General features: G+C 36.2%; 1 protein-coding gene across 1 annotated transcript; it reads left to right on the top strand.

Annotated features, from left to right (window-relative positions):
• The first annotated feature begins 25,780 nt into the window (after positions 1-25,780).
• LOC145674504 (uncharacterized) lies at positions 25,781-41,163 on the top strand. Its single transcript, XM_081744656.1, has 2 exons — positions 25,781-26,340; positions 35,022-41,163. Exons 1-2 carry the CDS (start codon positions 25,979-25,981, stop codon positions 36,928-36,930), a joined length of 2,271 nt encoding a protein of 756 aa, XP_081600782.1. The 5' UTR covers positions 25,781-25,978; the 3' UTR covers positions 36,931-41,163.
• The last annotated feature ends 30,926 nt before the right edge of the window (positions 41,164-72,089 follow it).

The raw sequence follows: 72,089 nt of genomic DNA, 5'->3' as shown, positions 1-72,089 counted from the left end.
TTAAGTATATGTCTTTTTAAAAGTGTACGTACAAATTGATCTCTTGTAATATATATTTCTGTTTATTTTTTTCTTTATTAGTGTCTAAAATATACACAATTGTATACAAAATGTTGCAAATTAGCATCTAAATTTGGGAAAGTGGTTCTTTGTAACTAAATGTAATAATAATAATAATATAGTAGATAATTGCTTATACACAAGATAAGTAAACACTTCGTTTAGGGGCTACGGACATAGCAAATGTTGACTGTGATAAACTTGGAAAGCTGTAACTGTGGAACGTAGTCAAATGTCCGGATCATTAAATTTAAAACACTGTCTCTGAATTGAATAAATTCCGTACTATTTTATTATATGCTTAACTTATTTCTTTCTAAACATTAGTGTTTCAGTTCTTAGGGAAAGAGATATATTCATTAACTAACTACCGATTTTCCGTAAATACTACTCAGAACGCTCCTTTGAATATTTTTGTAATGATTTATCACATGGACACGATATTTTTGTTGTCGATATACCTTCTTCTGTTCAACCCGTTCCTTTTAGAATTCTTATATTTCTTAGTCATTTCAGACGGCAAGTGACACGTTACTAATTCCTGTGCAAATCATGCTTTGATTCATGTTGATTACAGCATTCCTGTTTAGCACATAAAACACCTCCTAATGTTATTTATGACTATGATTCATTGATGTACAAATTAATTAATCTTTAATGGGAAAAAGATTTATTGATTACATAAACAATTTGCGTTGGAAAAAAGAACTAACTTAGCATTTGCGAATTTGAAGAAAGCGTTTGTTAGTCTAGAATGGGATGAACTGTTCAAGGTCTGAAAGAATTAGAAATAGAATATGAGGATCAAATAATAATATATAAATTGTAAAATACAAGGAATAAAAACCAACAATTGAAATAAAAAGAGAGAGGAAAATAGACATTTCAAAAATGGGTCAGGCAAGGATATTCACTGTCACCAATTTCGTTTGATCTCTATATTGAAGAAGCAATAAATGAAATCAAGGACACCTACAGCATACGAATAACTGTCCAATGACAGAAAATACACGCTGAAATTTGCAGATGATATAGTGCTGTCGGCAGACAGTGAACGAAAACATTAGAAGCAGGTCTAAATTGAGTGGGACAGGTGCTCAGCAGAAAATTCAAAACGAAGTTTTAATAAGAGCAACAAAAAAGTTATGAAATGGGCATGAAAAGAAATAATGAAGAATTAAGATGAAAATAGAAGTTCTCTTGGTGGAAGAAGTGCAGGAATTATGTTACTTAGAGAGTAAAACTAGTAGCGATAATAGATCCAAGTATCATACAGGATCCAGAACAGCATAGACGAAGAAGATATTCGAAGGAAAATAAGAATATCAACATAGATGAGAACAGTACGAAAGCATATACATGGATTGTGACGTTGTAAAGCATAGATGCATAGGCTGTAGGAGAAAAGGGAAAACCGTTTACACAATCCTTCGGAACGTAATGCAATGAAAGGATCCGGAAGATAAATGTGCAAATAAAGTATGAAATGAATAAAACAGGGTGTGGAAATAGTATGAGAGAAAATCAGTATCCCGAAAGAATTTTGAAAAGAAAAGGCAGGACGACTAGATACATTACAAGACATGGAGAGTTCACATTAGTTGGTATGGAGAGAATGACAAAGAAAGGAGTCTAAAAGGAGGGTTGTAATTGAAACACAAAGAGAAATTAATACAATAAGAAAATTGAACTTTAAATAAACTTACTGCTAGTGCTAGCCTCCTGTTTCGTTGTTGCTAAATTTGAGCGATGAGCGTTGCCAGAACTTTGCTCAGTGTTGCCATCTTGTATTTTGGCCTTACATCCGCTATCATCCAGCATTTTTACAATAACCTTCTCATGACTGGTTGCCGATCCACTCTCAAGTTTAACAAAACGATCCTTCTGTTTGGCATCTCCAGCTGCTTTCCTTTTGACACCTGTTGATGCGGATGTTTGTGTGTTGTTTCTAACGTGTTCCAACTTTCTTTCCTCTCCAAGTGTCAAATCTTGGCTTTTGCGTTCTGCAAACGACGTACTAGATTTTTTATCATTGAAAGCAGGCGGTGATAAAAGGAAATTTTTAATACGTGATACCATTAGGTTTGGATTCAATTTAGATCGGTCAATATGCTGTGAAATTGTTTTATCCTTTCCATTTAAATTATACTTGCTTTCTAAATCAATAATCAGATCTGCAATGGCTGAAATGGTTTGACCATCTTTGGGCGCTTTGACCGGTTTAGTCTGATTTGGTTTCGACATTTTCTCAAGTTGATTAAAGTCCTAAAACAAAAATAAATAAATAATCAGCCAATTTATATCACAAAGTAATCATAAAAAGCATATAGTACGTCATAATGGTATACAGTTATGTAATCTTTAGTTTGCGTTGTAGAACTATGGCAAACTACTGAACTCGAAACTCCGTTATATATACAGCGTTTTATTTCTAAAAATAAAGATGCTGGTATCCTGGACCTTAGGTTGATAATGGTTAAAAATTTGCATGCCTTTCAGGATATTATTATTATTATTATTATTATTATTATTATTATTATTATTGTTATTATTAACAATAATAATTATAATGTCCAGTAGCATGTCACTGCAGTCTTGTAACTAAAAACTCTTACATATATATATATAATGATTTTAAAATGTTTGATTCTTACATCTTGATTTTGTAATACAATAAACGTAATGATAATCAATATTTCTAGTGATTTGATTCTTCTCTTTCTCTTTTTGTAAATGGTCGAAAGTACGCTGCTATTGTTTGTTCTCAACAGCCATCTAGACTAGGGATGCGCCCGAGTCTAGTCGAGACAGAATTTTTCAGACAAAATTCGAGTCGAGACACAGCTCTTCCAATAGAAAAATATATTTTTTTCGAGTCGAGACATCACTTTTACAGCACATTTTCGAGACGAGACAGACTCAAATCTTGTCTCGTGCGCATCCCTAATCTAAACGTAAACAAATACTGAATATAAATAACAAAACATATTGTTCACACAATGTTCTTCAAAATACTAGTCATGCTCAGTGTCGGACTGCGGCCTCTGGGTCCCCGGCTGGAAGAGAAGTTTAGAGGCCCACGGTGGGAGTTGTATACATCCCGTAAAATACGGGATCGTCCTTTTCTCAGTCTTCTGTTCATGGTGTCCTAAAACCGTTTGCTGGAACGCTAAAATGTCCCGTATTTTATTTATGAAATACAAACTACAGAGTCAACAGTTGTTAATGAGGTGAGTCAATAAAACTAACATGATAGCTCATCGTTTCTCAAAAAGTAATTTAATTTCTACTACTCCCTAGTGAGGGACATACAATAACTATTTTAGTTCGATCAATTTAGCGTTTAGTTGTAATAACAACATAACCTAAATATTCATTTTACGTTAAAAAAAAATAGGGGAAGGAGTTGTACCTGTGAACACTTTCAAAGTCTTCGAAATTTTGGTGCTAATATTCAACACTTTTCCCCCAATTTTTGTCTTACATTTGAAGTGTCATCTCTTTGCTATCAGATAGGATGATTTTTAAACATGTTACATAATTATAATAGCTTTTATAAGATAAAATAAGAACAAATCCGTTTGGTTCACAGGTACATTATGGTCGTGTACCTTTGAACAGACCCTCTTGTACCTTTGAACAGTGATAATTACAATGTTTCTGCGGCAATAATATAAAAATAAACCACAAATATTAACAGTTATAAATTGCAATAAAAGGTTTAGCTATAAAAGGCTCCCCAGAATTAAAATTTTATCAATTAAATTAAAAATTGAAGAGAAGTTCTAACAAAAACTTGTGAACAATAAAGTTGAGCATATACAACTCTTAACATTATGTTATATAATAAGCGAATATATACAAACTACTTAAAATTATAATTAATAACTTTATATCCTACACTGACCTATATAAAATATATCAATTGTTTTAACTACTTACATTGCGTAGCTTTAAACAGTATTATTTATCGTTCAAAGGTACACGATGCATTAATGTTCATAGATACAAGAGGGTCACCATTACGAAAAAAAGTTCTCCACTAGCTTAAATATTGAACAGAAGTTAAAACTAAAAATATTACTGTATTCACCAATGATTCTACCCCAAGTTTGGACAAATAAATATCACAAGTTGCGAAAACCGAAGAGCACAAAACTCAAAAGGTAACTACAAAAAATCTTCGTTTTGGGGGTGAAAAAATTGAAAGGAACATTACTCGACACAACACTCAGTAAACAACACCCAAACGCGTTTGTAGTGCTTTTTTCATTTAATCTTTCAAATGAATTTTAATCACTACACCTATATAGCTCTGAATTCGAGAAAAGCCCAGTTGTTCAAAGGTACATTGTTTCAAAGGTACAACGCGTTTCCCTACAATATGCAAAATGAGTAATTATCCTAGCCTTACTGATAACATAAATTCAATTATTGTAATGCAGAAAAGGGAACCCATTTTCTTTGCTCTATTGCAACCGAGCGAAGTAGCTCAAGTAATACAGCGTTGGCTTCGCATTCGTTAGGTCCTGGGTTCGATTCCCGCTGCCGATCATTATGACTGGGGTTTTCCAGGGTTTTCCTCAGTCCTACCAGGCAAATGCCGGGATGGTACCTACTAAACAGGCAGTGGCCGATACCTTCCCAAATCCTTTCCATTGTTATTGTTGTTGTTAGATATCCAGTGTAAAATGGCCTCTGAGCTGTATCTGGTGATTGTTAAATAAATAAATAAATACATTCAGGCTACAATGATCGTAATTGAACAAGAAATTACGAATATGTCATGTTTTCTAAATGTTATTTCTGTTGTACATCGCAGTAACCTTCAGGAAGTAGCCCGCAAGGTAATGGGGGCATTCTGAACGTAGTAAGATCTACAGTTATCTTTCTGATGTCTGTGGGGATACTTATAACGTGTATCTGATGTAGGCCTGAATTTCGTGGTTCCTTTTGTTATGCTGTAGATACTTACATAAGGATTAAAAATTTATATTTAAAAAAACGAAGTTGAGGGTGGAGCCTCAGCCGAGATTCCGGTCGTCCGGCCCTGGCCAGTCCGAGACTGATCATGCTACCAAAATGTTCTACAAACCTCTGCTAAATTAATGTATAAACTTTGCGAAAAAACTCTTGGAATGTTTTCACTTAGGGTGCAAGGGGGAATTGGGAGGTATGTTTTTTTTTTCAACCTTTTTTTTTCTTCACAGGTTACGGGTGTTTCTCTAGTTTTTAAGAACTGACCGTATGTTGCAGGCTCTTCTGTGATAGTGGTAAGCTTTCGTCATCTTTACTTTTGATACTGCGACATTTTTATTTGAATATTTTCGATTTTTAGGGGGTCTAAAGGGGGTATGAAGATATTCCCCATGTTATTTAAATGGGTCTTTTATTGGACCTATAATCTCCTGTTTCGGTACTTGGAATTGGAACAAAATCTTCAAATTCGGTATGTTTGTACGTTTTTGTTGACACTACCTAAGTAAATCAGTAAAATAAAAAAAATCCAACTTTAGAGTGGTTGTATAGGGAACTGAAAAATCTTCTCCATGTTATTTATATGGGAAACCTTTTACGCCCCAAAATTATTGGGCACTTCCTGTAGGATTACAATGATTAAATTTCACATGATTGTAGCTTCTTGGGACTGACCTACAGGAAAATTACCAAAATTGAATAGTTTTAGTTTTTAAGGGATCTAAAGGGGATTTGAAGAAATTCTCGTGTTATTTAAAAGGGCGTTTTCTTGGGAACAAAATCTTATCTTTTAGATAGTTGAAATAGGAAAAGAAACTTGGAATTTGGTAGAATTGTGGGTTTAGGAGGTACGAGGTTCTAGGCCGAGTAAACTCGAGGTCAGGTGGCGAAGCACCGAACTGGGCTAAATTCAGGAAATGTAATTAAAGAGCAAATGCGCGAAATTTACTGTTGATTCAAAGGTTGATACATAAGAGATGCAAGGCCGTAGGTCGAGTAAACGCGGAGCCCACGGCTAGCCAAAGGCTAGTTTATTATATAGAAGGGAACTAGTCTGATTGAAACTTTTACCATATAAAGTTTACTTTAAAAAAAAATCAGAGAGAATTTGGTGATTGCGTACTACTTCTGCGAGATTGAAACATATAAATCTTCGTTTTCGTTATTAGCAAGTACAAATGTGAAGCAAAAATTATGTGATAATGATGGTTTAATATCAAGTAAAAATCGTCATAATCCAAACTATATACCCACACAGATGAAACGAAATAAAAATGAAACATCCCAATTTAAAGTTCCACGTTAATGGCCTTTACTCCAAGGGAGACGCATGATTAAGGCAAGTGGATGATGGTGGGAGAATTAGTGAAATTACAAAGTGGGAGGAAATGGGAGTGCCGCGAGTAAACGCATGGACACGATGTTGTCTACAACAATCTTAATTGTGCGGGGATCAAACCAGGGATCCCCACGCTCCAGAGTTAAGCTCTCTACCACTGAGTCACCATGCCCCCCCCCCTACTCGAAGATATAAAGGTCATTTTTGAAACGGTTGCGCTGAATTGTGTCGTTAAAAATTTCATTTCTGCTATGGAAATGATTGAGACCAGTTTGAGAAATCTTTGGCGGTCTTCATTTCACATCAAACTAGCGTGGTCATCTGTTTTTTCATTGTTCAATTCTTGCTGGATGCAAGCAAAATTTCACTTTTTAGCATGAGTAGAGTGATTATTTCAAAAAGATTTTAATCAATCCGCTATATAATAACCTTGATTTTCAAGTGGGTTTACACCAGCATTTGAGTTTGGTTTATTGTTCATTTCTGCCTTAAGCAGTAATTTTGTAAGCACAATGAAGTGGATTAAATGAAGTTTCTAGCTGCATGTCCCAAGGTTATATCTTGCTGGTTAAAGAGGGCGGATCATGAAAGTGAATAAAAAGAAATAGTAAAATAAGAAAGTGGGAGAAAATGCACATAATCTGACATCGAACGAAAGACCATTTGTACCAGAAGTAATATTTTGTGGCTGACTTTATTTTAACTGTTAAACTATCAACTTCACTTTATTAAGACAATAGTAGAGAGTGTTATGAGATTGTAAAGTTAGAACGTGCCTCGGTAACAATTGAACAAAAAAGAATTTCTGAATTCCGCTTTCTGCAAAAACACAGCTAGAGTGATCATCTCGGGCAAAATTATTAATGGAAAAAATCCATTAATATCTTCACGGGTAACTGTGACTTTAATAGTGGACATTCATATCTCGTTTAAAATACAAATATTTCCTAGCTTCTGTGCAACCTGCACAACAACAAAGAAATTATGGTTGTCTATAATAAAAGGATGTGCAGGTTTTCCTGCAGTTATCTCGGCCGAGTTCGGTAATGGAGTAAGTTGAGTTGATTTTGAGTTTAATGTCTCTTTCAGCAGTGATGCTATAGGAGGCGTGAGCTATGGATTAACGTGGAATCCGAACCACAAGAGCTCCCACCGGAAGTCGAACCCGGGTCTGCCACGCTTAGTACGCTAACCGCTTAGTCACGAAGGAACTCTCGATAATGGAGTGAATCCCTTAATATCTTCTCGGGTAACTCGACTTTAATGGTGGATATCTGAAAATATGGGTTGATATATTTTTATTAGGTTAAAAGGTAAAAGGGCGAATGTAAGATTAATTGTATTTTTAATACTATTTTTTTCTTTTTTCCAGTTATACCTCAAGAAATACTGGTTAGGTTAACACTTGACTTAGTTGGGCTATGGGAAGGTATATAAGAACTAGAATTTTGGTGTTTAAACTAATGTCAAACTGATTTCCCTTCCAGAAGCTAAAATGTTCTTAGACGAGATCGAAAGACATATGTATACGTTTGCTTTGATGTATCTGAAAGGTTAGAGCGTGTGTTTAAAGACTTAATTTAGAATTGTTTGTTTTTAACGTAAAAAGTGTTGGTGTTCAAATAGCATTTTGAATCAATTTAGAATCATCTTGATTAAAAAAGAATACGAGCTTTTCTCTAGAAGTGACGATAAAGGAAACCAATTATCTGACCATATATAATCCAACTAAAAGACTGGAGGCTGACCATATCCTTTTTCTGCAACAAAATGACATTTTGTTTGGTTCATTGTCGCGTAAGTGTAGATCTATATATTAAAATGTTAGGTTTATATGTTTGTCTCCAAAGAAAAGTTATATGTTTGACTCCAATCCTTTCGACGATGAGATCTCAAAAATCACAAGTGGTAGAAACGTACCCTTTTTGCTGGTCGATTCCTAATTTTGTGTAGATTGTTTAGTTCTAATTGAATATTTGAAAAACATGCTCGTTGTTTCTTTTTTTCTTTTATTTTTAAGGGTACACTGGAACGATTTTTTAAAAAATGCATCATATCCTATGAGTTATACATTCCAACACCACATTGTTGTATACAGGGGTTGTACATCACCCAGGCGTTTATTACATGGCCAAATGATAATGAAATACGAAGGATAACCATTTCTAAAAGATAAGATAAATCTTTATTGTTTGAATTGTTTTGCCCAATGAACACCTTATATAACTGACATTATAATTAATTGTGTATGTAATATATTTGCTTATTACGTACTGCATGCAAGATAAAAGAAAACACTGATCATACATGAACTAGAAACTCCAGTCGGAAGTAGGCTCAAATCTTGTAAACGGTGCGACATATTGAAAAACAAAATATGAAAAAATCTCCCCTTTATGGTACCCCTTGCAGATTTTTTATATAAACGTTTTTGGCTTGAGTCTGTAAAGGGACATGCACAGATGTTGTGAGGAATGACAAGGAGATTCATGCTGATATGTGAATGATGCGCTGTGTAGAGAGCGCAGGTTCAGCTAGTAGAAATTAAGATATAAAGTGCAGACAAGTAAATTCACTACTTCAATGCAATGAATATTCGCACTATCACTCTTGTGTTCTGCAGTGTAAACTAATTTTTTTTTTAAGGGTTTGATATTGATTTGATTTCATTTTCAGTTTGGCGTCCCTTTGAGTACGGAGGCTATATGAGACGTTGACGTCCAGATTAACTTTGGATCCGAACCATATGAGCCGACGCCGGGAATCAAACCAGGGTCTCCCACGTCAAAGGCGCGTACTCTAACCCATTATTCACAAAGCAGCTCTAACTACCTTTTAAGAGGCCAAGATAAAGAAAGTGTTATGTGTTTTCAAATTAAAAAATGAATCATTAATATGGACAGTAAATAAGAATTGTAAGATTCTATACACTCAGTGGCAAAAGGCTCACCTGTGGATTCTAGGATCGAAGATTCAATCCAAGGCCAGGTGGTCTGTGCGTTGGTAGTTCCTCAATTCCTACCCAGGGTCTGTGGAGTGCTCTTGTAATCTACCTCTCTCGGAGGAAATATGAGAAACAAGCGGGCACCGAGAAATTTTTGTTGGGAGGAGTTCAAGGTTTGCAAAGATCCAATAATTCAAGTAGAGGTCTGCATGGGGCCTAACTGTTAGCCCGGGTCCGATCCGGCCCGTGAATTTATAATGTGAGGTCCGACCCGATTCCGAAGTATGTTTTAGAATTTAGACCCCAGCCCGACCCGAGCTCATGAGATAATTAAATGAGTCCGAAATAATCCCGAACTACAGAAACTTAGTAATGAACGCAAAATTGCATTTTTATTTACAGCAATTAGAGGTTTAATGTTGAAATTGTTCTTTGAAAGTTTTTCAGAAACAACGGTCGATTAAATATCATTGTACAGTATATTTACAAAGTTAGGCCCGAATGGGAAAGAGAAATATGGTTATATATTTAAAAATTTACGATCCGAGCCCGGCCCAGGCTCGAAGTGATGTATGATTTGTAGCCCCGACTCCATCCTGCGGGCTCAGTCCGAAACCATGCAGACCTCTAAAATCAAGACACTATGTGTATGTAGTATCGAATAGCTGTTATTATACAGAAGAGAGAGAGAGAGAGAGAGAGAGAGAGAAAAGATGAGTAATTTGTAAGTAATGACACTTATATTCTCATGACAAATGTTAAATGTAAATTGGTATATCAGAAGAATATCGAACGGATGATAAGTAAGGTCAAATCTTTACACTCTGTCTAGTATTTATCTGGTAAACAAGTATAATTTTATTAAGACAGAGTACAAATGTATGAGGAGTTAAGTTTAAAGTTTATTTTGGGGAGTATGGAGCCGTTGAATCTACCCGCGCTCTTGATTGCCTATTATGGCTAGCTTGACTGCAATAGCATGTTTCAATACACAGCCACAGTCACACACACACACGCAAACAAATAAAAATTCTGCGCAGTGAACCCCACGGTATGGATTCGATGTATTTTGATACACAGAACCCAAATTTCGAAACCCCAGCATGACCGGCCATGTCATTTTTATTTATGGGCGAGCGAATTTTGGTGAGAATTTTGGTACGTAAGACAGCACATACCTTTATCACCCTTAAAACAAAATTGACATGGTCATTTGTCTTGGGGTTTCGAAATTTTGATTGTGTGTAACAAAATACATAGAATCCATACCCTAGCGCCCTGTGAACAGAACTTTTATTTTATTTTATTATATTTCATTTATTTTTTTTAAATTTTATTTTATTTATTGTGTGTGTGCGTGTGTGTGCAACGGCGCCGACTTTCCAAAATTTAGCTGGGTGCGTATCAATGTTGGGACGTAGGTATTAGCCTACGTATATGTTTTCATGGAAGTCTCGATAATTGATTGATTTATTTTTAGTTTTTTTTATAAACACTGTTACAAAGAGATGTGCTATGATAAAGTAAAATATACCGGTACTATAAGATTAAGTTGGGGCTGCCCTAGCTGAGTCGGTACACGGCTAATTTAAACACAAGAAAAACGGGTTCAAACCCGTGTCGAAACTAAAGATCTTGTGAGTACCGGAGCCCGGAGCACCCACGTAGTCGGCATGCATGTGTGTGTGTGTCTGTGTGTGTGTGGCTGTGATCTTAAAGCTCTAACCGATTTGTAAATGATTCGATTATCAATGAGCTTTATTTGAAACTTTTATAATAATAATAATAATAAAACAAAGTACAAGAAGAAAGAATTTAATTTCGAAGTACGATTGAAGACAACTCCGTCTCTTGCTAAAGTGGAAATTGCTATCTCTTAATTCATGTAGATGCCTAATTGCGTCATGACGCTGGATTTTCACAGAAAATTCTATATTTCACCGGAGATACAATCGGAGGTCACTGATACCAAAGATGACGCACTGACACAGTAAACATAGAATTAGTCAACCCATAAATAAATTAATAAATAAACGTTTCATATCACTGAAATATAGTAGGGGAGGCCGAGGCTGTTTGGTGAACTTTTCATTCTTTATTTTTTATGAGCAGATAGTACACTGTATTGCAATACAATGGTCGTGCATGAGCAAACCAAGGTTTTCTCTAATAAATCCAATTTTTGTTTGAGTTTTGTTGCTTACGGTTTTCGAGAAATAATTTTTTCTTTCTTTTAAAGTGAAGTATGCCAACCACCCCCTAGTAAGGGGCTGGTTGGCAAGTACTGTGGGGCTAGTTGGAATAATTTTTAAATGTAGCATATATATTAGTCAGAAACCGTAAGCAACAAAACACAAACAAAAATTGGATTTATTAGTAATAAACGTGATTTTTCTCAATTCTGTTATACATATTGCAATGAAGTAGGATATTTGTTTGAATTTTGAAATGACTTTTATTCACAACATTTAAAATAAGCAGCATTATGAAATATGAGAACTTCTTTCTTTCATTCTAGCTTGGTTGTCATGACATCGAAAGGTACAAAATTATCAAACCACATCAGGTTTAATAGAATATGATGTAGGTTAATTCCAAAATGTAATTTCAGAATGTAATTAAAATAACTTAACTATCAAGAAACGCAGTATATTTTCTGCTGTTCACAAAGTAGCTAAGAGAAACTAAGATATTCTTAACTAAATTATCGAGAAACGCAGTTTATTTCCCACTTTTCACCAAGAAAGAGAAAGCAATAACTATTCCTATATTTTTATAACAAAAGAGTGCGTACAAATTGTGCTTGAAATTATGAAATTAAATAAACGTAATTAGAAAGAACTCGGTATTGTAACCCAAACAATTGCTTCCATGTTAATAACACTTACGCGTCCTTTTTTTTCGGAAGTTGAATAATAGTCCGAATTCAACCAAAAACAATAGGTCTTGTGTCGCTACTAACACAAACATATGTACCAAATTTTAACTAAATTGAGTCAACTTTACGCGAGCTATCGTTAGTGAAAAATCTAAGGACAGACAGACACACATAGAGACGTCAAGCCGAATATGGTTCTCATTTACGTTTCAGAGGTAGTAGAGCCCAAATCCAGTCGTATCTCGATTTCGAAATTTTGACAGTAATCCAATATGTGCATCATAGAATGGAAGTACGGAAGTAACAGATTGATAGAACTGTAAACAACATAACAATAAAACGAACAACGTAACAATAAAAGTAAAAGAACATAAAATTCCGCACGGGTTTCGTTGGCGTACTTACCAACCAGCCTCAAATGCTATACGCCAACTAACCCTAGCACATATTGTGCAACAAAGTCGTAATTACTCAACAATAGTTTGGCATTTACGTTTTATTGTTTGAATATCCATAAAAACAAAGTTCAGATGGAACTAATGCTATATTACTTACCTCTGTACTCCAAGTAGTAACGATTCTGTGATATTGTAACGGAGAACTGAAAAAAATACTTCGGAATGGCAAAAAAAAATCTTTATCTAATAGACGCCATAATCCGCAAGTTACAAATTCCATATGAAGGTGGCAGCAGCATTCCCAGATCCCTCTTTTATGTTAGCAGCAACAACGCATTATGTTAATTATATACAGTTCGTCAACCAGCCCCTGCTGCCAACCAGCCCCAGTGCCCCCTAATTTTCTTCTTATACAAACCGAAGAACCACCGAGAAATTAGGTAAAAAAAAAGTTGGAGTAAAAGTTCGAAGAAAATAAAACTCTCCCTTACCGCAGCACCGGTAAATATGTTCAAAGTAGACAAAAGGGAACCTAATTTCCACCATAAAAACTGATTAAATACATCTGAATAGAGGAAAGACATCACAGTAGGAATGAAATGCATCTCCTTATTTTTCACATCGTTACAAGCCTAACCGTAATTATCATCTCCAACTTCCTTGGAGATTAATTAATTTAGTAACACTTTGGTAACAGTGCTTCTTCTGCAACTTAGTGAATGTTTTCAATAAATTATTCACGAAATTGTACTGCAAATTTAACTATATTTATTGGAAGACTTACCCATTGACAAAAGTACAGAGCTCACGTTTGAAGATAATTATCGGAGTTGAATGTTGGATTCCGTCTACTGAACAGAGACTGACACCTTCCAATCTTCACTATGCACCACTTCTAACTACTCATAAAGTCGAGAATATGACGTAAGATGTTATTCGTAAGCTAAATTCCCGTGAGACTGTATAAAACGACGCTGTTTTTTTTTTTTAGTTTGTCCTTGAAACGCCTACCGTCGGCAGCGCTAACCCTTGGACAAAGTTCCTTTCGGCATGGTGTTTTTGTTTTGATGTTTTCGTTTTGATATTTTCTCGAACTTAGAAAACAGCCTCACGTACAAGGGCAAGAAAGTACATCCGCCGGTTCTCTAGTTAGATGTGTTCAAAATGGTACTTGTTTATTCTTTCTACTTTCATACAAAAAAGAAGAACAAGCGTCTTCCTCTGATTTAGTGATTTCAGACGCTTTTTTTTTGTACGGCGTCGCGAGTCGCGATTTCCGGTGCGAGAATATTTGAATGCATTACCGCCCTTCGGATTCCACTTTAAACTGTAGGCATAGATAGCATGCTGTAGGTTAAGGTAGGCTGAAAAAAAGTCATTGTACCAGGAAGTTGCGAATTCGGAAGACTAAAAAGGAGTAAAGAAAAGAAATAAAATCGGTGTATATCTTCTGGTCGCGCATGTGCTCTAAAGCTTCCCAAGACTTTTAAAAAATCGCACTTCTATGCTAATTTTTAACATTTCTAAATTAGTCTCTTTCAGAATATAATAGTAAAAATTCTTCCAATTACAACCACAGAACATAATGTGTAAATATTATTTAAATCTATGAACATCTTCCGATTGCGCATTGCGTTCCATTGTGAAACAATATCTATATTATAAAAGAGAACGCACAAATCCTTTGTTAGCTCATCACGCTAATACGGCTGAACCAATTTCTTTTATTTTTGGGGGGTTATTAGGATTTGGACCCTAGATGGTTTTTATCATATCACTTTAATTTTTAATTACCAGTGTCTTGAGATAATTGACCATTCAAGTGTCCATACGTACAAATCCTTTGTTATTAGTTCATCATAGGTAAAAATAAACGTATTTATATGCAACCCGCATGACCGTGTCACTCGGCGGGTTAACATAAATGACAGGCGCTATAATGTTAACATTTACTGCAATTTGAAAGCGAAAAAGTAAAAATTATCTAAGTAACAAAGTTTATTGCGTTCCGGGGTGACCGCAGCGAAGCGGGGTGAACGCTGCTAGTCCTAAATATATATAAAACTACTTGAACTGACATAAATTAAACGGGTACTTCCGGTTGACTCTGAATGTTGAAATTTGACATGATTGTAGTTTTCCGAAACTAACCCACAGAAAAATTGCCAAAAGGGAATACTTTTAATTTTTAGGGGGTCTATAGGAGGAATGAAGAAATTTCCCATGTTATTTAAATGTTTTTTTTTAAGATCTATAATATCATGGTTTAGGTACTTGAAACAGAAATAAACACTTGAAATTAGGTGTACTTGCATGTTTTTTTAGCGTTATCTAAGTAAATAAGTAAAAATAAAAATTTCCAACCTTAGAGTGGTTTTATGGGGAACTGAAAAATCTTTCCCATGTTATTTATATAGCACACCTTTTACACTCTAAGTTATTAGGCACTTCTTGTAGGACTACGATGATTAAATTTGACATTATTATATCTTTTCGGGCCTAGGCGACAGGAAAAATGCCAAAGTTAAATATTTTTAATTTCTAGAAGGTCTAAAGGTGTGATGAAGAAATTTCCATGTTACTTAAACTGGCATTTTCTTGGGATACAAAACCTTATCTTTTAGATAGTTGAAATAGAAAAAGAAACTTGAAATTCGGTAGAATTGTGGGTTTAAGAGGTGCGAGGACGTAGGCCGAGTAAACTCGGGGGTCAGGGGCGAAGCACCCAGCTGGGCCAAATTAGGGAAATGTTAAAATCCAATGCACAAAATTCCCTCTTGATGCAATACACAACAGACGCGAGGCCGTAGGCCGAGCAAACGCTGGGACTGTGGACGGAGCCCCCAGCTAGCCAAAGGCTAGTTTACAAATAAAGGTAGATCATAGTTTAAGGGAAAACATACTAACAACTTACATTTTTTTTTGTTTTCTTTATTGAATACATGTTTAACTTTTTAAAAACAAACTATTGCAGACCACTAGCAATATTTATAAGCTATTTTGTATTGACAAAACTAAGCTTTTGTGTGACGAGTCGTAAGTCCAAAAAACTCACGTTGAACAATTTAATATCTCCGTTTTCACTCATTCTTAGCTGAAGATACTTTGAAATTTGATTTATAGATGGGTAGAGCGCCGTCCTCATTGAAGCGAGCGAGTAACAACGAGCGCCTGAATTTCTTAAAATTGACAGCCGTTGCGCAAAAGGAATACCTCAAACGATTTGAACATTTTTCTACATCGTAACTGGTTTCACTAATATTACATTTAAATATTGACACGTTAACTATGATAGAAAAATATGGTAACAAGAATTTTAGGAATGATCAAACAATGCATAAGAAATTGCGATCTTGGAAACTAATTAGTTTTTGGATCATCGGCCACAAAATTTTTCGGCGGCCTCTAAATCGAGTTTTCGTATTTTCTACTGAATACACACATCATGCTGAGTTAGTGAGAATTTGGGTTTGGCTACACTATATGTAGTTCTCCAGATATAACATCATAGTTATTCTGCCCTTACTGGCAGGTAACTTGCAGCAGCTGGGAAGCTTCCATGCTCCACAGTCCTCCGCTAACCTCTTCGTCTTCACGTATGATCTTTCTGTTTTTATATCATCCATTAATTGTAGTCTCCTTCGCCCTCTCTTTCCAGATATAAAGCCTACAATAAAATTTTTGAGTGAAATATATTGGATCTTTAGATCCAAAAATGTGTGTGTGTGTGTGTGTGTGTTTTTTTTTTTTAATTTCGACAAACTTCAGAGCACATGCGGGACCGAAAGATATAAAACGATTTTATTTCTTTTCTTACTCTTTTCTTTAATCTCCCGACTCCGTAACATTTTTACTGTATTACGACTTCAATAAAACATTTTGTACTTTTTCGGCCTTCTCTACTGTAGATCCACGTTTTATGTGCATTCAGTGTTAAAAAAGAAATATTAAAATTCGAGAAACAACGAGAAAAAAACTTTAATAAATAGCAGCTAATGTGTATTGTCTTTATCTGCATGGGTTCTTCTCTGAATAATTGAAAGTTACTAATTGCAATGGAAAAAGTGCGTACCCTTGGCTGTATTTTTATTTGCCGTTTTATATTAATTTAAGGAGACTAAAGTCAATGTGAATATTCCTATCTATATTGCCACAAGAATTGTCACAAGACAAATGAACTCGAAGTTCGGATATAAATAAATAAATATACGAGGAGAGGTCAAAAATAAAGGGACTTCTGTAATTTCTCGCACGAGGGTTTGGCAACACTGCTGGTACCCAGCGCTGAATTAGTGTCGTCTGCAACACTGCTATGCAACGTGTCACTCTTGTTCCCGCGTTAGTCTTTATAGTGTAGCAGACCGTTAAACCATGTCAGCTCCATCGTAGATCTGCAGCAAGGAGGAAATGAGGGCAGTGAAGCGCAGTTTATCGTAAAGCAAAATCTACGAATGGATAGAGCGTTTCAAACAGGGACGAACTTCTTTATGTGACTAGGAAAGATCAGGCAGGTCATTGTCGTGAACGACTGAGGACAATTTGAAAGTCGTTGAGGGTTGGTGATAGAAAACAGACGAATCGCAGTGGACAAAATCACCAACACTACGTACTGCACTTGCATTCAACGAATAATTTCCGCATGTTTAACATCTTCCGCAATCAAAAATCTAATCACTGCTCCCATTTCCTCCTTGGTGTAGATCGACAATAGAGCTGCCATGTTTAACGGTTTGCTACACTGCAACAACTAGCGCGGGAATAAAAATGACACCTTGCAAAGAAGTGTTGCAGACGACACCAATTCAGCGCTGGATACCAGCAGTGTTGCCAAACCCTAGTGCGAGAAATTGTGGAAGTCCCTTTAATTTTGACTTCTCGCAAGTAACCCGAATTTGAGGTTTCTTTTCTCGTCACTCTTCCGAGAGATATTTTTGAAAATAGTACGTTGGAAAATAGAACATCCTTAAGTTATTTTAAAGAGTGTGACTAGAAATTTGTAGAAATGTGGGCACTTTTACTATTGATATAAGAGGTTAAGTCACTTTTACTAATTTCACAACTAAGGCCAAATATTATCTAATGCCTTGAACTAACACAGGTTACGGAACAGGCATATTCAAAGATCCATAAACATTTACTTCTCTGATGAATACCTTCTATTGACAACAACAGAAACAAGGTTCTAATGAGGTTGGCAGAAAATTCTGAAACAGATAACTACAACAACTTAGTTTCATATAATTTTAATAGGTGTGAGTACAAAGATTTCAGAAAAAAAATAAAAATTACAATCTATTTAATATGGCACTCCAGGATTATTTGAGCAAGTCATAGAAGGAATTACTCCTTTTGGTAGAGGGTGTAACAAGCACAATCTGTTAATTAACTTAATTTACTGTTGATCTCCTTTTATCTTTCCGTTACATTAATTGACCACAGTTCGAATAATAAAAAAAGTCATCACAATCCAGAACCTTAATTTATACACATAATTGCAAGAATTATCGATTGTATAACTTTGAAATTAGATACAGCAAATACACATAACTTACTTTTACTCTCAAATATCGATTAATTTTATTTTTAGTTGTCACAGCAACTAGAAACAAACAGCCAATCGTCATTACTCCAACTACTATCTCTCATTAATTATATATAAAATCAACAACATATTTCATATTTTTTTATTCTTCTTAATAACAGATTGTGCTTCTTTTAAAAACCTTTGCCCACAATAGTTACAAGAAAAATGGAAGTAATTCACATGAAAATATTGCATAGACATAAAATATTGTTGTATATATGGCTCCAGATTAGGACTTCTTAAATTGGTTACAATTGAAGAAAGAATTCTGAACCGTTACATATTTTACATACATGGTTACCTTACTTTCCGAATAGCTCTCATATATATAAATTATAATACATATGTATATTAATTTCATTTTGTATCAATAATATTCTTACATTCATTTAATAATCAATTTCATTTTAATTCGATAAATTTACCGACGAAGAGGAATTATTCAAAAATGCGACCCTTTTGCTAATTATTTAGGTCCTAAAATAGATTCTTTAACTCAATATCATTCGAGCTCATTGACAAAGTAAATTAAAGTGTCTTGGAATACTACATAACTTATGTTTTCCATTTGCGCATAATTAAAATGATTATAAAAGACTTGGAAAGCACAATACTGATAAATGGAGCGAAGTATAAAGAAATTATAACAATACTCAAAGTGAAACAAAACATGAATTCATCAATATCATATTCAAGAATAGTACAAATAAAGAAATTATTATATTAAGAATCAGTCTGAAAACTCGACATTATCTATGTTAATCTTGAATAGAACTTCTGAAGGAACTAACGTCTTAACTAGTTGTAACCATTTACCTTTGGTATATTTTGACGGACGCCATAATTTTAACTCGTCAACATTACATAAACCCAAAAGTTTACCAGTTTTCGCATCCATGAATTCAAAAATTTTAGGGTTAATTTGTTTAATACACAAATAAGGTCCTGCACATAAGTCACAACGGAGCCAGACACTAAAGACGCCAGCGGAATCATCTTACACACGGCATACAGTGGAAGGTATACCGATTACAAACAAGATTATCCAGTGAAACTGCAATCTCATTAGTTCAATTAAAAGAGTAATTATCTTATGTACATCATACTATATGCTAAAATGCCGCCTTTTAAACTAAACTGTCCCTTTAATCCCACGTTAATCCCTTAGCTCCCTGGCAAATAAGAACATACAGACCACTAATCCTGGCTTAATCCCCTAACATACGTGGGGCGAATTAAAAAGGTTAAATTAAAATACCATATTGCTACTGATAGCGACAAGTGGTTAACTGCAATTGATTTAGCGTCTCAAGAAAACATAACATCACAACTTGCAACACTTTACTCAAACTATAAGGGTTGAAATTTACCACTACTTCAGGTTTCAATAGTAATTTCCCTACAACGAAAAGGGTGAGAGATATAGATGCGGTTTCTTGCAATCTGTTCAGCTCCACAAGAGATTGCATACCATACCTTAACCCTCTATACAAATTAGAAGTGGTTCGAATTAACCATTTCCGATTCCAACGTTTATCACCATAAAGTAGAAACGGTAATGAATAGCGACAAAAAGTTTTCTGTAACCGATACAATGTATCAAAAGTATGAACCATCACAACCCGTAATACTCTACCAAAACCGGTAGTGGTTGAAATTTAGTATTATTTCTGGTTTTAAATCAGATTTCTATAATGCAAAAACTGTAATACGTGTCATATTCTATTTCGATCCTCTGTTTTTTTCTTTCTGTTAAGTCCTTCAGAATAGAGTTTCTTCTCATCTATTGTTCAAAACAATTTTTCTTCTTCTTTTTAATCACATTCAAAATTGTTATTTCTTTTCCTACTAGTATTCCCAGTTCTTCATCACGTTTCCTTGCGATCTAACTAATTGTATTTATTCTTCTCGTCATTTGTATTTCAAAAATGTGTAATTAATTTCCCTTACTTGTATGTAATGTCTCATATTCAGTGAAAGAAACAATCGCAACATCTTTATGAACTTTTGAATCAAATCCCTCAGAAAATATTCTGTTTTTATTTCTCAATGTTTATCTCGCTATTTTTATCCATGCTCGTATCCATGCTGTTCATGTCTCCACAAACAATACAATCTGAGCATCAAAATCTAATCACCTATTTCATTTGCTGCACTCCTACTTCTATTTTTGACACAACACATTGTTCTAAAGAACTTTTTTAAAAATATATTTCACACAAGTACTTTCATTTCATGTTATTCGCAGTTTCTTTTTCACGTTTATTAATTTTCTTTTCAGATTCTGCAACGGTAACTGAAGCACATGTAAACCATTTCTAATTAATCCTACGAAGAAATACGAGTTTAAATGCTTTATGTTTGACAAACCGGGTTTCAACTAGACTTAAAACTGAAGTTCGCTACATCTTAATTGAAGAAGAGCTTCAAAAACTCCAGAAGCTATAGTTTCAATAACAAATTGAGTCGTAGACCTTGGTATGGGGATGTAGTGCTAAGTATGGTGTACTATTTCTTTTCTGGTAAGTTACCTATTGCACTGAAACAAAAATCATATGTCTGCCTGAACATACTTATCCGTTCTAATCCGACTTTCGTACTATGGATGATCATTTAACCCTTTTAGGACATGTTTATTTTTAAGTAATTTGTAGACTTTCACTCAATCAGCTATTGCACCAAGTCTGTTTACTCTAGGATCACAGTTTGAACCTCATTTTGTTCGGAATAAATCAGTGTTCTCAACTCTGCCACTAAATTTTCCCTATTATGTATTCGAGGCGGTAAATTCCCGTCCAAAGTGAGAAATGGGGAATTTCAAAAAATAAAATCCCCGTTTGTCGCAAAGTTCCCTCTTCAGTTACATGACACGGACATGGGAATTGTACCAAAAAAGTTTGAATTCTTGTAAAGAGAAATGAATATGAAGAATGGTCCTAGAAGAAATAGTTGTGATGCTCTAGCCGATTTACCAATTTTTCCTTACCAGTTATGGATAACATATTTTCATTCAATTTTTTGTTCAATCAGCTTTAGCATCAACACTATTCATTGTATAAACCATGAATTGTACCTTGTTCTCTTTAGAATGAAGCGTACTTTTTATCGGTACTACTCCCACGTTGTCATCATGTACCTGAAGAGAAAAAGATCCCTATAAAAGAAATTCTGTTTGAGAAAATCCCTATTTTCGTAGTTTTATGCCTCTCTAGGCGCCCTCTGTGTTATCGCTCCAATCTCAAATTCACCTGAAAAATACTATGTAATGTATGTAATACCTGTGGAAAATTTCAATCTCACATTAAAAACTGATGCCGGGAAAAATATTTACCTATTTGTAAAGAAAATCCCACTTCCTTTTTATCATGGGGAAAAATTCAAAACTTAGAAGCTTTCGACACATTTCTGTTTATCCTAGGGTCTAGATTAGTACCTCATTTTGTTTTGCATGACAAATTTGCCATCTCGATGAGGGCCATTACCCCTGCAACCTTTTCTTCGAAGAAAAATCATACCATGTATTTTCTATTTTGAAGTCATCTTTGCACCGGCAGAGTTAATTTTTCTGTAATGTTCCTCTTTTAATCAAGAAGGTCCTTTTTCAATAGGAACCCTTCGCCGCCGTAACCTATTTTTCGAACGAAACCAAAATACTTACCGATTTATTTTCAATCTAGTATATATGTGCCAAGTTTGAAGAAAACCGGATGACAAGAAACCCCTGTGAAATATTTTATTAAACTTTCGCTGTTTCAACTTGACGGGCCTTATGCAGAGTCCTTTTGACGTCTGATTAACGCCGTACTACGGGATTGACTAATGAATGGGTATCAAAATTGTATTCAGAGTCTCTGATTAGGACGTACTATTGGACGAAGTTAATCACATGTGACTAATTAATCTAGAGCAATGACTAATCTTTTACCCACGATTTAGCGTGCGACACAACATTTCGTATTTCGTAATTCATGCATTTTCATTTTTACAGACTACGCATGCGCTCATCTACTTTTCCGTAGTTACCACATTTATTTTTCTCACCCGATGCATTGGGGTTATATAAGTTAATCATACCCAAATCATCATTTTAGTTGTATTCAAAGTAGACTCCGAATACCAACAAGTGCACCTTCCTTAGTAAAGAGTTAGTATTATTACTAACTAGTCTGTGACTAACCCTCGATTAACGAATTCAATCTGAATACCGCCCAAAGTCTTTATTTTATTTATAGTAGAATATCTGATCTAATACGAACGTTTGCAGCACTGACCGAAACACGCATTCAGCAGTGATGCCAGTTGGCGGGAAATTTGCCGCAAAACGCGAAGTTATGAGCAGTGGCAGGAGAGCGGAAATTTTTCTTTCAAATATGTTGCAAATGGGAAATTCTGACTCTCAACTTTTCTGGTATGTTTTCTCATCATTATTTTTTCTTTTTCTCATTCTCTCTCTTACACACAATTCATTCACTGACTCATCTCAAGGTTGACCAACTTTGCATTCATCAAAGCACAGGGATAAAAGTGAGGGTTAGCGTAAGGCACGCCTTCTTCCACCTCCAAAAAATTTGTACTACGTCCTCCAGTTCCTAAAAAATTACCATGGGCAAAGATAGACAGGGGGACGGCGTGACGTCATGCCATACCTCCCGTCTCCCTACCTTATCAGATCCACTTTTACCCTTGTCTAAGCGGGCATATAGACAGAAGAATGCGACTAGATAAAAGTCAGCAAAAGCAAAATTAAACAAAATAGTGTCGATGAGCTCCTGCTGCAAACTGACGGTGAGTAAACACCTATCCTCCCTCTTGTACACGTGAGATGGGTTAGTTGTTTCCGAAACAAATGGGGACATAGTTATTAAAGGCCTTATGCAGAGTCGTTTGACGCGTGATTAGGGCCATACTAAAGAGTTCGACTAACATATGTTTCCAGCAGTAGTCAGGCCTATATTATGAATCTAATCATACTTCAAAACGACTCTGTATGAGGCCCCGAGTGAGTTGAGTAGAGTTGATTTTGAGTTTAACGTCCCGTTCATCAGCGAGGCTATATGAGACGTGGACCTACTGATTAACATGGAATCCGAACCACATGAGCTCCCGCAAGGCCCCAAGTGTTCTTGCACTTTGCCACGTGTAGGCTTCTGATATGTTTCAATGATCAGAAGAAATATCATACCGATCAGACACATATGATACGAAACAACGAGCAGAAGGAGACAGTGATTGTAGTAAACCAAGTTTTCCACGTGACATCATTGTGGAGAATAAATCTTTTGATAATGCCATGTAGATGCACTTAAATCTATTCCATCTGTCCTTATAACTTTTCGGCAATTCTAGTCTCATGAATTACTAACAAGAATACGTTGCACATTTATGACTGGAATTACAATATTCTCTCTTTCTAAACTAATGAGTAAACTCACTAAGAACACCAACTACAACATCAATAGATAAAACAGGAAACAATACTTCATATTCCTATCATTGTATGAAGTTTTTATCCATAGAATCACAGCTTTCTTCTTTTCGAAATAGCTCCTTCGTGTCACAGCTGTGTAGTTTTCGTTCGTGCTAGGACGAAGGAGAGAAATGCAACATTTGGCCTACGGAGTTTTTTTTTTCTTTTTTTTTTAAAAAGAAAAGATGAACGATGGTAAGAATCAAGATGAAACTAGGAGATTTAACAAGTAGTGACTTTTGGATCCACAATTTAACGAGTTGTTACAGTCTGAGTCGGAAATAGATACCAAAGATAGATGTAAGATCTGTAATATTGAGCTCTTTTGTGGTAAACCTGAACTTTAGAAACACAAAAGACTCGAAACATCCAGCTAATGTAAAGCAAATGCAAATATCCTGCCTATCGATGCAAGTTTTTGTAGGAAGGAACAAGTGGTGAGCAATAACACAAGAATCGTGTAAAGGTTAATAAAATTGAATTAAGTGTTGGTTTGCCGTACATAGCATCCATTTCGAAACCATAAGAACAACATAGTGTTCGCTTTAAAAATTGTACATAGTGGGCCGTATGCAAAGTCATTTTGACGCGTGATTATGCCATACTAAAGAGTTCGACTAACATAAGGTTCCTGTATTAGTTAGGCCTTTAGTATGACGTTAATCATCCTTCAAAACGACTCTGCATAAGGTGGAGTATTTTAAAATTTTGTTTGTGATTTCATCATTCACAACCGTAAATAGTGCCTTTTATAGCAAGAGAATGAATTCAACTGTACATCATAAGCTCTCTGATGTGGTATTTTTCAAATATATTGTAAATTATATCTATTTTAGTTAGCGGAAAATTTTGCATCTAATCGGAAAATTTCATGGATTCGGACATGAATTTCGCTGGTACGAAACTGGCATCACTGGCATTCAGGCTCGTAGCAGTGATGCCATTTTAGCCTATTTTTGGCTAAATCTAGCCTATTTGGAGAGGCATTTAGCCATACAAAAGTACGAAATGCTTATAGCTTTAAATATAGCTTATTATATAAAACTCTTTTGCTACTTTGTTTTTCTTTTATTAGCCGTTAAATTAATTTTAAAATACGTTTTTTTCTTTGGAAATTAAGTGTAGTTGTTTTAAAAAAATAAGCCTATTTGTCATTATATATACTCGTATTAATTGATTTCTCTTGACTGGGAGTGTTTTATTACGCAACAAATCATTGTGTCTTCTCTCTCCACCCACTACAAATACTTAACAATACTTGTCGACTGAGAAAGAATTTTAATGTCGCTCCTGTAACGGCTCCGTTTGCTACTTTTCAATTATTTTAATTTTCGCATTTCGTTACAAGAATGAGAGTTTTCTAATACAAATTTTTAGTAACTGTTCGGTTCTTCAAGCCACGGAGATAGTTTTAGTTTATTAAAGGAAACAAATAAGATCTTATTAGCTTGAAAACATTCAATGCAATCATGACGATTCGTGTGGGTGTACGAAGAAATTAGAAGCGTTGTAACGACTATGACCTGCCGAAAGAAGCACTACTGAAAATTGGGACAATGGCAATTTACACAACCAATCCACAATCCAACGATGGTGCATCAAGTTCCAGTGTCTCGGCTAGCTGCGACGTCATCGGTGATGCCTTATTTCAATTGAACTGATAATATGGCTGTTGACTTTCACAAATCAGATGAGTTGTTGATGGATTTTATTGTAATTTAAAGTTACGTATGACACTTGTTAGCAGGAGCGTCATTTCAGACTTCTGTTGAGGGGGGCAAGAGCACCACCGATATAAGATTTTCACCTTCTGTACTAGTATATTAGTAGACAATCGATTGGAGTATATGTATTCCTCAAACTTTTGGTGGGGGGGGCAATTGCCCCTCCTGACCTCACTAAATGACGCCCCTGCTTGTTAGTCTTCAGCGAATAAAATTCAACATTTCAAATTGTACTATAATTCACTTCTAATCTTACACACACACACAAAAAGCAACTGTTTAAAACATACTATATGGGTTATAGGTTAGCAGTTCAAAATCTAGCCATTTGTGGGGTGAAAAAAAAGATTTCTGAAGGTCATCTAGCCTATTTTCTTCAGAGGTTGTTGACAACACTGGCTCGTAGAAGCAAACAACGAAAGCATTCAAACGTGTTATTTTCAGAAAGCAATTCTTCTGTATTTTATTAAAATTTGATCATATTTGATTGCAAGTATAAAGTTGCTTCTATAGACGTTCCTTTAAATCATTTTATTAACACTGATAGGATACAATAAATTGAAAGTATCAAGCACAGCTACAAGTTCGTCATAAATGTAAAGTCATAATGGCTGGCAAGTCGTGTGTTAAGTTGGAATTGATGTGCAAAGAAGAAATCGAGAATGACTTTCCTGAGGAAGATCCACTTGAAGGGAAAATATGGTCATACGAACTGATGATTGACAAAAAAGAAATAATATTACCTACAACGGAAGCAGAGCAAACAAAGGAGAAGAATGTAGATATGTATTCTTCGGATGTGAAATTAAACATTGATATCGTGAAATCAGAATTTTCAGTAAAAGACCCCGCATTTGAAAGTAATATAAAAACGCTAAGAAAAATAGTGGTTGAAGAGACGCGCCTGTCACACTCTGATGACTACAAACAATTAACAACAGAAAGTTTAAATTTAGTTGGGCCTGAAAGGTAATGTCATTTTTTTTTTTTAAATAAAGTAATAGCTTTAGATTGATAACACAGTCACATGTATTCGGAAATTTTATAGCTAAATGAAATACTTCGCTAGATATAGTTAGGTATCGGAGATAAGTCGACGTAAATTAACAATCTACAGTTTGAAAGTGGCACGGCACACTTACATTCGCTGTACACAAAAACATAAGTGATCGAAATGAAATCTTCGAATTTTACATCCCACATTATTCCGGCTAGGCTAAAGAAGGTGATGATGAGAAATGAATGAAATAGTGGAATGAAGGAAATGGGAAAACCCGAGGAAGCCCACGCACACGGTATTTGTCCACCACAAAGTTCATTTGGCACGAGCTGGGATCGAACCAGGGACTCCCTGTATCAGAGGTGAACACTCTATCACTGATCCACCGCTGCCCCATAAATGATCGATACTACTAAGCAATCTTATAGACCTCGTATTTCGATGAAGTAATGATTATTATTGATTACACATTTCTCACCAATTCTTGTAGATATTTGCAATATGGATGCTATACGATATTGTTCCATATTAGAGCCTTCTGCGAAAGCACAGGCAGCATGAAATGCCTTATACTGGAACAAAGATATGGACGCTTGTGATTTTACCCATGATATGCAGTGTTGCCAACAAGTTGATACAAAAAGTCGCTAAATAGGAGATGAAATGACTCCAATTTTGGGTGAAAAGTCGCTAAAAAATGTTCGTGGAGTTTTACCTCTATATATATATATATATATATATATATATATATATATATATATATGTGTGTGTGTGTGTGTGTGTGTGTGTTTGTATGTATGTATTAAATACGTGATCAATTCAAGCCATAGTACTATATACTCTAAAAGAACGTATATGAAATACTCATATACAGGGCCGGATTTAGGGGGTGCAAAGGTGCACGTGTATCCCCTTCCTTCGTTGTAAATATACACTACCTAAAGTGAGAAGGCAGCAGTGAAAATAGCAACACTTTCCAAAAATTTCTGCTGTCATGTTTCCGTTTGGGCTTAAAACAGACGGAAGTTTTGCAAAATCGATAGTTTAAGTCAATTTTCTGAAAGTTGGAAGAAAAGGATTTACCGAGAACAGACACTTAGTATTTCCAGGGCATTTCCTCACTCATACTACAGATGCCTAAAGGCATTTAAAAATTCCAGCTCAATTCAAATGTACTGGTAGTTATTGGCGCAATATATATATATAATATAACTTTATGATCAATTTTGCTTCAACGAAATCAAAAATAAGATTAGAAAAGGAACAAAATTCAAGGTCTAGGAAAAATCTTACTTCAGTTCTACTCACGCTTCTACAGATAATCTGTTTGCTATCGTTAATGAAATATGTGTGCTTCTAAACGGAAGCTCTGTAAACTAAACGACATTAAAAGCTGGAGTTGGTCCCCGTTAGAAGGTAAGAGATAACAGCAATCGAAGCGGGAATATAGAGATAAATGTTGTGTACTTTCCCAGCTCGTCAACATCTGCACTGATTCAAATAAGCAAAAGGAAAATAAACATATATCTGAACTGATTCGAGCTAATAGTACTTATTTTATGATAAGTTGTTCGCAGTACAAAAGTCGCTAGATTTGTAAATAAGTCGCCAAATCGTCATTCCAAAATCACCAAAAATGTCGCTAATCGGAAAAATTATTTTTTGTCGCTATCCTGGAATGCGAATCCCCTAGATTTAGCGACTTTTTCCCCAAATTGGCAACACTGATGATATGTCTCGAATCCGCCCAGCCACATTTTCCCCCAGGGCTTCCAAACGACATTAGTTCAAAACACAAGATAAGAGAGGATTCTAACCAAAAATCGCTGTACATTTATCGTATGGATCCATTCATAAATTCATTGCATATTTGCTTCTCTTTTTACGAGTTCGACTTTTTGTATTTTAACAATTACTTTTGGAATGTGGGCTAGCGTTCCTTCATATAGGTTCACTTTAGGGTGGCCGTAAGGGTACATACAGAATAAGAACTATTGTGCAGAGGACATTATCCAACTTGTATTACATTGGTAGTAAAAAAGCACGAATGCTATCGAATCAAGTCACGGGAGAAGTGCAGCACGGGGACCCAGCACTAGCGAAGGGATGCATCCGTTGAAAGCTGGCAAGTATGCGAAGATGGGTATAGACATAAACGAGCATAGCGCAAAACACTGCATATGACATAAAATTACTTACTTTACGTGTTGAATTATGTATATATTCGCTACGAAAAACGTTATAGATAACATCCAAATATGTTTTCATTGTTTTCGAATTTCTGTTCCAAAGTATCTTAACACATTAGTAACGTAAATTTCGTAGGATTATCTGCCGCAGTTGGCGGCCCCAAACTACAAATTCTACGGTGAAATGAACAGAATCAGACGAAATATGAAAATGAGAATAACAAATGTTAGAAAGGTCATTACCGTAGGCTGATTAATAAGGGAGAAAACATAAATTAAATTGTGAACTGTATGCGTTCGCGGATTGATGCGATATACGTTAAGAAGGCAGTAGAGAGTAATCTTACAGTGTTTCAAACCCACTATGTTATTTACTAACTTAGCATATGTATGCTACTATAATGGAGGGAAAGTGAGAGGTTCGATTTACATTGAAGTTGCACTACACGATCGTGACGTAATGTCTCGTCGTATTATCATGTGGGTCAAAGTGGAACAAAACTAGCCCTGCGGGGCTTCTAACCACCTTCACTCGCGTACGCTCGCTCAGCTATATTTTGATAAAGTAAGTGAATAACTTTTTTAATCAATAAAGTTGCGTGGGCAAAGTGGACTAAATACCACGTGACATTACGTCACGATCCGGTTGTGCAACTTCACTGGGAAGGAAGACGATATTTATTCGGCCCATTCTTTTAGTCATTTATGAGTAGTGCGTAGTTTGCAACCTTATATGTTCCAAGGTACTAATTTTGCGCAATAATACTTATATTTATGCATACGGATGTAGGAAAGAGCAAAAGAAGCATGAAAGTATGAAATATTTGTGATTAATAGTGAATAATAAAAGCTACAAATGAATAAGTGGTAATTGTAGATTAAGAATAGATTTACCAGTACCTAGTAACTATATAAAGTGTCCTTCCGACAAAATAGTTTTTTAATACCTTTTAAAATTGTACCTTATACACGATATCAGCTTCTCTGCAGGTTTCCTTTAAAGGGAGATTTTTTATCATGACCATTAATAAATTTTTAAGCGACGTTAGTCTCAATCTTTATTAAGGGACAGTAACATTTTTTCTCAGAAAATATGCACCTAGTACATCATATGGGCAAAGTTGCATTCCTCTGTGTAGAATAACTTTAGAGCGACAGACTCATTATTATTATAAATTTGTTTTCAAGCGAAGTTAGTCTCAATATTTGTTATGGGGCACTAACATTTTCTTGTAAAATGCCAGCGTAGACTTATTTATTCATTTATTTACAAATTATGTCTCTACTGTCCAGGTTAAGTTTATTGTCGTAAACAGAAAAGTATTAATTGCATTTCGCCTTTCGGACAAAAGTTTCTTAGTAGCACGAAAACTTGCACCTTCTAAGAGGCTTTGCATGGTTCTGTGCAGGTTTATAGTAGGAAAGTACAAAGGTGGCTCTAAATCCAAGGTTTTATATGTAATTTGCTTTTTAGACTGTCGTGTATTTATAATATTTACCAAATTTCATACTGTCTTTCTGTACTGGTCCATACTGTGGCGCGTGGGCTATTCCATGTCAAATCAACAAGTTGTCACATGGACTCTTACTAATTGCAGCTAGATTTCATATTTCAAATAGTATCACCAGTGTGTAGAAAAAGTGCAAAGCTCAAATTGATTTCGAAGCCAGCTTTGAAATGACAGGCTCCCAAAATGCTCATAATTTACCAAGAAAATTATGTGCATGGCGTTTCTTCGATTGTCTTTGCAGCTGGCTTAAAGGACATACGATACTGGGTTAGCTGCCGATTTTGACCATATCGATCAACGGCTACAAGAGTTTACATTATCAAACTTGGATTTTTTTCTTCATATTATTTTTTTTCCTTTTTAGGTGATAGCCTGCACTTCCTCCTGTCTCCGTCGACTTTTTTTTTACTGTCATATCTGTGGCAACTTGTCTTATTCCGTTTCTCTTCTCTCAAATATTTACTTTTACAGTAATTTAAATTTTCTATTACATCCGTTTTCAAGACTGATTTCCGTAGAGATTAAACGGTAAATTCTGTGAAGAATTTATTTTAGCGTCCCAAGAATAGATTCCTTTTCGCCCGTATATCTTGTACTCAAATTGAAATTCATTCAAATCAGCCATTTTAGTTTCAACCTTTATCGTCATAGAACAAAACACTAACAGCTAAGAGAACCGATTGTTTGCAAACGATTCAGTGTCTATCATATCGTGGGCATCTTCAACACTCTGCCAAAATCAGCTGTTGTTCCAATTCATTATTACTGCGATTTCAATGTCGGTTTCAACATTTATCGGCACAGAATGAAAACACCAACTGATAGCGAGAAGCGATTTGCTTCCAAGAATTCAGCCTCTCAAGACAATATATCACTAATATGTACAATATTCTATCGATAATGTAAGTATTTCAAATTTACTAGTACTCCCGGTTTCAATATTGATTTCTGGAGAAATAAATCAGTGAAAGATATCAGGGAGCGGCTTTTTGCAATCTATGAAGCATTTACACCATAGGTTCCATCTACTGTATTCAAATTTTGTTTGAAACAGAAATGGTTGAATCTAGCCATTTTCCGTTTAAGCTTTTATCGCCAGACAACGGAAACAGATAGCAAGAAGATGTCTTCTAACAAATGATTCAGCATCAAAGACAAAATGAGTCTTCCCAGTACTCTACGAAAAACAGAAAGTGCTTCAAATTTAATATTATTTCCGACTTCACTACTTATTTCTAAAGGGCAAGAATGGTAAGGTATATCGGTTTTACGAATCAATTTGGCGTTCTAAGAAAATGTTCCACAGTTCCCGCTAACCTTTATTCAAACCGTAGCGATTGAAATTAGTCATTAGCGATTATATTATTTGTCACTATAGAACAGAAACTTTAATAGACAGCGACAAACGGTTTTCTCTAAGCCATTTACAGGGTGAAGAAAACATGTCACAACCAGAGCACTCTACCAAAAACGAATGTGATTCAGACCTACTACTACAACTAGTTTCAATACTTATTTCTTTAGAGTAAGAGATATTGAGACGCGGTTTCCTGCAATCGATTCAGAATCAGAAGAATAGGTTCCATCTTCTCCATTAACCTTCTATTCATACCATAAGGCCTTCAAATTAGTCATTTTCGATTTCAACATTTATCACTACAGTACGAAGACGGTAACAGATAGTGAAAAGCGGTTTTCCGTAAATAATGCAGTGCCTAAACACAACATATTGTGATTATCCACAAAACTTTACCGAAACCGGACATGGTTCTAATTTCATGTTACTTGCGGTTTAAGTATGTTTTTTAACTTTTATTTCAATAGTACAAAATCTCCTGCACATAACGACAAGCAGTTTTCTGTAAACGATTCAGCGTTTCAATACAATATATAATGACTATCCACAACACACTCTCAAAATCGGAAGTGGCCGAAATTTACTATTAACTTCAGTTCAAATACTGATCTTAGAGCAGAAACGTTAAAAGCTATGAAGTTGCAATTTTTTGCAAAGAATTCGCATCCAAAGAAGATACTCATGTCATCGGTTGAAATACAATTCAATGAGATCTTCGTGGATGTGTGGTTTACCTTACGAGCTTTTGGTGTCGCAGACCCGAGTTTGATTCAAGGCAGGAGCTCATGTGGTTTGGATTCCATGTTAATCTATAGATCCCGTCTCACGTAGCCTCGGGTGCTGAAAGGGACGTTAAACTCAAAATCAACTCAACTCAATTTAACTCAAACTTGAAGTGGTTAGAATTAACCATTTCTTGTTTGAACGTTTATTACCACATAACAAACAAGGTAATAACTAGGGAGAAGTGTTTTCTGCAAACGATTTGTCTCAAGACAGCACATCATGAGTATTCACATAATTACACCAAATCCGGTAGTAGTTCAAATTTATTATTAATTCCGGTTTCAATCCAGATATCTGTAGTGCGAAAATTGTAACAGATATTGAGATATGATTTTCAGCAATTGCATAAGCTTTCCTGTTGAAGGTCTATTCAAAGCGGAATTAATAGAGTTAGAGTTAGACGTTTCAGGTTTCAACTTTTATGGCCATAAAACGAAAATGGTAACAGTAGCGAGGATTTTTTTTTTCTACAAACGATACAAAGTCTCAAGACAAGATACACTATCAAAACACTATACCAAAGCAGAATTTGGTTGAAACTTACTGTTATTACTAGTTTCAATACTTATTTCTATAGAGAATAACAATAGAATATGTTTAAATGCGCTCTTTTGCAATTGACTTAATTTGCCAAGAACAAGTTCGATCCTCTACGTTACCCTCTGTTCTATATGAAAGTGGTTCGAATATCAATTTTTGGTTTCAAAATTTATCACCATAGAATACAAATGGTAATCAATAGCTACAATTGCTATTTGCATTGAATATAACTTCTCATCACAAACATCATCACTATATCGAAACCGGAATGGATTGAATTTATTAGTACTTTTTAGAAAAACTACAAGGTATCCAGGATGGTTTTCTTTTTTGCTTTATTTTAATCGTTTCAGCGTCCCAGAGATCCCTTAATCCTCTTCAAATTGGAAGTGCTTCATATTAACGATTTTTTTCTGGAAATTTATCTCCATACAAGAGAAAAAACAAAGGATAGCTAGTAATGGCTACCTGACATAGATTCAATGTCCACCGAACTGGTCCCATCTTTGATCTTGTTCGTCTATTGCAAGCGGTAGTTACAGTTGAACTACTTCAAGTTTGAATATTAAATTTGCATTGTTTAAAAGAATTTATTTCATACTTTGAAATGATATTCACTTGTTTAACTTTAGTATTGTTACTGATATCTCTTATAATACATGCCACCTCCTTGATACTCATAGGTTAAAAAATTGTAACCATATGACAGACATTTGGCAGAAGTTTTGTGAATTGTTATACAGAATATGCTCCCTTCACACTTTGTCCTTAAGTGCCACCAATTCAATCCTTTATCCATATTTTAACTATTATCGTAGTACTATAGCAATGCTGTTATTTGATTCATCGTTTGGCCAACAATGTATGTTTTAACCACGCCAGATTTTTACCATTCACACATTTAACTTGTATTTCTCGCACATTGTGCTAACATCCTATCACTTTTTTGTAAACGCATCGTATAGTATTATATGGATGGTAATTGACAAGCAGGAAAGAAGACTCATGAATTGGGAAAAGAAAATTTTCAGTAAGTTGTTTAGCGTGAGGTGAACTAACATAAAATTTACGTCGTTGTATGTATAGTTGATCTTTAAAATAGGAAGCAATTGCATATTAAAAAAATAAAGAATTCGAAATAGGTACTGTGGGTCATTTCGCTTGCGTCAGTAATACGCACAGGAATCGTAAAATTATTGTGAATGAGAAAGCAATGTAGGCGGTTTGTAAGTCAAAAACGATAAGAGAATATGATACAGCACGATCCTCTCAAAGTGATTATAGGAATCCAGGTTGGCTTGGTTTAGTCTATTATGATTTCCAGAAGAGAAGTTTTGTTCCTAAGATTACCTGCCTTCGGATTCTGTTTATCCCAGAGCGAAGTGTTTCGTATATTACCGAACGTAATGTAAAGCTTATAATCTATTTTCTTCTGTGTTTCACAGTTGGTGCTAAAATTATACAGTGCAGATTACTATGGAAGTATCAATGAAAATCAAGCCTGTTCCAAATAATTAACTTTTTTCGGTTTTCATTCATGCTTTCGCGAAGCCATGCACAGTAAGTTCTTTATCTTCTTGTACTAACGAAACACGCTCCTCATCACGAGGTTGCGACATTTGCAAGAACCTTTCCAAACAAATGCTTAATTTCAACTTTTGAATTTCACAATTTCTTCAGTAAATAAAATCGCCTATATTCTTTTGACTATTGAAACCAGGTTCATGATCTGTGCAGTTTCTGAATCTTACTTGTTCCTGTAAGAAATCTTGACCTGTTTCAGGTCGCATTTTTACAAAGAAAAATGACTTTAACTCATGTAAATAAAATGTGCATTTTTCAGAATGCTTTGAAAAAGGCGGAGGATATTTCCTAAAGCATTATTTTGAATGTGAACTCCTTTTGTAGCTTTCGCTTTATAAGGGTTTTTAAATTGTATATGTTCATCACAACATTAGGAATATAGCATCATATAATTTTTACCCATTCAAACACGTTTTACGGAAGTTATAATATCATTTTGAAGCACTTGAAACTAAGTAGATAGTAGGTTGCATATTTTTGTAAGATTTCATTTGCTAGTACAATATTATTGGACACTAGTTAATTTGAAATATGACTTATGAATGAGTGCGAGTGCATCATATTTAAGATTAAATTCTTTTTGCTGTACTGTACATGCTACCAGTGCATTTGCTTGGTGTTTAATATTATTTACCTTGATTTCTGTTTCATTGTTACATTTTTCATAAAATTACTTTTTCCAGAGAAGCAAATACGTGTTTTACACGAAAGGGAAGAATTTCTTATTCTGATGGAAAATCCCTTACTTGCAAAGAGTTTAACAAAGGCTACACTTCGTCACATTGGGCAACAAATATGTTAGTACATAGAGTTGATAAACATGATACTTCCCAAGAGTGTGAGAGAGGATTTGGTGAAAGTTTACATTTGGCAACACAGATGTTAATACATACAGGTGAAAGATCTCACGCATGCCAAGATTGTGGAAAGGGATTTCGTCGAAGTTCAGATTTGGCAAGACACATGTTAATGCACAGAGGTGCAAAACATCACATCTGCGTAAAGTGTGGAAAAAGATTTAGTCAAGGTTCACATTTGGCGAGACACGTGTTAATACATACAGGTGTAAGACCTCACAGTTGTCAAGTGTGTGGAAAGGGATTTAGTCAAAGTTCAAATTTGGCAAGGCACATGTTAACACATTCTGGTACAAAACGTCATGCTTGCCAACAGTGTGGAAAGGGGTTTGTAGAAAAATCACATTTAGTAAGACACGTATTAATACATTCAGGTGAAAAATCTCTGATTTGCCAAGATTGTGGAAAAGGATTTGTTGAAAAATCGCGTTTGGCAAGACACATGTTAGTGCATTCAGGTGATAAACCTCACTGCTGCCACGAGTGTCAAAGAAGATTTCGTCGCATTTCAGATTTGAAAAGACACATGTTAATACACACAGGTTCAAAACCTCACATTTGCATTCATTGTAGCAAGGGATTTCGTCGGAGTTCTGATTTGGCAAAGCACACGTTAGTACACACTGGTGAAAAGTCTCAAATGTGTCAAGAGTGTGGAAAAAGATTTCGTCAAAATTCACATTTAGCAGCACACACGCTGATACATACAGGTGTAAGGCCTCAAAGTTGTCAAGAGTGTGGAAAGCGATTTACTCGAAGATCAGGATTGAGAGCACATATGTTAATACACACAGGTGAAAAACCTCACAGATGCCAGCAGTGTGACAAGGGTTTTACTCGAAGTTCAGGATTGAAAACGCATATGTTAATACATACTGGTGCAAAGCCTCACACATGCCTGCAGTGTGAAAAAGGATTTACTCGAAGTTCAGGATTGAGAAATCATATGTTAATACACACAGGTGCTAAACCTCACAGATGTCAGCAGTGTGAAAAGGGATTTACTCGAAGTTCGAATTTGGCAGCACACATGTTAACACATACAGATGGAAAATATCACAGAAACGGATTTATGGAAAAATCTGTTTTGATGAGAGACGTGTTAACACATGTAGACGAAAATGCTCACACATGCCAAGAGTGTGGAAAGCAGTTTAGTCAAAGTTCAAATTTGACTACGCACATGTTAATCCATAGAGAGGAAAGGGCTCACACGTGCCAATGGTGTGGAAAGGGATTTCGCCGACGTTCTCATTTGGCGAGACACATGTTGATACACGAAGGTGTAAAACATCACATCTGCCAGGAGTGTGGAAATGGTTTTGGTCAAAGTTCACATTTGTCTACACATATGTTAATACATACAGATCAGAGACCTCACACATGCCAAAAGTGTGGAAAAAGATTTCGTCGAAATTCAGATTTGGGAAGACATTTGTTAATACACGCTGCTGCAAAACATCACATCTGCAAAGTGTGCGGAAAGAGATTTACCCAAGGTTCACATTTGGCATCTCATATATTAATACATACAGAGGAAAAAACTCTTTCCTGCCAAGAATGTGGATTAGGTTTTCGTCGAAGATCAAATTTGGCAAGACACATGTTACTACATACAGGTGCAAAACCTCACTCGTGTCACGAGTGTGGAAAGAGATTTATAGAAAAGTCTGTTTTGGCTAGACATATGTTAATACACATAGGTGGAGAACCACACACATACCAAGAGAGTTGAAAGACAAATTAGTTAACGTTCTCATTCAACAACACACACAATAATTCTTACAGTTGAAAAAATCAAAGTTGCCAACAGTTTGGAAGGGCTTTTGTCAAAATTCAGAATTCGCAAGACGTACGTTAATACATCCAGATGAAAAACTTACATTTGCAACAATGTGGAAGGGGTTTTCATCGTAGTTCAGATTTTGCAAAAAATCTTAATACACAAAAGTAAAATCTGACGAGAAGGAAAGTGTGAAAAGATATTTATTAAAGTTCAAGTTTGGCAACACATGTTAATACACGTCGATGAAAAATATCACATGTTCGTAGAAAAGGGAGTTATTTATAACTCCAATTTGTCAAGACACTTGTTTATGCGTAAGAATAAAGAAAACCTTGCACATGCCAACACCGTGGAGAGAGATAAGTTAAAAAAGCAGTTTTTAGCAAAACTTGTGTTTTTGAATAAAAGCGAAAAGCCTCGCACGTTCCAAGAGTGCAAAAGGGTATTTAATTGAAGTTCAAGTTTTGCAACAGACATTATAATACATACAGGCGAAGAACAACATACCAGAGAAATGTGTGAAGAGGTTCTTGTTCAAAAGTCATAATTCTAATCCATGTGGAAAATGCACGTACTAAGTGTGTAGAAAAAGAATTTAATCAAAGTTCTCGTTTGGCGATTCATATGTTACCACATACCGGTGAAATACTTGATATATCCGAAAAGTGCGTGGTTAATTCATTCAAATTTCATATTTGGTAAGACACATATTAGAACATAGAGAAAAGAAAATTTTTGCGCGTGAATAAAGTTGTAACGAACGGATTTGTCAGAAAAAATTAATTCGTTTATAGGCCGTATTCATACGTGCCAAGGTCGCAAGTGAATATTCAATATTGCAAAAAACATGTTTACAATAACAGGCCTGAAACAACATAAGCACCGATAATCGAGTCTCACATGTGGCACCATATACAGATGAAACATTTCTTTATTGACAAAAATGTGAGATAGACTTGGCTCAAAATCTATTAAGACAAATGTTAACTTAGAAATCAGCAACATGCTGCGTGCTAAGAGTGTGAGAAGCCAGGTTCACATGTAATAGAAGCCAGGTCCAGGTTCACATGTAATAGCACATATTTTAACACATATGAGAAATACATCTGTCAACATAGGGAAAAAGATATAGTCAAAAAAACATTTTCTCATGATACATTACCGGATCATATTAAAAGCATTATATGTGCTAATAGCTAAAGAGAAACTTCAGTAGAAACTCAAATTTTTTAGTTTCGTGTTAACACACACGGCTGAAAAACTCCATATGCCTCAAGAGTGTGAGAAATTATTTAGTGTAGATTTAAATTTGACAACACAACAGGTACAAGTGATAAACATGAGTTATGTCAAGAGTGTAAGAAGGGTATTAGTGACAGCTCACAGGTTGGAACACACACGCCGCACTTGTTTAAGAGGTCTTTGACATGTAAGAAATGCGCAGAGGAACTTTCTGAAAAATTAGGTTGGCAACATCTACGTTAATATACGGGCCAGGACGCTGCGAAACAATATGAGCCACAATTAAGAGACCACGTGTTTACACATACCGAAGAAAACCCTAATCCGTCTTAGTGGTGGGATGAAATTTACTTGGAAATCATATTTCACAAGACACGTTTAAAACCAAATGTAACAGATCGGATTCATAATGAAGTTAATTTTAGGAAGTATTTGTATTCATATATTCATATGTGTACGCATTCACATATATATTTAGATGTATATCTTATGTGCACAATTAACTTCACTCTGGACAAACATTTTATTCTAGTACTAGAAAATTGGTACAAGAGTACTGTTGGAGGCTGTCTCCTTGAAAGTTGTTTAATACCTTGTAATCTGTTTAGATTTTTCCCAATTTAATACTACTGTCTATATTTTCTGCAAGCACATACTTATTTGAAACGTTTGGGGCGAAAATATAAAAGAAACTCTTCTACTAATAGTTGAAGGGACAGGAAATGGTTGGAAAACGAGAATGTACGTTAAAAGGTAGGAATAAAATCAACAGTTACTGTTGTGTACTGATACTATTGCAAGACTTAACACAAACAAGGTTGGTTTTTTTATATACCGGATGTAGTTCCATTCTCTTCTTACAATTTTATTGTTCCTAAAATATGATACGTCTAATACTTTAAAACTGATAAGGACTGAAACAACGTGATACTCAAGTTAATCTTATTTATTTTTTCCTTAAATGTGACAAGTTTGGTAGTGCAAGACATTGTCGAAGGTAGGGAAACAGCGAACCAAGTTATGCCTTTCTTGTTAGTATAGTAAAATTAAAGCTGGATTCTGCGTAAATGTATATTTTCCATTCGTGACCCAATGTTAGACTACTTCTTTAGCTCGAGGCGTAGGTATATGTAGCATTACTGTTTCTCTCGATATATACATACAAGATGTTTCAAAACAATACCGACAACGTTTGAGAGGTGATTCCTGGCACCAAGGTAAGACAAAAATATACACCAACTTAGTGCAGATATTCTTCATTTCGAAGCTACAGGCTGAGAAAAAAAATAAATAAAATGAACGTTAAAGGTCCAGAGCTCCAGTACTATAGGACCTACCGTAACCGAGTCATGAGTTCACTTAGGAACTAATATGTGCGCTATCCAAAACACATTCTTCAAAATTCTGCGGTACTCACGCAGGAATTTTTATAGAAGGAGTTTGGCTACGTTTATAAAATTTGAAGTGTTCACCAACTTCCTTTATAGACATTGTTGCAGAAGTACCACATGAGTCTGAAATATCGATATTTCGATAGGGTACATACCAGGTCCTAAGCAAAGTATTGGCCCGACTCCGGTAGGTCCAATACTATTGGAACTATGGACGTTTAAAATTCATTTCTCTATATTATCGGCAGAGTAGAACAACGAAGTGACGGCTGTCTGCACCAAGGTTGGACTATATGTTTTGTCTTATCTTTGTGTCAGATATCACCTCCCAAACGTTGTTCCTGTTGTCTTGAAACACCATATATATAAATCTGTGTGCGTGTGTGGTATAGTAATTACTAGCCGGATCTGAAACAAATCTAGTATGCAAGTATCCCATTGCCTAAGGAATAGAAGTCCGTATACCTGGTGGCCGAGCTCGGCCAGGAACAGACAGCTCAGTTCATCTCTGTTCATATGCCTACTTTATTCCTCGCTAACTCCCTGCTGCATCTGAAGGAAATTTAGTGGGCAGTAGCCCATTGTCAAAAATATAAACATAGGTTCACCTGAAAGCTCTCTGGCCAAGGTCAGCCTCGGCTCTTCTTATACACGATACTCTTGCTAACTACAAGCCGGATATCAACGAAAATCAATGGGCAAGATGTGTATCCTCTAGCCAATGAAGATCACTATATTCGATGGCCAAGCCAGGGTCAGGCTCCGTTCTCAAACAGAGTCTGTATATCACTACTTTGTAAGTCAAGACCTTCTAAATTCAATTCACTGGCTATGTTCCCTTGGATAGGTTATAACTTACGACACACAAAGCACAAAAACAAATTATAGCTATGCTAAAAAAAGAAAAAGAAAACCCCAAAGCTGTGTGTTAACCTGTATGTAGGTTTCTTCAGTTTTTCTTTGTGGCATATATCTAAGTTCACTAGTTGTGTTTACAAATAGAAAATAGTAAGAACGAAAAAGAATCTTTATAATACTATTTCCTGCTTAGCAGAATTGCTATTGCGCACAACTTTCGCATATAACGTTCATTACTTTTGTTGGGACCACACATTACTTGGAGATGATGCTGAATCACGAGGAAATTGAAGAATTATGTGAAACAAGAAGTATCGCAACAAGGTCCAAGAAGCCAGAACTACTGACGTCTGAGATGCAATGGACTGACTACGCATGTCCCAGTTGAAAAAGCGGCATCTTACCGACCATTGATATATACATGAGCTGCGAAAGAGCTTGTAGTACTTCCCTTTATCTGTTAACAAATTTTGTCACTTCTCCACACCGACTAGAAAAGAACACTGGCATCTGGGAAGACGTAGAGAGGAATTGTCCTCTGAAGTTCGCAAACATGCATTTATTAAATTTTGTAGTAATATATTAACGAAAACGTGAAACTAATGTCAGCGGACAATCTTGCTGGCTCTGGCAAAATCTGAATGTTGCAGCTGTTCTGTAGCCTAGGGCTCATATTTGATTGGGATATTTAAATATTGCGGAATAAATTGATATAGTGTACGGTACTAATATTTCGAGTATGAGCGTTTTGATAGTATATATTTTACTTTTCTCATTTCTGGTGATCCTGCATATAAAAGCGTATTTGTCAATGAGATTTTGTCTAACCACGGCTGAATACTGAATGAAATGTCGACGGCAGTTTGATCATTGTAATTTACACTTTTTGAGAAAGGAAGATCCTGAAGTATAGTCTTGGGCCCCAGAATGTGTTGACTTGGACTTATATGTGGCTTTACACGCTGTATTTCAGACTTCCTTAGGACATACGTGCTATATATAATGGCCGCCATTGTTTTCGCGAGGACTTATCAACTAGGCAACCTACTTGACCCTAAACCAGACTTCGAAACGCCATACTGCCTAGCGCTACGTCGCCGCTTTGCCGACCGTAAATAAAACGTCGGAATGTACTTTTTCCGACGTCTTTTTATAATCAATGTCGTAGGTTTGTTGCGCCTTTGCCGTCTAGAAATTTACCTGCATCAGGCCGTCTTTCAGCCGTTTTTGAGCTGCTATGTCGCAGCCTGGCCGGTTGTTTCCCACCCATTATTCGTCGTGTTATTGCTGTCGCAGTTCCAGTACGCGAGCGAAACGTACTTTAAAATTTGAACTTCAGGATTAACAGTATGCGAGCGGTCACACGTGAATAAACAACAAACATATGAAGTCTCTCTTAATCTTTAGCTGCAGACAGATCCGGGGGTGCAAGTACACTTTGAATAATAGAGACGAATTATCTTGCCCAGTTTATTGTTAAAAAGAAAAAGTAAAGTTACAGTTGAAGTCCGTCGGTGGATTTAGGTGTACAAACGCCGAAAAGAAGGTTGACCGCGGACTCCCGAGTTACATGGTACGACGTGTGTCTAAGAAGTTACAACAGTTTTTGGAGACACATCACATTTATAATAAATGCTAAAAACGTGACAAGTTTCTGCAACTTGCGTCAGATCTTATGACTATTTTGTACTTTGGTCACCAATGTTAACTTTCCATATACACCCTTTTGTGCAGCCAACACTATAGCTGCCTGCGCACATAGACTCTAAGTATTTTCCCTTTACGTACACATTTTTTGTTATATTAAAAAAAATTGACACATTGATATTCAGTGCTTAAGTCCTCATCACGTGTAAGGCCTGGTGACCATTTCCTAAAAAACATCTCCATAAACCTTTCATATCCTGTTCTGAATTACCCCTTTGACTTTGTCTCACCCTTGAAGTTTCTCCAACAATATCCACTGTTAATAGGAATTTTCCATTGAGAATATCCTATCATTTGGATTTAAGAACACACAAAACACACATATTGAACAGATGAAATAAACGAAACAGACATATATATATATAAATATATATATATATATATATATATACAATATAAACAAATGGTAACTTCTCAATTAAGAAGGGGAGATCGGCCGTCCTTTTAACATCCCATAGCATAATTAAATATGCTTAACCAACAATAACAATCACATAATATTCAGTTAAAGAAAAAAAGAAAAAGAAAAATCCAATAATAAGATGTACGGCTGTGACATTGCCGACCACATGTTCATGTTGGTTGAGGTATCAAGCCAGCGACTTAAGGGTTCCGACTTCGAATCCCGGCTGAATTATGGTTGTTTATGGATGATTTTAAAACCTTATAGCAGTACTAGAGGGCACTCAAGAGGGACCGAAATCCTTCGTTACTGAACGGGTCCAACAATGCATTTGTTGTTAACTTCTTCTCATTATTGTTATTTTTACTCCTACTGCTCATATTAATAATGCTAATCATATTAGTACTCCTCCTCCTACTACTACTACTACTAAATACTAATAATAATAATAATAATAAATAATGGTCATACTAATAACAATAATAATCATGGAAAGCCGTTTTTGCGTTGTGGTTTCAGCGTGTCCCTTTTCTTCATCGGGAAAACATTCATTTGGAATTTACGATCGGTGTATCGTATCGTGTTCCATTTGACATCGGTTCGCATCAATGATGTACTAGAGATCCTAATCGCCATCGACTGATATCATCTTGACTTTGCAATATTTGTTTTCGTGAGAAAACAGGTTCCAGTGTACCACATTCTGGCATGTATGACCAGAGTACATAACTTTCAGGGGCTATGCGATAACGATCATTCTCCTTCCGGTACGACGATGTAGCGAATCGTAAGAGTAAGCATATGTCCATCTTTCAATATGTTCTTCTACTTGTGCAAGTTTCAATGCGATACCCGTCTTGGAGTTGGATAGCTTTCCTTGTTAGTTAAAGAACCAAAAAATTGATCACAATTTCAACAAAACTAAACAGTTATGTGACAGATTTTTACTACGAGTTTATGAAGTGACATCTCGATTTGTTTCTTAGAACACCTGTGTCTACAAGTATATTGAGAAAAACAACTTTCAATAAGGAACAAGCCGCGAAGTTTTATACAAATTAGTGCACATTGATGGTGAAATATTATTCCCACCATCACGAATATTGAACGCGGATGAGACTGGTGTATCGTGTGTTCATGTTAATCCTAAATTGACATGTGAAAAAGGGATACGACTTGTGGGCAAGTTATATAGAGTTGTGTGCCAAATTTGAAGCAAATCGGATAGGACACTTTCGAAACACGTATTGACTTATCTTACATATAGAATATCTATGCACAATTTCATTCGCTTCGGTCCACTCCTTCCTGTGCTTCTGCGGTAGTATTTATTTATTTATTTTTTTTTTTTTTGGAGGGGGCTTGGCCTCCACACAGCTCTTCGGCACAAGTAAAAAACACGTGTCCACTTATTTTTGTGTATTGCCTCTTAATACAGTTTCCTTACAACTCTCCATGTTATTTAGACACTTCTGACGTATACTTATAAGCACTTTTGATATTTTGTAATCAACGGTTTAGAAATGTCTGTCCCTCACCCAACTGTTGTTCCAGGAAAATACGAAACACCTATTCCCTCATATTACGTCAACCATGTCTGTGCACAATTTCATCCACTTATTCTTGTCTTTCGGTCGTCAAATTTCACAATTTTGTATGAGGGCTTTTGCCATCTACAACCGTCATCCCGCAGAAAATGAAAAACGTATTCGTTTATTTTTCGTGTATTTTTCCTACAAAAAGTTCCATTGCAATTATCCATATCCTTTAAGCACTTATAACGTATAATTATTAGCACTTTTGATATTTCGTAGTAAAAGGTTTGAAGGTGTCTGTGATTCACCCAACTTTTTTTTTCAGGAAAATATAAAACACATAGGCCTACTAATTAATTTTACGTCTACAACATCTGTAAACAATTTCATTCACTTCAGTCTAGTTCATCTTACCTTTCGGGATTCAATTTTCAAAATTTTTTGGGTGGAGGATTTTGCCCCCTAAAACCACTTTTCCACAGAAATTGGAAGAACAAGTATTCATTTATTTTTGGAGTATTGTCCATACACAGAGTTTTGTTGCATTTCCTCATGTCCTTTAAGCACTACTGACATACTGCTATTGTCTACTTTGACGTTTCATGATCAAAGGTTTGGAGGGGTCCTAGCCCCACCCAACCGTTTTTCTTTTCTTCAGGAAAATACGATACACATATTCCCTCATTTTACGTCTACAATATCTGTGCACAATTTCATTCACTTTCTTTTGCCTTTCGGGCATCAACTTTCAAAATATTGAGGGAAGGGGGGTTTTGCCCCTAAAACATTTTTCCGCGGAAAATAAAAGAACATATTCCTTTATTTTGTGCATATTGTCCCTACACACAGCTTCGTGGCAATTCTTCATGTCTTTTTGGCACTTCTGGCATACTGTTATTAGAAATTTTGGTATTTCGCAATTAAGGGTTTGAAGGGGTCCTAACACCTCCCAACCTTTCTCTTTTCAGGAAAATATGACGCACGTATTCCCACATTTTACGTCTGCAATGTCTGTGCACAATTTCATTCACTTCGGTCCACTTCTTTTTGCCTTTCAGGTGTCAACTTTCAAAATTTTGGGTGCGGCGTTTGCCCCCTGAAACCGTTTTTTTCGCAGAAAATAAAAAAAAGCATATACATTTATTTCATGTGTAGTGTCTACCTGTCAAACTTTATCAAAATAGGAGTGTTAAACTTGGGAATTGTTACATGTTAATAACTCTTGAACCACCTGACCGATCTCGATCAAATTTTCAACATAGATTAGGTTCGTGCCTGAAATGCTTTTTATCATTTCCCTTTGATGATTCAAGTTAGTTGAGATACTGGGAGGAGATATATAAGAATGATCTAAAATGGCCGATATCAGAGAGCACTTTAGTAATAGTAAAAAGTGACTGACTAACGGAGCATATTACTATTTTTTCTTATTTTAACCCAGCGAAGTGGGTAATCAATTTTATTTATATTTCACAAAATAAAATTATATTCTTGGTTCGGGTCGCGGTGACACAGTAGTAGAGCACTCAAGTCTCATGTGTTGAGTGCTTGGTTCGATCCCAAGTGTGACCAAGTGGGTTTTATGTTGTACAAATGGGGTGGGTTTTATCGGGTATCTCCAGTTTCCTCTTACTTTCTTCATTAAAACACGTCCATCATTAATACCTTCATCGTTTACCTTATCCTCTGTGAATAAACGAGGAACATTAAACTAATAATAATAATAATAATAATAAATCAGGTTTTATGGCTTCTAGTCTAAAGTCGCTGGATAATAAACATAAATTAATGGAACAAAATGAAAAAAATCTTTAAATGTGCCTGTTAGGCATATTCAAATGAAATGATGGAATGAAGGAAGTGGAGAACGACGAGAAAATCCACCTACGTGAAGTAATCTAAAGTGCATTATATTTACATTCGCTTACTTGTTTCTTAAAAAAAGAGAACCTTTCCTAACCAAAAGAGAAAGGTCTATATTATTCATATGACATTTGTAACTCAAAAAATTATTATTAGTAAGGCACATACAATGATGATATTGTTAGTGGCATGTTTTGTGTTGCTATAACATTGTGGATGATGTTACTGAAACAAGTACCTTCACTACATGCAAAATTCGACTGCTGAAATTTGGCTTTCTCACTGGAGTTGTGGCAACAACGGGCTGCAAACTCATTGGTTGGCGCCATACACCAGTTCGGCTGAAGCGGACTACACTAATATGTTGCTTAACTTTGGAATTGATGATTGACAAGTACAGACAATGTTAATAAGTTAAAGGAACAGTGCATGGTAGTATGAGAAAAGAGAGTTGGACGTCAGAGAACTTTAAAATTAAGAAGCAAACTCATAATTGATTCATACAGACATTAAAGAGCATATGAACATGTTTCTCAAGATGTGATTTCATTTTTGCCACAGAAGTTCCAGATAACATTACTTGAAGTCCGAGCAGTGTTCGAAGTGAGACGTTATGCGGTGGTATGCCATACTGCTTCCGGTTTTTCAGTGATGAAGGAAAGTCTCTGGTTTTCCAACGATTAAAACATACCGTCACTGGAAAGTAGATACTAAATACCTTTAATAAATCCTTTTTATTTACAGTAATTGACAATAGCTTGGCATGTAAAAGGTTTTATTTCTAATGTAGAAATAATTTCTAAGTTGACAACACCGACATTTTTCTTACCTTTTGCTTTTAAAATGAGGTGTCTGCAAAGAAGTTCACCTAGTTTATATTTTGATGTGCCATATTGAATTGTTTCTTTGTTATGTATGTGTGTGTATCTTCTTTCCTTAATATATATAAATGCCGTGTTTTGAGCATGGGCGGGTTTAGGAGTTGTCTGCTGTGGGAGCGGACCTTCCGGGTGTTTGGAATACCCCACAGTCGAGTGGGGAACCGGGAGTTTTCTCGCAGGAAATTATTAAAACTCTCATTCGGTTTTTGAGCATTTTAGTGTATAATTTTCTATAATACAACATAAGAGGATATTTTATTCAGAAACTTGGAGGGGATCAAAGTCTCTCCATGACCTCCCCCGCGTTACTACAGAGAAATTCTCGAATGATTTTCAGTGATTATGTAAATAGAAATGCAATCTTTTAGGCAACATAACCTCACTGCATTTCAACATTTAGGTAGCCGGTATGCCAAGTCAAAATCGTAATAACACATACCGCCTCTGCTTTTTTTCCACTTCGAACACTGAGTCCAAGTACCTCACAGGTGTATGAACTTTGTCAAGCAGGAATTTTCATACAACTGAGCACAATATTCCTTTTATATAGGTAACTTTTTAGATCTATGAATTTAAAATTTCGTTCTAAAAAATGGCTTGTATCAGAAGTTCTACACATAAATTTCCTGTTAATAATTCTGACTTGATTCAAAAATACATCAGGGATATGCATGAGACAACACAAGGTGAGATAAAGGTACGATAAAGATCGAGCTGTAGATAGAATACTGGATTAAGTGATTGTTTGCTCTAATATGCAACAAGTCATGAGTTTACCCCATAGCAAAAGAATAAAATTTACTATACTCTTTTAAAGTTGTCTATGTTTTATTTTCTCCAAAACTAAGTAGAGAGTGTTGCGTTTTTATCAGAATTCGGTGCAACTTGGAGAAATCCCAAATAACATTTAAACAGCCTAGACAGGATTAAAATAGTACTTAGCGTTTTCAAATAAGAGTAGTAAAAATGAATAAGCGAGTATCCACTGTTGATGGCAACTGTATGATACTTGGCTTTTAAACATTTAGCAAATCAACATATGCTAAATGCTGATCGCTGACAAAACAAAGAAATAATTCGATGAAGTTCCCTTTCATATGTGTATAGCATGATGCTTGTAAACGATACCTTCGATTCCCGGCGGGAGCTCATATGGTTCGGATTCCACGTTAATCAGTAGATCTCGTCTAATACCCGCTCGCTGAAAAAAGGGACGTTAAACTCAAAATGAAGTCAACTCAAAATTATTGAAAACCATACCTTAGACAGAGTATCTCAGCCTGTGCTGCGCGTACCACTGGTGATACGAGAGCGTCAGTTCTTGGTACATTCGACTTATGATGGTATTAACAATTAATATGCTTTGGTGGTACATCGGTGGAAAGGGTTGAGAACCCTTTAGATATAATACTTTCACTTTCAAGGTTACACAAATATGTAATAACATAATACCAAAAATACTGCAATTTTTTTTCGGCAGAGAGCAAGTTGGCGTTCTCTGCTTCTCAAATCTTCTCAAGGTTTATCGTGAAAGAAGACTGAACGTAGAAAATGAGATGTTACATACGGAAACGGGGAAATATCCGCTCAATTATCATTACCTGTTTCTCCAAACCTATTTTAGTCTGTGTTTAACTCAGTATTGCGTGTCCAGTGATTCCAACTTTGGTTGTTATAAAATTCCATCTCACGAGGCAGAAATTCCCATTTTGCTTTCCCATGCTATATTAATTACAGAATATTCAAAACTTATAAGATATAGAAAGTGAAAATACTGTATGTCATTCACTTTCTTCAAGATATGAGTTAATTGTCAGCAGATTCCTATCTTTCATGTTTATTAAATAGTTTGGGAACAAGTATCTTTCTTAATTTAAAGATATATTTGAAAATAATGATGAAAATATGTATATTTTGTTATCGAAATTTATGGTTTATGTCCACAAAGCACATTAACAGAGAAGTAAAGAAGGCCAGTGAAAACTGGATAAACAACCTGTGCAAGGGAATTGAAAAAAAAATATAGTCAAAGGCAATAGAGAAACGGCATATAGAAAGGTTATAAAACAGTTCGGTGAGAAAAAGAAATGCATAGACATTATCATAGACAAGGACGTGAGAGAATAACTAATAGAAGAGGAGCAGATGACAAGAAGATGGAAGAAATACACTGAAGAACTCGACAGGGACAGAGTAAACGTGGAAGAGATACAAAAGGAAGAAGACGTCGATGAAAATGAATTAAAGCCATCAATTGTACATTGCGAATTTGACAACGCTTTGGAGAAAATGCAACATGGTAAAGCTCCAGAAGTATATCAAATACCAACGGAAATGACTGAGAATCTCAGAATAGCAACAAAGAAGGAACTATTTAATCTTATTATTGAAATGTACATCTCGAAAGAAATACCAAGAGACTTCGAGAAAAGAAAATTGGTGCCTATCACGAAAAGAAAAGGCGCACGGAAATGCGAAGAGCACAGAACGTTAAGTTTGCTTTTCCATGCATCTAAAATACTGTGCAAAATTATTTCACAACGAATAGAAGGGAAAATCGAAGAACTGCTATCGGAGGACCAGTTTGGATTCAGAAGAAAAAGGGGAACAATGGGAACAATACTAAGTAGACGGTTGGTCATAGAACAGCACATCTGAATAAACAAACAAATTGTGATAGCATTTGTAAATATAAGAAAAAGTTTTTGACAATGTAGATTGGAATATCATGTTCATAGTGTTGAAGAATCTGAAAGTGGATTACAGAGACCAACTTTACAGGGACCAGACCGCTGTTACAGGAAGAGAGCAGAAGGAAGCAGGAATAACTAAAGGATTAAGAAAGGGTGTAGACTTTCATGTCTCCTGTTGAACGTCTATATAGAAGAGGTTATGAGAGATTTCTTTGATAAAAACGAGAAAGTCGTAAAAGTAAATGGCAGGTTATAAGAACAATAGGGTATGCTGATGATAGCATTGTTAGCGGAGAACGAAAAGGACTTGCATGTAGCAGTTTCAAACTTTAACTACCAATTGGAAACAGCATGCAAAATGAAGATGAATAAGAAGAAAACAAAGTGATAAAGTGCACAAGAGCAGAACAGGAAGAGACCAACGTATGGCTAGACGGAGAGAAAATCGAAGATGTTAAGACACGAACGTCTAATATCCTCGGACAGAAGAAGTGAATACGACGTATGTTCCAGATAGCACAGGCTAAACAAGCATTCAATAGAAAAGGCAGACTGCTGATATAAAAAATGTGTCGTTGGGCGTTCGTGAACTATTTCATGTCTTTTGTGAGGAAAATACTGTGAACTGAGAAATAATAATCTTTTCCATATTGTATTGCACCGGGCATTTTACTTCAAGTAAACGTTTCTTTTGGAATGGGTTGAGAAATTAACACTTATTCTGCAAGAGTACTCTCCTAGTACAAGTATATTTTAGGCACACACTAACTTTTCTCCCCCACCTCAAAGTGCTTCAAGTTTCACACTGGTTCTTTTATTTTCTCTAGTTTTCTCGCTTTTTATGAACTTCAGAATTCTTTCGTTGTTGTTTTGTTATTTCGGAGATAAGGTTAAGGCGCATAGAGCACAAATCCTGAATGTGAGGCAACAGGATTTCGTTGCAGAAGATCGAAATTCAGCGATGAAACACATTAAGCCAGCTCAGTTGTTTTACGTTTCTAGAACAATGAAGACAGTTACTGAAGAGTTGGGATTTAAAGGGCGGATAAGTAAAGAAAATATCAAGCAGCTGTCCATGCTGTAGTGATTCGCTCGTTGATCGTAAAATTATTCGCGTGCACAGATGTAACCATTGTCTTAAAGTGACCAAAAGTGTCAAGGAAATATTGAGTTTGAAGCTTTTAATTATATGTACGGAGCACTGGTCGCCAACTGAAGTCAGCCTCAGCAGGACAATAGTCCGCGTCACCCGAATTGGTGTGTGGCATCAGCCAATAACCTTGCAGTGCGCTGTTACTAAACCTCCAGGGAGGAATCTAATCAAGATTGATTTTGTTCGTGTTTGTGGATAATTGTGAATGATTAGATTCCTCCCTGAAGGTTTAGTAACAGCGCACTGCGAGGTTATTGGCTGATGCCACACGCCAATTCGGGTGAAGCGGACTATAATGACTCGACGCACAGTCAGGAAGCCCTATATTTTGCGGCAAATCATAAGGTTCGAGCTACATGAGCTAAAAAATATGAGCAACAATATCAAATGTATTGACCGACCTGCTTTATAGATTTCTATCATAAATTTCGGATCAAATATCAGAAGCATGAGGTATGGTGAACATCTGCTGATATATATACAGGGTGGGCCATTTTAATTAATCCACGGAAATATCTGAAAAATGATAAAACATAGAAGAAATGTTTGAAATACACGTTATATATTGCTAAGGGGGAAAACCATTTCCGCCAAAAGTACCCCTCTCCACCCCTCGGAAATGGGGGTAACGGGGGGTAACTTTGAAATGTCAAATGGGAACATGGGTCGAGTAATACCTCGTTCGAAAGGTCTTGGAAAACTAAGTAACGCTGTACCAAAATTTGTTTCATATGGAGCACCAGTTTCAAAATGGCCGCCATGATATAGTTCGGAAACTCCAGTAGCCGTAGTATGAAAAGTATGGGAAATAAATGAATGGAACAAAATTGAAATACGCAAATATCATAGGGCATATCGAATGGTGTGGTCCCTGTGATCCCAGTGGCCTCCTTGAAGGGGTCTTGGGGGCTAACTTCAAGATTTCAAATAGTAACATGAGTCGAGTGGTACCTCGTTCGATAAATCTTGCAAAATCAAACATCTTGAAGGAGAAAACGATTGAGGTGAAATGGCAGTGTTCTCAAAAGGCCGCCGAAACATAGTATCAGTGTCAGAGAAAAGGTTTAGTATCCGTAGTATGAAAGCGATTGGAGACAAATCAACAGAAGAAAAACTGGAGTAGGTAACTGACGTAAGGCACATCGAGAGGTGTTGTCGGGGTGTTTCCACTGAAAGATATCCGGGCCCACTTGAAAACTTCAAATAGCAACTTGAAGCGAGTAACATCATGTTACATAGACAAATGAATATCAAACAGCTTCTGTAAGAATATTTTCGACATGAGACACCGTTTTCAAAATGATCGCCAAGACATGGTGAATGTGTCTAAGAAAACGTCTAGTGCCCATAGTATGAATACGGGTAGAGATAAATGAAAATAACGAAAATTAAATAGGAAAACCACGGAGGCGTTTCAAGGCTCGAGAATGATACAACAGAGATAAAAATGTTAGAGTAAAATTGCCATAATGTATAGAGAGATATCCAAGTCCTGCAAAATAATCTTTTCCTGTGCTCTGTATGTGAGTGGGGTGGAAAGTAACAGTGAAAGTTCAAATGAGAACTCTACTTTAATTCGCAAATTAAGGCTACCTTACAAATAGGTATGGTATGGTTGAAACATTTGTTTGTAAGAATGACGCTGTAGTGACTAAAAAAAGGTGAAATTTTATTTGAATGGTAACTCATATCTGTATGGCTAAGTATGATTTGATGCGAAAACAGAAGGAACGTTATACGAAAGAAGTTGTCGAATAATGCAGTTGCTGGAACTTACAAACGTGTGAATTTGCTAATTTCCGTCGCCACAGAAACTTTTATGCAATTCGTGCTGGTTATTCGGAAAGCATTTCGGGGATATACGTACACACTGTTTCGTCCCTCAAGTTCACAATATGACATGAGTGCTAATAGTTAATCAAAATGTAACTGTGGCCAAGGGCGCCCATGTTGTGGTTTCCAAGGGAGGCAAGAAAAAGCGACATTTCAAATATAGTTTCAAATTTTGCTGTAGCTATTCTAAAAATTCTATTAAGTTTTCGATATTCCGAAACACAATTTCCTCTAAGGGGGCGAGAGCCACCCTTGCCCCCTTATGGGCGCCCTTGACTGTGGCCATCCGCATTAACTGAGTGCACTAATTCTCTATCTCTGAAGTGTGCCTTCCAAACAGCATTGGGTAGGTCAAGCGTACGCCCGAACCGTTGTCCGGTCGGACATTGAAATTTTGAAGTTAGCTCACAAGATCCCTTCAGGGAAGCCGCTGGGATCGCAGGGGTCACATCATTCGATATGCCCTATGATATTTACGTATTTCAATTTTGTTCCATTCATTTACCTCCCATACTTTTCATACTACGGCTACTGGAGTTTCCGAACTATATCATGGCGGCCATTTTGAAACTGGTGCTCCATATGAAACAAATTTTGGTACAGCGTTACTTAGTTTTCCAAGACCTTTCGAACGAGGTATTACTCGACCCATGTTCCCATTTGACATTTCAAAGTTACCCCCCGTTACCCCCATTTCCGGGGGGTGAAGAGGGGTACTTTTGGCGGAAATGGTTTTCCCCCTTAGCAATATATAACGTGTATTTCAAACATTTCTTCTATGTTTTATCATTTTTCAGATATTTCCGTGGATTAATTAAAATGGCCCACCCTGTATATATATATATTTAGAGTGTTTCAAAACAACACTAACGTTTAGGAGGTGATTCCTGACACCAATATAAGACAAAAAGTTTAGACCATTCTGGGTGCACAAATGCTTCCTTTCAGAGTTATAGGCTGCCGAAAACATGACAAAATGAACTTCAAAGGTCCATATCTAAAAACTATGGGAAATGCTGCACTTCCGTAACATTTTTATAGAGGCAGTTGGACAGTACTTGAAATTACATGACAGTACCCAAACCCCGATGCAGTATAAAACTTGCATCGTGAGAACCTTAGAATTCTGAAACATTTATTTTTGGATAGCGCATATATTAGTTTCTAAGTGAAGTCTTGACCCGACTACTGTATGTCCCATAGTTTTGGAGCTATGGACCTTTAAAGTTCAATTTTGAATATTTTCGGCAGCCTATAATTCCGAAAGGAAGCATTTGTGCACCCAGAATGGTCTATACTTTTTGTCTTATATTGGTGTCAGGAATAACCCCCAAACATTGTCGGTGTTGTTTTGTATGTTATATATATATATATATATATATATATATATATATATATATATATATATATACTGCGCTATAACATACTTTAGAGCTTGCTGATTACGAAAAGCACTTCCATTGGATATCAGTCGTAGCAAATATACTCTATAGAATCATTGTTTTCCGCAATAAAATCCATTTAAGTTCTCTGAATAAGAAGTGCGGAAAAATACAAAGTTGGACAGGGTATCGTGAACAGTAAAAAACGGTTGTAAAGTATAAATAGTACGGTGAAACATTAAATTTTGTGGCCAAAAGTTCTGGGTCTGACGAGGAATGAACTTATATATGTGCTGAATTGTGGTTAGTAAGAAATTGAACAACTCTTCCTGCAAAACACTCTCCAGCTCCATCAAAGACAATCTTGGAGGAAAACGAGACACCACAAGGTTTTCTAAAAAACTACGTAGTGACTCAATGGTGTTAAGAATGGAAATAAAATGAAATCTTTCAGTTTAACGTCCCACGTTTAAGCCCTTTAGGCTAAGGGAGACGATGATTGAGAAAAATTAATGATAGTGAAAGTATTGGTGGAATGAGAATGTAGTAGGAAATGGAAGAACCCTGAGAAACCTCACGGACACGATATTGTTAAAAAAATTATTTGGCCGGGAATCGAACCAGGGAATTTACGCGCCAGAGATAAGCGTTCTGTCATTGAGCCAGAGAAAGAAAAGGAGATAGAAGAAGAAAAAGAAAACGGAACACAGATAAAAAAAACTGTAGGATTTAAACGAAGTAAGAAAATAACCTAACATTATAAAGTTCCGTTTCCAGAAATCCTACAGTAATATACAGTAGAAATAATGGGTCTAGGTCAAAACTCTTACAGTCAGAACTCCCACAATCAAAAAATGTCAAAACGCCCACACAATCGGTCAAAATTCCCACACAAATGGACAAATCTTCCAAATGCACGAACGGTCATAACTGCCACAGCCAAAACCCCCAAACTCAAGAAATGTCAAAACGCTCACAGAATCTGTAATAACTCCCACATTAATGGACAAAACATCCACACATAGCAACGGCCAAAACCCCAAATAAATTGACAAAACTCCCACACAAATGGACAAAGCTTCCACATGCCAGAAATTGTCACAACCACCACACAAATGGACAAAACTCCCACACAATCGGACAAATCTCGCACACTTTGAACTGATCCTAGTTGAACGTCTTGTGAATTTCACACGCTGAAAATAATAAATAGAAGTACAAGGGGTGTTTTGACCGTACGTGCATTTGTGAGACTTGTCCATTTGCGTGGGAATTAAGACCGATTATGTGGGTGTTTTGAAATTTCGTAAGTGTAAGAGTTTTGTCCATTTCTGTGGCGATTGTGACAGTTTCTGCGTGTGGGAGTTTTGTCTATTTACGTGGCAGATTTGTCCATTTATATGGGGATTATGACCGTTGCTATGTGTGCAGTTTCGTACATTTGTGTGGGAGTTATGACCGCTCACTTTGTGGGAGTTACGACCGTTCGTGCATTTGGGAGATTTGTCCATTTGTGTGGGGGTTATGACCGATTGCGTGGGCGTTTTGACATTTTCTGACTGTGGGAGTTTTGGCTCTGGGAGTTATGACCGTTCGTGGATTTGGGAGGTTTATCCATTTGTGTGGGAGTTATGACCGTTTGTGTTGGCGTTTTGACATTTTCTGAGTGTGTTAGTTTTGGCTGTGGGAGTTTTTACATGCTCCCGAGATAATGTCTGTTTTTTTATATATTTTTAGAACTATTTCAATATATAGGGGAAGTTTGAAAAATTCATTAAGTCACATTCAAAATGAATACCAAATTTGGTGGTCGAATTAAATACTCAATTTCCAGTGAAACAGTGGAATTCAGAGACACCTAGGATCATGCCAAAAGTGAAACACACACACCCTTTCTTTTCGCGTGGTTCGGTCGAAAATCCGGTAGTTTTCATTAAACGTACTGATTCGAATCTAGTAGGGAGCAATGGCTATACCTTCCACTCCAGACTACTAATGCAAACTGAACAAAAAAGAAAAGTAAGAACAAAGACAAAAAGAAAAATGAATGAGTGCTATTTTGTTCCTAAATTTCTATCAGAAAGAGCCTATATAAAAAGTGCACAGTGTATCATAATGAAAAGTTACAAATGCTTAAAAGGAAAATTCGATGTTTGTTCCTTATAGACGAAGCAAATTTTGCATAATTACCATTTCATAAGTGGATAAAACAATTGAAATTATAGAATAGAAACGAATTAAAATAAATAAAATCTCTCTTGGATTAGTTAAGTAGGTGGCCATTTTCTAGTCATTTCTCAACATTTGTCTGAACGTATATTTTTAAAAAAATGAGTGTCTCAGCAAAATGCAGAAGTCTTCTATAGTACAAAAGATACAACGTCGTTGGCTTCCCGCGCTTAAACCTGTTCGTCACTGGGGGTATGGTAAGAGGATAGCCAATCACCACAGACCATTTACCGCGCTCAGCGAGTCACTAGTAAAAATGCTAGCAACTTCCCATAAACATTACTACAACTTCTCGCGGGAAGCGAACGACGTTATACCTTCCGTAAATTAGTCCCAGAGAAAAAGAAAAGAAATCTCTCATTTCTAGTTTTGTTAGTCTTGTAGCTCTGAGTCTGTGGCAAAAGTACTGACAGAAATAAGGACAATGAATTATGATTATTTTGTAGAACATTCACTTTAATATCACAGGAATTGCATCTTCCGGTTTGCTAAGTTGTAAGAAATTATATAGTATATTGCTACACTATGTAAAGTATGCGTACTGTTGCTTATTTCTGATGACAATCAGAAACAGAAGTAAAAGATAAATTACAGTAATAATTTTATATTAACAGAAAAGAATAACTATTTTTATTTACAAATTTTTTGGATTAAAATGTTTTTTTTTTTTTTGGTTCACCCTTACTTAGGGTACTTATATCCTAAATTTTTGATATTGATCTTCGGGGGAGGCGAGGTAAAGGAGATTCCTAAGACCTGCGATGCGTGAAGAAATAAAAATATACAATAATATCTTCTAATGAAAATATCTTTACTACCACAAGTTGCAATGTAAATAAATCCACTTGTAAATTTTCAATGTTATATACGTTGATTTCTTAGCCGCCATAACAATTTTGATCCCGAAAACAAAATAAACCGAAAAGCACCTGTCAAAATCAACTGGTTCGAATATTAACCCAGAATTTATCATAAGAGAGCTTTTTTTTGTGTCTCGGAGATTTCCATCCCTTTTGGCCTTTGGATCCGGTCATTGAAAAAAAGTGCACAAGTGACCATTATATGCATACATGCTCTTGAGAAGAGTCAGAGATTTTAAAAAAGAAAAGAATTTATAATAATAATAATAATAATAATAATAATAATAATAATAATAATAATAATAATAATTATAATAATAATAATAATAATAATAATAATAGTAATAATAATATTTATTATTATTATTATTATTATTATTATTATTATTATTATTATTATTATTATTATTATTATTATTATTATAACCAGTGGATGTACAACTAAGGTCCCATGTTTTTGCTTGCAAGTCTGCTACGACAATGATTTCTCTTAGTCTGTGTTTGTCTCTTTTCCCGTTTCGTGTGGATGTATGTTCTTGTGCTGTTAGGCTTTTATATTTAAACTTTACATTATGCCCTTTTCTTTTTAAACGAGACTTTAAAAAACAAGCAAGGTAAGAAACTGCTTTCCTCTTATGTATATTTCTTACCATTCATCTTGTTGAACTGCTTCAGTAAGAACATTGTTTAACATTTTATGTCATTCATTGCCCTCCCGATAATAAAATCGTAATTCTTAACAATGTATTTTCTTCTCTTATTACCAATCTCCCACACTGATATATTTGTAACAAAATTGAGGTTTGGTCCAACACCTTTTTAATTCTCAACCATCCCAACAACCCTTCTTTGTGTAGCCTATTATTGCAGGAAAGGAAGAATTACAGGAGGTAATGCACTTTTGAAGTCGTGTATACAATAAAGCTCGAAACTGTTCACTTTATTCTGTACTAGCTGAAATGCCCATTCTTCGCATGGGTCAGATAAAATATCTATGTAAACAAACTGAACAACGAAAGAAAAAATATCGGTTAAAAATCTGCTACTTTCACATATCGCAGTAAATGCCCATCGCAAGTGACTCCCAGCCCGCATCCAATGGTACCTGAATTTGAAAGACATCGCTAATGGAAGTGTGACCATTGATTTCAACTATCGCGAAAACTATGAATTCGACACTAATGTGGGTCATTTCCTATTACTTTCCAGATGAACTCCCCTTTCCCTGAGTCCCCTGTTTCGAATTTAGAAAAGAACGCTTCGTCTTGCTCTGGGGCCTGGACCAAGGTAAATTTGACCAAAATTTGGTACCTCTCGGTCCACTCGTGTGGTCCCCAGGCCGCATAGAAACAGACAAGCACACAAACTCTGTATTTTATTTATATTATATTATATAAAAAATTAAATAAAAGATAAGTACCACCGTAATAGGATTTCTCGTTCCCATTCCTTAAATTAACTACCATTCAACAGTATGCAATTACTGAACAAATTATTTGTGCATTGTGAACAAAATTGTTATTACTCATTTGAAGAACATTTCCTGATACCCTCCACCCTGAAGTTTAAATTAATCCTTCCAGGCTTTCTTTTAAAAAAAATTGCTTAAACCATACAATAGATTTATTAGTGTTACATTTATGCATCACGAACAACATTCCCTGCGTAGTTTGATAAAAAGAAATCGCCGAAATGAATTTAACCTCACAATTTCTAAGTTCCTTTTCCTTTTAATTTTTCGCTTCTCTGAAAATAAAGTATGAAGGGTACACGCGATAAAGATCTAAGTTCATTTTTAAACTTTGTGAGAAAAAGCGATTTAAAAGTGTAAGGACCATCTTCAGTTTGTTCTAGACAATTACTACACCTGCTTTTCTTTCTTTCTTTCTTTCTTTCTTTTCTTTTTCTTTTTCTTTGTTCTTAAGTGATACACAATTTTATTGAATAATACAGTCATTTAGATTACAATGATTAACTGTTACAAATAAAAAAAAAATACAGAGAAAAATACAGAATCTTTCTTGAATAAACAATACATGCTTAGAGATATTATTTCACCTTGTCTCTTGTTTGTGGGGGATGTCTTTACTGAAACTTACTCACTGTCTTCGCCCACCTTTTTTACGCGTGTTCTCAATAAACTGCGCTTCTGGCCCACAGATTTGCTTCAAAAATTGCAAGTCTTGAAATTTTGTACGGGAAATTCGAATCGGCTATCCCTGCTTCAGCGGAGGCATTAGATCTCCTTTCAGTTCTCAAAATTGAGAGCTTTCTATGATCTTGTATGTTTTTTGAAGGTGAACCAGTATATCCATCTTCTTCAGAAGAAATTGTAAAATTGAAATTTGAGCGACAGGGATTTTTTCTTTCTATCTCTTGCCAAAAAAAAAAATGCCTTTTACCGGAAAAATTCCGACTTGCAGCTCATCACAAAGAAAGGTTCTGGTGTTTTCCTTGCGTGTTCAATGACCTCATGCCAGTCATTAGGTGTTTCACATTTTGATCGGGTATTTATTATGCTAATGTTTTTGTCACATTCTAAGTATGAATGGCCCCTTACTGGAAATGTAACCTCAATGCTCTGAAACCATTCCGTTGTGTGCACCCGAAAGTGAAACAATCGGAATATTCTGTAGTTCTTATTCTGCCATTGGTAAAAATCACAGAATATGTGCAAGTCACTAACAGTGTTTGAAACAATTTGGGTGCAGTAATACCACAACATGGAGTAAACTTTATCCGGATTTCATAATCAAACTTTATGAAATCATCTCCAGTGACATGACTCATGGCTCGAATCCGTTTTGATGAAATCGAAACTCGCCAATATGCTTATATTTCTTTCCACTGAGCTCAGCTTTCGGTGCGGGCTGTTCATCCGAACCAGAGTTTTCCATTGCAAAGCACAGCACTCGATGGTATACGCTAGCAGCACAGGAGTCAACTGACAAAACGAAGGTGTACTAATGTTATACACTGATATTGTGTTATGCTCAAAAACATGAGAACACACAACGAAACGTAACGTAAAAACAATCGAATTCAACTCGTTTTTGCATTGAATCAGTGGCACTATGGAATTGAGTACTTCAATCGTTTTTCCGATGGACCTGTGGACTTTGATCTTTTTTTTTAAGTACACTATCCTTCAAAAGCTAAATTTTAGGGACATTGGTCACGTTTTCAAAATACACAGTTTACTATGGATTTGATACTAAATATCGCCTATTTTGGATTACTTTTACATATCTCGGTAACCCTTCCCGCAGGTGAACTGCGGCCCGCACACAATGTTAGCTGAATTTTAAAGTAGTCGCTAATGGAAGTGTCACCATTGATCTCACCGACCGTGAAAACTATGAATTCGACATTAATATCGGTTATTTTTTTTACTACTTTTACATGTCACGGTAAACGGCCCCCCTAACACCCCCTGGTTCCAATTTTTAAAAGAAGGGCTTTGTCTTGCTTGATCTGGTGCCTGAATCAAGGTACTTCTGACCAAAGTTTGATAACTCGGTCCACTCGTCTCGTCCGCAGGCCGCACACAGATAGACAGACAAACACACAAACTCTTTCTTTTATTTATATTAGATTAGATGAAATTCGATTTTTTCACGATTGCCATACTTTGTTTTCTCTTGGCCCATATCCCTCGAAACTATTTAAACCTAAGTTGTGCTTCTTCCACCGTATCAAAAATCAAGCACCAATCAATCCTAGTATAGTGCTGTCTTAATGTCTTGAGCAGTGGCGTAACAAGATGGGGGGCAAGGGGGCATTGCCCCTCAAAGTTCTAGTAGAATTTATTGGGGACGCTCAAGGCGCCTAATGATTACTTTGCTTTTTTTAAAGACGATTGAAGAATGAAAAGTTTATGTATACACGACTCCAAAAGTGCATTACCACCTGCAATTCTCGTTTTCCTGCAATAGCAGGCAACCCAAAAAGCTCGGCGGTTGGGTTGTTTCCGAATTCGAAAGGCGCTGGACCAAACCTCAATTTTCTAATAAATATATCAGTGTGGCAGACTGCAAATAAGGGAACAAAACAAATTGTTAAAAATTACAATAATATTATCATGACGGAGATGGATGACATCAAAAGTTACAAAATGATCTTACTTAAGCAGTTCAAAAAAGATGAATGGCAAAAGACACATATCAGAGGAAAACATTTCTCTCCTCACCTCCCAAAAAAAGAATCTCATAAAAAAGAAAAAGTTACATAAAGTTACGTAAGTTTTAATATAAAAGCCCCACTCTATATTGTGAAAGTTGACACCCGAAAGGCAAGAACAACTGAACCGAAGTCAATAAAATTGTGCACAGATACTGTAGACGTAAAAGGAGGGAATACGAGTTTCGTATTTTCCTGGAAAAAACGGTTGGGTGGGGCACGGACCCCTCCAAACCTTTTATCACGAAATATCAAAACTGGAAGTGACAGTATGTCAGAAGTGTGTAAAAGACATGAATAATTGCAACGGAACATTTTGTATTGAAAATTGGCACAAACTAAAGGAATACGGTCTTTTTAAATTTTCTGCGGAAAAACGGATTTAGGGGCAAAAGCTCCCATCCAAAATTTTGAAACTTGATGTCCGAAAGGCAAGAAGTGAACCGAAGTGAACGAAATTAAGCGCAGATATTGCAAACGTAACATGAGGATACGAGTTTCGTATTTTCCTCGAAAAAACGGTTAGGTGGGGCACGGAACGTGTCACGGAAAATCAAATGTGCTGGTAACAGCATGTCAGATGTGTGTAAAGGACATGAAGAATTTAATCAAACTGCGTCTATGGACAATACGCAAAAAATAAAGGAAAACTTTTTTTAAAATTTTCTGTGAAAAAAACAGTTTTACGGGAAAAAAGCTCAAACCCAAAATTTTGAAAGTTGATGCCCGAAAGGCAAAAGGAAGTGAACCGAAGTGAATGAAATTGTGCACAGATATTGTAGATATAAAATGGGGGAATACGGTTTTAGTATTTTTCTGGAAGTAACGGTTCGGTGGGGCACTAACCCCTCCAAACCTTTGATCACGAAATATCAAAAGTGCTAGTAACCGTATCTGAGATGTGTGTAAAGGACATGAAGAATTGCAACGAAACTTTATGTGTGGACAAAAAATAAATGAATATTGTTTTTTTTTTATTTTCCGCGGAGAAACGGTTTTAGAGGGAAAAATTCCCACACAAAATTTTGGAAGTTGACGCCCGAAAGGCAGAAGAAAAATGAAAGCTTTGAGCTTTACGTCTCACGGTTATGCCGGTTAGGCTAAAGGAGACAGACGTTGATGATGAGTAATGAATGAAATGGTGGAATGAAGAAAGTGAGAGGAAACGGAGAACCCCTAGAAAACCCACGCACACGGTGTTTGTCCACCACAAAGTTCACTTGGCGGGGGCTGGGATCGAACCCGGGACCCCAAGCACCAGAGGTGAATGCTCTACCACTGAGCCACGGCGGCCCCTGAAAAGCAGAAGTAAACCGAAGTGAATAAAAATTTTCACAGATATTGAATACGTAAAATGAGGATACGAATGTCGTATTTCCCTGGAGAAAACGGCCGCGTGGGGCACGGACACCTCCAAACATTTGACCACGAAAAATAAAAGGTCTTGTAACAATATGTCAAATGTGTATATAGGACATGAAGAATTACAACGAAACTTTGTGTATGAACAATACGCAAAAAATGAAAGAATATGTTTTCTTAATGTTCTGCAGGAAAACGGTTTTAAGGGGCAAATGAACCCACCCCAAAAGTTTGAAATTTGACTCCGAAATACCAAGAAGTCAACCGAAGTGAATGAAATTTTGCACACATATTGTGAAAATAAAATGTGGGAATTCTAGTTCCGTATTTCGTGAAAAAACTGTTAGGTGGGGCACGGACCACTCCAAACATTTGCTCAGGAAATATCAAAAGTGCTAGTAACAGTATATCAGATTTGTGTAAAGGACATGAAGAATTCCAATGAAACTTTATGTACGGGCAATACGCAAAAAAAAAAAAAATTGAGGAGGGTTTTTCTGCGGAAAAACGGTTTTAGGGGCAAAAGCTCTCACACAAAATTATGAAAGTTGACGCCAGGAAGGCAAAAAGAAGTGAACCGAAGTGAATCAAATTTTGCACGGACATTGTAGACATAAAATGAGGGAATATGTGTTTGCTATTTTCCTGGAAAAAAGGAGTGGGTGCGGCACGGACCCTCCCTAACGTTTGATCACAAAATATCAAAAGTGCTAGTATGTCAGATGTGTCAAGGACATGAAAAATTGCAACATAACTTTGTGTATGGACAATACGCAAAAAGTAAACGAATACGGGTTTTTCTAAGTTCTGCGGGAAAACGGTTTTAGGGGGCAAAAGCTCCCACCCTAAATTTTGAAAGTTGAACTCGAAAGGCAAACAGAAGTGAATCGAAGTGAGTGCAAATGTGAACATATATTGTAGACATAAAATAAGAATACGGATTTCATATTTTCCTGGAGAAAATAGTCGTGTGGGGCACGGACCCCTCCAAACCTTTGATCATAAAAAATTAAAATTCTAATAACAGTATGTAGAAAGTGTATAAGGGACATGAAGAATTGCAATGAAACTTTTTGTATGGATAATACGCCAGAAATAAAGCAATACGGGTTCTTTTATGTTCTGTTGAAAAATGGTATTAGGGGGCAAAAGCTCCCACACAAAATTTTGAAAATTGACGCCCGAAAGGCAAAAAGAAGTGAACCGAAGTGAATGAATTTCTACACAGATATTGTAGACGTAAAATGAGGGAATACGGTTTTCTATTTTCCTGGAAAACAGGGTTGGGTGCTGCATGGACCCCTCCAAACCTGTGATCACGAAATATTAAAAGTGCTACCAACAGTATGTCAGATGTGTGCAAACAACTTGAAGAATTCCAACATAACTTTGTGTGTTAGCAATACGCAGAAAAATGAATACATTTTTTTTTTGTTCTGCGGAAAAACGGTTTCAGGGGCAAAAGCCACCACCCGAAATTTTGAAAGTTGACGTCCGAAAGGCAAGAAGAAGTGAGCCGAAGTGAATGAAATTGTGCACAGATATTGCAGACGTGAAATGAGGGTACGAGTTTCGTACTTTCCTGGGAAAAACAGTAAAGTGGTGCACAGACCCCTCCAAACCTTTGATCCCGAAAAATCAGAAGTAATAATAACAGTATGTCAGATGTGTGTAAAGGAAATAAAGAATTGCAACATAACTTTGTGTATGGACAATACGCAGAAAGTAAATGAATACGGGTTTTTTTATGTTCTGCTGGAAAACGGTTTTTGGGGGGCAAAACCTCCCAAACAAAATTTTGAATTTTGACTCCCGAAAGGCAAAAAGAAGTGAACCGAAGGGAGTGAATTTGTGCACAGATATTGTAGACATAAAGTGAGTGAATACGGGTTTCGTATTTTCCTTTAGAAATCGTTGGGTGTGGCACCGACCCCTCCAAAGCTTTGATCACAAAAAATCAAAAATGCTAGTAACAATATGTTAGATGTGTGTAAAAGACATGAAGAATTGCAACAAAACTTTCTGTGTGGACAAAAAATAAAGAATATGTTTTTCTTTTTTGCGGAAAGACGGTTTTAGGGGCAAAAGAACCCAAAACCAAAATTTTGAAAGTTGAGGCGCGGACAGATATTGTAGACACAAAATTAGGGAATAAGTTTCCTTATTTTCCTGGAAAAAACGACCAGGTGGAGTATGGACCCCTCCAAACCCTTCATCACGAAATATCAAAATATCTAGTAACAGTATATCAGATGTGTGTAACGGACATGAAGAATTGCATCAAACTGCGTGTATGGGATTTTAGTTTAGCGTCCCTTTCAGCAGCGAGGCTATATGAGACGTTGGCCTACTGATTAACGTGGAATCCGAACCACATGAGCTCCCGCCGGGAATCGAACCCGGGTCTCCCACGCCAAAGGCGCGTACGCTAATCGCTTAGCCACGGAGGAGCTCTGCGTGTATGGGCAATACAGAAAAAATAAACGAATATATTTTTTAATTTTGGTTAAAAACGGTTTTGGTTGGCAAAAGCCCCCGTCTACAATTTTGGAATTTGACCCCAAAAGACAAGAAGAAGTGGACCGAAGTGAATGAAATGTCCACTAATATTGTAGAGGTAAGGTGAGGGAATACGTGTATCGTATTTTCCTGAAAGAAAAAAAAATGTGAGTGAACCGAGGCGTTGAGTTGCGGGAGAAGTGGACCGAAGCGAAAGCAATTGTATGTAGATATTGGATATGTAAAATATGGCCTCTCGTGTTTCACAAGTGTCGTGTCTCCATGCGATTTCTTCAAATTTGGCAGATCAAGTAACAGCAAACACAAACAGTATAGCGTATTTTATAGTATTTCAGGAGGCACCTTTAACCCTTGCAATGTTTTTTCAGCATAAAGAAAAACACGTGTCGATTTATTTCCAGTTTGCTATTGGTATGCCAAATTTGAAGCAAAACGGATAGGAACACTTGAGAAACACGAGAGCCCTTATTTTACATATGATGTCTACACACAATTTGATTTGCTTGGGTCCACTCCTTTCCGAGCTATTACGGTAATATTTCCTTTTTTTTTTTTTTTTTGGATGGGACCTAGGCCCCAATACTGTTTTTCCGCAAAAATTAAAACACGTTTCATATACTGTTTTGCAAATAGTCCCTTTACGAAGTTTCGTTCCAATTCTCCATATTCTTTAGGAACTTTTGCGTATGCTTATTTGCACTTTTGATATTCCGTAATCAACGGTTTAGAAGATCCGTGCCTAACTCAACCGCTTTTCCCAGGAAAATACGAAACGTAATTATCTCGTTTTTCGTCTACAATATCTGCGCACAATTTCATTTAATTCGGTGCACTTCTTCTTGCATTTTGGGCCTCAAATTTCAAAATTTGGGATGGTTGCTTTTGCCCCCTAAAACCGTTTTTCCGCAGAAAATAAAATAAAAACCGTATTCGTTTATTTTTGGGGTATTGTCCCTACACAATGTGTCGTTCCAATTCGTCATGTCCTTCAAACACTTCTGTTATTAGCAGTTTTGATATTTCATGATCAAAGTTCTGGAGGTGTGTGTGTCCCACCTAAACGGTTTCTTTTTTTTTTCTCAGGAAAATGAGAAAAACGTATTCCCTCATTTTATGTCGACAATATCTGTGCACAATTTCATTCAATTCGGTTCACTTCCTCTGGTTTTCCGGGCCTTAACTTTCAAAATTTTGGGTGATAGCTTTTGCCCCCTGAAATCGTTTCTCAGCACAAAATAAAAAAAACCGTATGCCTTTATTTTTTGGTATGTTGTTCATACACAAAGTTTCGTTGCAATTCTTTGTGTCCTTTACACACATTTGTCATATTGCTACTATCACTTTCGATATTTCGTGATGAAAGTTTTGGAGGGATCCGGTCCCCACCTAACCGTTTTTTCCAGGAAAATACGAAACAGGTGTTCCTTCATTTTATATCTGCAATATGTGTGTAAAATTTCGTTTACTTCGGTTTCCTTGGTTTTTGCCTTTGGGGAGTCAACTTTATGTCCGTGAACCTGGCCCCACCCACATCGGCACTAATTTTAAAACATATACCAAAAATTAGTGCCCAATTAGTGCTGACGACCTGTAATGTTTAAAAAATTTGTGCCGTTACACAGACTTCAAAAAACAAAAAAGATTCTGGGTGGGGCTAGGTTCACGCTAGCCCCACCCACTCAACCGATCGAGATGAAACCTATACCCAAGGTTAGTGTTAAATTAGTGCTGTCGATACCGCATGAAAAGAAAATTAGTGCTATTATGAGAAGGCCAAAATATATTCGAAAATGTTCAATGGCGGCATCATCAAAGAAAACCAAAGATCCCTCATTTTTATGATAAGATATATAGCACGAATCTTCTTTCTATGCAGTATCGTCAGCACTAATTTAGCACTAATTTTTGGCATAGTTTACAAAATTACTGTTCCATTATTAAAAGTGGGTGGGGCTGTCTTCACGTGAACCTGGCCCCACCCACAGCGGCACTAATTTTAAAACATATGAAAAAAGTTAGGACCGAATTAGTGCTGACGACCTGTAATGTTAAAAAATTAGTGCTGTTACACAAACGACAAAAAACAAAAAAAGAAGTGGGTGGGGCTAGGTTCACGCTAGCCCCACCCACTCAACCGATTGAGATGAAACCTATGCACAATGTTAGTGGTAAATTAGTGCTGTCGATACCGCATAAAAACAAAATTAGTGCCATTATCAGTACGCCAAATATATTCGAAAATCTAATATGGCGGCATCATCAAAGAAAACAATTGATCCTCATTTTTATCATACTATACATAGCACTAATTTTCTTTCTATGCGGTATCGTCAGCACTAATATAGCACTAATTTTTGGCATGCTTTTCAAAATTAGTGCTGATACACAAATGTTAAAAAACTAAAAAGAAGTGGGTGGGGCTAGCGTGAACCTGGCCCCACCCACTCAACCGATTGAGATGAAACCTATACACAATGATAGTGTTAAATTAGTGCTGTCGATACCGCATAAAAAGAAAATTAGTGCCACTATCAGTAGGCCAAATATTTCGTAAATCTAACATGGCGGCATCATCAAAGAAAACAATTGATCCTCATTTTTATCATACTATACATAGCACTAATTTTCTTTCTATGCGGTATCGTCAGCACTAATATAGCACTAATTTATGGCATAGTATTCAAAATTAGTGCTGTTACACAAACGTCAAAAAACTAAACAGAAGTGGGTAGGGCTAGCGTGAACCTAGCCCCACCCACTCAACCGATTGAGATGAAACCTATACACAATGTTAGTGTTAAATTAGTGCTGTCGATACCGCATAAAAAGAAAATTAGTGCCACTATCAGTAGGCCAAATAATTCGAAAATCTAATATGGCGGCATCATCAAAGGAAACAATCGATACTCATTTTTATCATACTATACAAGCACTAATTTTCTTTCTATGCGGCATCGTCAGCACTAATATAGCACTAATTTTTGGCATGGTTTTCAAAATTAGTGCTGTTACACAAACGTCAAAAAACTAAAAAGAAGTGGGTGGGGCTAGCGTGAACCTAGCCCCACCCACTCAACCGATTGAGATGAAACCTATACACAATGTTAGTGTTAAATTAGTGCTGTCGATACCGCATAAAAAGAAAATTAGTGCCATTATCGGTAGGTCAAATAATTCGAAAATCTAATATGGCGGCATCATCAAAGGAAACTATCGATCCTCATTTTTATCATACTATACATAGCACTAATTTTCTTTCTATGCGGCATCGTCAGCACTAATATAGCACTAATTTTTGGCATGGTTTTCAAAATTAGTGCTGTTACACAAACGTCAAAAAACCAAGAATATGTGGGTGGGGCTAGCGTGAACCTGGCCCCACCCACTCAACCGATTGAGATAAAACCTATACACAATGTTAGTGTTACATTAGTGCTGTCGATACCGCATAAAAAGATAATTAGTGCCATTATCAGTAGGCCAAATATATTCGAAAATCTAATATGGCGGCATCATCAAAGAAAACAAATTGATCCTCATTTTTACCATATTATACATAGCACTAATTTTCTTTTTATGTGGTATCGTCAGCTCTAATTCAGCACTAATTTTTGGCATAGTTTACAAAATCAGTGCTATTACACAAACTGCTAAAACCGCACTAATATTTCCTTTATTGCTTATCTGGAGGTGGAGAGTTATATGTCATAAATCTCCCATATGAAATACATGGGGATATTTTATTGTTCCAAATCCTATCACATTCGAAAGCTTTAATTACCTCTAATAGTGCAATTTTTAGTAATTCGTAAGTGCTTCGTAGTGCACCAACAACTGAAGTTAATGTTTTATTAGTATAGGTGCTACAAATAAAATAGGTTTGAACGTTAGGGTGAAGTTAGTTGTCCCACTTCAAGTACTAACTAAAAATGAGTGGCATTCGTTAGTACATCGTTAGTGCTTCAAAAAACTAACAGTTGTAATAATGTTGGACTATTAGTTTAGTTATGGCCAATTACATGTCACGAAATTCACATAAGAAATGTATGGGGAATTTTTCATTGCATTAATTCCCGCCAAATTTATATTCACTAATAATATCTTCTAAGGAAATCGTTATTGCATTTTTAGTTCTTCTTTGTGCACCAACACCTAATGTTAGTGTTTCGTTAGTATAGGCCGTGCGTGAACCTTGCGCCCCCACTTCAAGTACTAACGTAAATATTAGTACCATTGCTTAGTGCATCTTTAGTGGTTGTATGAAACACTAACAATTTCGTTAGTGCTTCACTGTTAGTGTATTTATGTCCAATTACATGTCAGAGAACACAGATAAGAAATGTATGTTGAATTTTTCATTGCGTCAAATTTCCGCCAAATTCAAAAGCACTAATGATCTCCTCTAGTGCAATCGTAAGTGCATCATTAGTACTTCTTAGTGCAGCAACCACTAACGCTAGTGCTTCATTGGTGTAGGTGCTAAAAATAAAATATCTTTCGAGGTTTGCTTGAACTCCCCCCCGAAAAAAATAGTGATATTCATTAGTATAACGATAGTGCTTCCATTAAACACTAACAGCTTGTATGGAATTTGATGTTTCTGAAGTTGGCCCTTCAATAAAAATCTTCAATAAATCACAATATATGGTAGCACTAACGTTAATGCTTAGTACGTTTTAATGCACTAACAATGCTATAACGATTGACGTTAACCCCATGTTTCTACATCAATTTGTATAAATATGGATATTTCTGGAGTTGTCCCCCAACCAAAAATCTCCAATAACTCGTAAACTCTGATACCACTAACGTTAGTGCTTAATGCGTTTACGCGCAATAACGATGCACTAAGGATTGCCATTAACCCCAAATTTCTACGTCAATTTATATGGAATTTGATATTTTTGAAGTTGGCCCCCACCAAAAATCTTCAATAACTCGTAAACTCTGATATCGCTAACGTTAGTGCTTAGTGCGTTTAGTGGATAATGATGCACTAACAATTGCTACGTTTGTTGTAATTTGGAAGGTGGGAGCCAAACTTCAGACACGTCGCATAGAAAGAATATTAGTGCTATGTATAAACGTGCTTGTAGTTGGCTCCCATCTCTTCCAAATTACACCAAACGTCACACATCGTTAGTGCATTGTTAGTGCACTTAAACGCTTTAAGCACAAAGGGTAGTGCTATCTGAGTTTACGAGTAATTCAAGATTTTTGGTGAGGGGCGAACTTCAGAAATATCAGATTCCATACAAATTTATGTAGAAACGTGGAGTTAACGGCAGTCGTTAGTGCATCGTTAGTGCACTTAAACGCACTAAGCACTAAGTTAGTGCCATCATATTTTGTGATTTATTGAATACTTTTGGTATTGGGGCTGCTTCAGAAATATCAAAATCCGTACAAATGGACGTAGGAACATGGGGTTAACGGCAATCACTAATCCATCTTTAGTGGGGAGAATAACTACATATGAAGTTAGCCCCTACCAAAAATCTTCAATATCTCGTAAATTGTGATTGCACTAACGTGTACTAACGATGCACTAACGATGTACGACGTTTGTTGTAATTAGGTAGAGGTAGGGAGAGGGCAACTTCAAACACGTCTCATAGAAATAAAAATATTGCTATGTATACACGTGCTTGAAGTTGGCCCCCCACCTCTCCCAAATTATACCAAACGTCGCACATCGTTAATGCATGGAAAGTGCACTTAAACGCACTAAGCACTAACGTTAGTGCTATCAGCGTTTACGAGTTACTGGAGATTTTTGGTGGGGGCAACTTCAGAAATATCCAAATCTATACAAATTGACGTAGAAACATGGGCTTAATGACAAATAGTTAGTGCATTGTTAGAATACTTAAACGCACTAGGCACTAACGTTGAGTTGAGTTGATTTTGAGTTTATCGTCCCGTTCAGCAGCGAGGCTATATGAGACGTGGACCTACTGATTAACGTGGAATCCGAACCACATGAGCTCCCGCCGGGAATCGAACCCGGGTCTCCAGCGCCAAAGGCGCATACGCTAACCGCTTAGCCACGGAGGAGCTGTAGGCACTAACGTCATTGCTACCATATTTTGGTATTTCTTCAAGGCTTTCGGTGGGGACAAACTACAGAAATATCAAATTGTAAACAAGCTGTTAGTGTCTTCTAGAACTAATGAATGACACTAACTTTCTCGTTAGTTCTTGAAGTGGGGAAAGTTCAAGCCAACTTCCAAATATATTTTAGTTTTAGCATCTACACTAATGAAGCACTAACGTTAGGGGTTGTTACACTAACAAGCACTAACACTGCACTAACGATTGCACTAGAAGAGGTCATGAGTGCTTTTAAATGTGGTGGAACTTTGATATACTGAGAAATTCCTCATAAATTTCTTATAAACACTAACGAAACTTTTTCTAGAAGCACTAACGATGCACTAACGAATCGCACTAATTATTTCCTAAGTGCTTATAGTAGGGCCTAAGTTCATACTATTTTCCAAAGTATTTTACATGTTGCACCTATACTAATGAAGCACTAACGTTACGTGTTGGTGCATTAAGAAGCACTAACGATGCGCTAACGAATGGCTCTAATTTTTCCGTTAGTGGTTGAAGTATCTGTAGCAGCGAGAAATTGTGCCACGAAGGGTTTTCCTTCTAACACCTTCATTAAGAAGAACTAACGACATCCCTGAACATAACCTCCACATCACGCACTAACGATAAATTTAGTGTCAATCGCTAGTTTCATCGTTAATGATTCTTAGTGCATTAACGCCTATCTTTAATGCTTTATTCCTATAGGAGCTACAAATAAAAATCTTTTGTGGCGCCAAGTTGACGCTGCACCTGAAATTTCAAGTACTAATGAAAAACTTAGTGTCATTCGTTAGTGCTTCCTAGTGCACCGACAACTAACGTTAGCGCTCCATTAGTGTAAGCTCTACAAGTAGAAAAACATTTGGGACCAGCGTAAATTTGGCTCCCATTTTAAGCACTAACGGAAAGTAAGTT

The sequence above is a fragment of the Thermobia domestica genome, chromosome 17 (genome assembly GCF_964235325.1).
Source record: "Thermobia domestica chromosome 17, izTheDome1.hap1.1, whole genome shotgun sequence".
Classification (NCBI taxonomy): Eukaryota; Metazoa; Arthropoda; class Insecta; order Zygentoma; family Lepismatidae; genus Thermobia; species Thermobia domestica.
Note: the sequence above shows the minus strand (reverse complement) of the source record. Positions and strands in the feature narration are given on the sequence as shown.

Bases quoted from the DNA above. Each gene is read 5' to 3' on its own strand.
- LOC145674504 (XM_081744656.1), top strand. From the start codon at position 25,979: ATGGCTGGCAAGTCGTGTGTTAAGTTGGAATTGATGTGCAAAGAAGAA. The intron at 26,341-35,021 runs GTAATGTCATTT...TACTTTTTCCAG, and splicing joins AATTTAGTTGGGCCTGAAAG to AGAAGCAAATACGTGTTTTA.